The 70,383-nt window shown below is 34.0% G+C and overlaps 6 protein-coding genes across 10 annotated transcripts; 4 read left to right on the top strand and 2 right to left on the bottom strand.

Moving 5' to 3' along the window:
- Positions 1–7,509: 7,509 nt before the first annotated feature.
- On the top strand, positions 7,510–8,468 carry LOC131617519 (uncharacterized). Its single transcript, XM_058888799.1, has 2 exons — positions 7,510–7,629; positions 8,033–8,468. The coding sequence occupies exons 1-2, from the start codon at positions 7,545–7,547 to the stop codon at positions 8,383–8,385; spliced, it is 438 nt and encodes a 145-aa protein (XP_058744782.1). The 5' UTR covers positions 7,510–7,544; the 3' UTR covers positions 8,386–8,468.
- Positions 8,469–12,290: 3,822 nt separating this feature from the next.
- Positions 12,291–15,681, top strand: LOC131620886 (uncharacterized). Its single transcript, XM_058892068.1, has 3 exons — positions 12,291–12,628; positions 13,767–14,004; positions 15,136–15,681. Exons 1-3 carry the CDS (start codon positions 12,383–12,385, stop codon positions 15,282–15,284), a joined length of 633 nt encoding a protein of 210 aa, XP_058748051.1. The 5' UTR covers positions 12,291–12,382; the 3' UTR covers positions 15,285–15,681.
- Positions 15,682–21,710: 6,029 nt separating this feature from the next.
- On the bottom strand, positions 21,711–22,766 carry LOC131617520 (protein OPI10 homolog). Its single transcript, XM_058888800.1, has 2 exons — positions 22,450–22,766; positions 21,711–22,366 (listed from the first exon to the last, which is right to left on the bottom strand). The coding sequence occupies exons 1-2, from the start codon at positions 22,550–22,552 to the stop codon at positions 21,897–21,899; spliced, it is 573 nt and encodes a 190-aa protein (XP_058744783.1). The 5' UTR covers positions 22,553–22,766; the 3' UTR covers positions 21,711–21,896.
- Positions 22,767–32,488: 9,722 nt separating this feature from the next.
- Positions 32,489–37,362, top strand: LOC131620887 (pentatricopeptide repeat-containing protein At1g73710). Of its 2 annotated transcripts, XM_058892070.1 has the most exons (3): positions 32,489–35,611; positions 36,460–36,571; positions 36,852–37,362. In XM_058892070.1, the coding sequence occupies exon 1, from the start codon at positions 32,632–32,634 to the stop codon at positions 35,524–35,526; it is 2,895 nt and encodes a 964-aa protein (XP_058748053.1). In that variant the 5' UTR covers positions 32,489–32,631; the 3' UTR covers positions 35,527–35,611; positions 36,460–36,571; positions 36,852–37,362. The 2 variants fall into 2 exon arrangements, with proteins under 2 accessions (XP_058748053.1, XP_058748052.1); XM_058892069.1 differs by lacking the exon at positions 36,460–36,571.
- An 8,745-nt stretch (positions 37,363–46,107) lies between these two features.
- On the top strand, positions 46,108–51,570 carry LOC131620890 (pre-mRNA splicing factor SR-like 1). 3 transcript variants are annotated; one of them, XM_058892074.1, is made up of 6 exons: positions 46,108–46,258; positions 46,640–46,999; positions 48,283–48,363; positions 49,169–49,240; positions 49,476–49,549; positions 50,409–50,590. In XM_058892074.1, exons 2-6 carry the CDS (start codon positions 46,712–46,714, stop codon positions 50,449–50,451), a joined length of 558 nt encoding a protein of 185 aa, XP_058748057.1. In that variant the 5' UTR covers positions 46,108–46,258; positions 46,640–46,711; the 3' UTR covers positions 50,452–50,590. The 3 variants fall into 3 exon arrangements, with proteins under 3 accessions (XP_058748057.1, XP_058748058.1, XP_058748056.1); XM_058892075.1 differs by having other exon boundaries at positions 49,462–49,549; positions 50,409–50,546; XM_058892073.1 differs by lacking the exon at positions 49,476–49,549 and having other exon boundaries at positions 50,409–51,570.
- A 372-nt stretch (positions 51,571–51,942) lies between these two features.
- LOC131620888 (transmembrane 9 superfamily member 2) lies at positions 51,943–55,857 on the bottom strand. Of its 2 annotated transcripts, none has more exons than XM_058892072.1 (7): positions 55,431–55,857; positions 54,858–54,898; positions 54,153–54,747; positions 53,778–53,915; positions 53,516–53,672; positions 52,690–53,174; positions 51,943–52,374 (listed from the first exon to the last, which is right to left on the bottom strand). In XM_058892072.1, exons 1-7 carry the CDS (start codon positions 55,586–55,588, stop codon positions 52,155–52,157), a joined length of 1,794 nt encoding a protein of 597 aa, XP_058748055.1. In that variant the 5' UTR covers positions 55,589–55,857; the 3' UTR covers positions 51,943–52,154. The 2 variants fall into 2 exon arrangements, with proteins under 2 accessions (XP_058748055.1, XP_058748054.1); XM_058892071.1 differs by having other exon boundaries at positions 54,846–54,898.
- Positions 55,858–70,383: the final 14,526 nt, after the last annotated feature.

The following is a 70,383-nucleotide window of genomic DNA, read 5'->3' on the forward strand; positions in this document are numbered from 1 at the left end:
TTTACAGACACATTTTATACTGTTTGAGGGTGTGATGCAGAAGGATTTTATTGGTGCTCTTGATTGAATTAAGAAGCTGAAATAAAACTAAATATTGATAGCATAAAAGTAAATGAATGATTTTTCTTTTGTAAATTGTAACCTCATTTAAATTGATGATTTTTCTTTTAGTTGCATTTTTAAGCGTAATAATTTGTATTTATAATTTAAATTGATTTATTATATAATTTACAATTTTTTAAATTAATTAATTAATTCATTTATGATTATTATAACACTTTAATTTTAATGTAGTCCAAAATATTTTTATAACATTATTATTATATACAAAAATAAATTCATTATTGATCATTTACTAAAACATTATTGATCGTTTTCTAAAATTCAGATGCCTAATCTCTTGTGCCGCGGTTCACTCTCCTTTGGAACATTTATTGCACTTAGGCATTAAGTGTTTGTTTTTTCAACATTCACCTTGAATGTCTTATTTCTTCGTAGTTCAAACTGCATAATCAATTTCCGAATACACTTATACAACTTCAAGAGATTATCCTTAATGGTTACTAAAAAACATTTTTCAATCAGCTGACCTACACTCATCAGATTGCTCTTCATGTCAAGAACATACCATACATCTTTGATCAGAGTAGTTTTTCCATTACGCAATTTTACTCTGACATTTATCATTCCTTCAGCATTCTGATACGTATCATTAGCACATTTGATCTTGGTCTTTCTACCAGATTCAAAATCAATCAGTCATTGCCTGTTTCTAGTTAGGTGATTTGAGCATCCAGTGTCCATATACCACCAGTATACCTTTTCACCTTCATTCTTAGATGCCATCAATAGCACATGTTCATCCATTCATTCTCCGCTGACTATATTGGCTTATTCATACTTGTTTTCTTTTTTTGACCAGTGATCAAAGGCAAAGTGGCCAAATCTGTTACATTTGTAGCACTGAACTTTTCTCTTATAAACATTCTCCTTTCCCTTCTGAACATTCTTATGTTTCTTCTCTTCTAAAGAAGAAGGTTCTGACTTCTGAACATTCTTTTTCTTACTCTCTAGTCATGCTTGCTTCTTATTCTTCTTAACAAAATAAGTCTTCAGAGCCTGTTCTGAATCCCTTTCAGAGTTTCTTTCAGTCAGACGCAACACTAGTGTCTTTAGACTACTCTGAAGTCTTTAATTCTCATGGTGCTAGTGTCTTTAGAATGTTCTATGGCTACAACTATGTAATCAAAATGAGGAGTAAGGGATTTGGGTTCCTTTTCTATGATTACTTGTTTAGAGAGAGTTTCTCCATAAGCCTTCATCTCATTTGTGATCAAAGTCACTCTGGAGATGTAATTTGGTATATTCTCATTGCTCTTCATGTTGAGATTCTCGTATTGCTTGCGTAGGGACTGCAACTTCACCTTCTTCACTGATGCATCACCACCGGCAATCTTCTCAAACACCTTTGGATCCACACGATGATGGATATTAAACAATCGCTTCTGATCCTTCTTCCTTGTATCATGTTACACGTATATTTGCATTTCTATTGCATCTTCTGCAATCAGCATGTAATCGTTATTAACGAGATTAAGAATATCTTGATCCCCAAACAACACACGCATATGAATCCACCACCGATTCCAATTCTTTCTGTGGAATACTGGAAGCTTTGTGTTCAAGCTACCATTTCCGTCGTTCATCTTCATTCTTGTGCAGATCATTCAAATCTCACAAACACTCATGTTTTTTAAACCCTAAGAATCAAGAAATGTGATTCTTCTCTGATTTTGAACTTCAATCTAGTGTGAATTTGATGAACGAATTTTAATATTTTTTGAGCTCGTTTCAGGATCGAAAAATAGCATTTTAATATTTTTCACAATTAAAGTAATTTATGTTTTTCCCCACAATGTAGTAAATTTTGTTTTATTTATGTTTTTGAATATTTTTAATATAAGGGTTTCTTTTCAGTATTTATCAAGATAATTAAAATTAAGCCAGACATTGAATTGGTATATATCAATGTTTAAGATTTTAAGGTTCGACAAGGGTCAGACTAAGGTCAGATGAGTAGTTATTAAATAATATATGTTGACTAATGTTTTAATACAATGTAATGATTAAAATATAAGAAAGAACTTAAAATATAATATTAGTATTTTTTAATTAAAATTTTAACTTATTTGTAATTAATTAATTTTAAGTCGCTAGTAATCTATGTAATACTAATGTATTTTTAAAGTATTCAAAGTTTTATAATTTTAGTGTGAGTTGTGATTGAATAGTTTATAATTAAATAATTAATATAAAGATGTCAAAACTGACCCCAAACTAGATTAGTTGGTTTAGTGAACGGAATAATGGTGGTGAAAATATAAAAAAAAAAAATTATTCTATTTACTTTTCATAAATAATTAATTTATATATTTTTTGTGTGTGTAATGTGTTTTTAAAAATAGAAAATTTTATGTGTATTAAGTTAGCTTGAACCTTGGTCTCATGACCGAGCCTTTTTATTTTATTTAAGTTTTGCTATTTTTTGATCCAAGCCCACTATAAATTGAAATCTTAAATATCTTAAATTAAAGAAACAGTCTTTCAGGTCTACACTACTCTCTCAATATTAGTTTTTTTTAAATCAAAATATTTCATTCGTCTATTAAACCGAACTACATTATGGTGTATGTGTTTTCTTATTCTTTTAGCTTTTCATTTTCTTCATCTCCCTGCCATTTTCTTCTATTTATCCGTTTAAATTTTTTCTTCCTCAAGCGTTTTTTTATTTCTTTTTCAGAAATATGATATTTTATTCATCTTTATCATGTAAATATGAGTAAAGAAAAAAGAAAAGTAGAAAACACAGTCAAACCAGAGAATTCCCTCAAACCGCCAGTTTTAGCCCGTTGAGTCGGTTTTATCTCGGTTTTTTAGTTTGTTGTTCGGTTTTCGAACATTGTGGTTTTTCAGAGTTGAATGGACCAGACAAGGATCCATTTTATGGTCCTTCCGATTGAACCAGACGATCTGGTCCGATTTTAGTTTCATTGGTATTTAAACACTTTTAGGATGTGGCAGTCAGTCATCTTTTATCATAATAAAAATTGAGACTTTTCTCTTTATGGTGGATTCTAATATTTTATCTAAAAGGTTTGCCGCTTGCAAATTTGTGTTTTCATTCTAGGTTAAGCCCTTTTTAATCCTTCGTGATACTAACTGCGTCAGGTGGCATCATAGCATGGTTTTCTCTTGTTTTTTCCGTAGCTTGATCATCCATGAGAGATCAATTGGTGACTAAAGCAAGCTTTGAGGGAATTACTACAGCTATTACCACAACCCTAACTGATTTGACTGAACATATGGAGACTTTAACGAACTAGATGAACAACGCTAACAACAACGAGAACCAACAAAGAGAGAGGAGACAAGAACTAGTTAAGATTTCACGAGGTGGAAACAATCGTGTTGTTATTGTTGAAAGTTCATGTTCTTAAGAAGAAGAACTCGACGAGGAAGAGATAGTTGATCATGGGAATCGAAAGTATAACCATGACTATTGAGTGAAGGTTGATGTACCATTTGTTGGACATGTGACTTCATACACAAGAGAGGGATGGATTGTGCATTTCAAAAAAAACTTGAGTTTGAAAAACTTTTTGGATCAATTTTAGAGTTTGAAAACATTTTAGAATTTTTTTCAAAATAAAGCAGCAGAAAATGATATTTAAAAAATAAAAGTTAAGAGAAGAGAGAATACATCGAGAATTATACAAGTTCAGCCAAAAACGATTTAGTCATGTCCCTAGGTTTGGATCTTGTGAGTATCCAATAAACTTATGAGCTTTTAGTAGGTTGAACTCTCAAACCCCCTTATACAAGGAAAATGAAGTTTCTAGCCAACTTCCAACCAAACAGCAAACACAGAGAGTAATGAGCAACTTGTGGTCCTCGTTGTTGCTCTCTCACGTCATATCGACGCGGTTTAGGACACTTACCCGATCCTAATTCGACCAGTGTTGTTTTCAGTCATTTCACCCGGGTTAGAAATAGAGACAGATATAAACAACATGTCAAGAGAAATTCACAAATTCCACAAAATCAACCAATTTTTTGCCTGAGTCCAATCTGGAGATGTATCTCCCAAAATAATGCAGAGAAAATCCAAAAATGCATATCCGGACAAACCCGCGATAGTCTCCTATGGAAGAAACACAATTTTTGCCCTACCAATCCATAAAAACCTCAATACATATTCTTCTAGCCTACCAATTTCGTTTGCACTACTATCTAATGTACCTAAAACAACTAATGTAGCTTAAACAACTAACTAAAAATCAAAACATAAAAGTAAATAGATTTTTTTTAGGGTTAAATAGTGTTCACCCCCTGCCAAATAAGCGAGATTCGGTTTTCCCCCTTATTAAAAAAAATTTAGCCTTGGCCCCTTAGAAAACAAGATTCTGTTTCCAGGAACCCCCTATCACCTGTTTGGCTGACTGGGCTTTTGGAATCTTGCTGACTGGAATGAATCTGCATACGTGGACGTTGACACGCTGGACTTATGCTTGGATGCTTGTAGAAATAGCAGAAAAATTAAAAATTAAGATGCAAATGCTAAGATTCGAACCGCTCCTCTAATGGTAAAATAGCACAACACCAACCACTAGGCCATGAAACCTTTCTTGTTTAATATGTTCATTAATATTTATTTATTACTGAATTTATTTACTTTATTTAAATAAACATATATATAAACATATATTAATAATAAAGTATATTAATAATAAATATAAAAAAATGTAATATATAAAAAATGTAACATATATATATTACTTTTTTTCAATTTACATTTTTTTAATAATTTTATTTAATTTAAGTTTCTTTAATAAATTTTTTTAATTTACGTTTTTTTAATAAATTTTTTTAATTTACGTTTTTTAATAATTTTATTTAGTTTTTTAATAATTATATAAATGTATTATTTAGTAATTAATATAAACATTTTTTTTAATAATTTTAATAAACGATTTTAATTTTTTTATTGGAAACGTTATATAATTATATAAATATAAAAGTTTATTATAAACTTTTTTTAATAATTTATATAAACTTTTTTTTAATATAAACGTTATATAAATTTATATTTTAATGATTTATATAAACTTTTTTTAATAATTGTAATAAACCTTTTTAATTTACGTTGAATAATTTTAACGTTTTTTTTTAAATTTATTTAAATTTTTTTAAAAAAAGCTGTACATATTTATTAAAAAAACGTTTATTAAAAAAATTAAAAACGTTAATTATAAACTTTATTAAAAAAACATTTTAATTAACATTTATATATATTATATTATATAATTATAAGAAAAAACTTAAAATATTTAATTTACGTTTTTTTATAATTATTTAACATACAGTTTTTTTAAGTATATATGTACAGCTTTAAATTATACAATTAAACTCAGCTTTAAATATAGTTTAATAGGAGCAATGTTATTTCAATTAAAACGAATTGGCTTAGTGGTTTGGGGGTTGGTTTATGTCCATGTTCTCATGGGAGACAATTTTTTTAGAGTTATTAAGCATAATATTCAATAAGCAAGCCATAATATTCAATAAGCAAGCCACGGCGCTCCGTCAGCAAGATTCCAAAAGCCCAGTCAGCCAAACAGGTGATAGGGGGTTCCTGGAAACAGAATCTTGTTTTCTAAGGGGCCAAGGCTAAATTTTTTTTTAATAAGGGGGAAAACCGAATCTCGCTTATTTGGCAGGGGATGAACACTATTTAACCCTTTTTTTTAAAACTCACCAAATCAAATTGATGAGAAGTAGAAGATTGAATGTTTGAGATGTGGTGGAAATGAGGAGAAAGAGCTTCAACAATATAAGCTTGAATGAATGGATGAGAAACATAAATGTTGCAGAGCTCAAATGTTTTATTTTGGGAATTTTTTAGAAAATGAAGAAGAAGAAAGAGGGAAGGGTTTGGCACGAAATATAAAAGAAAAGCGTTTGGAGATGCATCTTCGGATCACTCACAACTGTTTGAATAAATGATGTTTACGAAAATGCATCTTCGGATGCACTTTTTACGTATACGGAGATGCATCTCCAGATTAAATTTTGACATAATAGGAATGTTTCTTCAATTCTATATGAAAAATAATTAAAATAAATTCACCCAAAAATACTTCTCTGAACGATAGAGACATTCTAAACTTTTTATAATGGTTTAGGATAACATTAAGGATGAAAAGATCAACTCCCTTTAATTTTTGAAGGTCTTGTACATTATATTAGATTAAACCCAACTCCCTTTAATTTTTGAATCCTGCTTCAAGGTCCTTAGATTAGACCACTGACTTGTTTGGCCCGAAGGCAAAATCAAAGCCAAAAGGAATTACAGACAAAAGCACTTCTAACTCCCCTAAAATTTAGATCGAAGAAATGATAGGTCCGCCTATAATCCTATTAGCTCGAGAGCAAGAAAATAAGGAGGGAGGAACTACTTAGACTACTTAATCGATAGAGCCCGGCACTCCCTTTAATTTTTGAAAGTTTTGTACATTATATTAGATTAAACCCGACTCTGAAAAACATCAATAGTACTCATAAAACTCCAACATACTGGACCTTCAAATATATATTAAAATATTTAAACAAAACTCCAAGTCTCCAACATTGTCTATATACAGCAATCAAAACGCTATTATAAAAGTGAAACAAAAAAACTTTCAATATGTTATCTTTCTAAAGAATTACTTTTCATATTAGGTGGTATTTTCTCTTTTCTTTATTATAAAATAAAATTTTATTTTTAAAATTCAATGAATAAATAATATATCTACACTAAAATTCCTTTTCAACATAATAATATTTATCATTAAAACAATAATAATAGTTTTCAAAATAATATTTAATAATATTTATATTAATACCTTAAACACATATGAATATTTTTTGGCATGATACAAAATATTTCTCTAATCTGTATTATTAAAAAAACATAATAATATTTATAATAATACCTTAAATATGACTATACATATGATTTTTTTTGGCATGATACAAAATATTCCTCTAATCTTTATTATAAATATTCCTCTAATCCCTATTATAAGAAAAACATTTATTATTCCTCTAATCTCTATTATAAGAAAAACATAAATATTTTTCTTATAATAGAGATTAGAGTTATAATAGAGATTAGAGAAATATTTTGTATGCCAAAAAGAACTATTCATATGGATAGTTATATTTAAGATATTAATATAAATATGATTAAATATTACCTTAAAAATATCGTTATTGTTTTGATGATAAATATTATTAACTTAAAAAGAAATTTTAATATTTTAATAAATAATACGTAATATTATACTTATATAAGATAAGATTTGAACAATAATTGCTTGATTAGATGATTGGTTTCATTCACTCCCCCATCTAGCTCTCTTATATATAGAGTACATTTTAACACTGATGTTGACATCTTTCATTATAAAACTTTCAATTGATTCTAATTTACTTTTTGAAAAATGGTTTCTAAGCTAGCCTTGCTCGTCCAAGGCCTCTTGGTCACGGTTGTTTTAATCTCTTCCATGGGAGAAGCTAGACACTTGAGTAAGATTTTTTAAATTTTTAAAAATAATAAGTTTTTTGTTTTGTTTTGAATTATTGAATAAATTAACAACTTCAAATCTATTCATTTGATGATTGACATTTTTATTTTTTTAGAGTTCTCTATTGACTTAACCATGAGAGTATTTTGAATAGATAGACATCTTTACTTCATTTCTTAGAATCAGTTATTTTTAATCGAGCCCTCTTAGTGTCTTGTTGTTTTTATAGTAAAATTGATTTGATGCACCTAAATATTTATTATTAGATATATGTTATCAACTACGACAAGTCGACAATCCATATTTGTGAAGTTTGTGTTTATTAGTAGAAAAGTAGTATTTTAAAGATTATTTTGATAAAAAATATGAGTGATTTGACTTTTTCATGGCTTATACTTTTGCAGTTGAGGTTGCTGCAAAGCAAAATGAGGTCGATAGTGCCAAAAGTAAAGCAAGTACTGATACCTTCATCATACCTGGTATTCCAGGTATACCTACATGGCCCGGTATTCCAGGCATACCTGGTGTTCCTACCATACCTGGTATTCCAAGTATACCCGGGATTCCTACAATGCCTGGTATTCCAGGTATACCAACATGGCCTGGTATTCCAAGTATACCTACATGGCCTGGTATTCCTGGCATACCCGGATGGCCAGGTACTCCAGTAACTCCTGTAGCCCCCGTGACTCCAATAACTCCGGTAACTCCAGTAACTCCCATAGCCCCTGGAACACCGAGTCCACCACCTCTTTAAATCCTCCCAATTCTCTCATTCACTTAGCCACATGGTCAAACAACCACGAGTAATTAAAGTTAAATAATAATGTTGATTGTATCATTGTGATATTTATGAAAGCATTAGAAATATATTCATTTTGATTGTATTAAGAGATTGGCATATATCAATAAATGTTATCCACAGATATCAATATGTTATCAAATCTCTCACTATATACATGCTCAAAGAATATGTTTATATATCAAATGAGTTATTCGTGTTAGCACTCGAAGAGAAAAAAAAAATATAGAAATTTTTCAAAAGGTACGCCCAAATAAATGAACCATAGTATTTTTAAAAAAATGGTATTTCTCAAAGGTAAACCATTGAAGAAAAAAAGTAATAATTTTTTTCTTATATTTAAATTTGTTCTCTCAAAAATTAACTAATTTCACTCATTTATAAGAGTCAGTGTGTATTTGAAGGATAAAATTCATTGATATCATACACATTATTCTAAAAGATAGTGATTGTCCTAACTTTTGCATGTGTCACTGACACATATGCGTTTCCTAGAAGCAAAATCTCTCAGAAAAATTATAAATTAAGATAAAAATACTTTATATTTTGTGGTTAGATTTCACATTCAGATATTTTGTGGTTATATTTTGTGCGTCCGCATTGGTTCATTAATTTTAATTGATATACTATTCGCTTAAACTTACTTATTAATGTTTATTTGATCCATGTTGTGTTGATTAGACTATTAACCTATATTCCAACCAAGATGGATTATATCCCTAGATAAAAACATAATAGAACCTAGATTGAATCTATTTAAAAACCCTCGGCAATCCTCCGCAATGGGCTCAAGAACCGCGTCAATAACAGAACCATTGATACAGTCAATCACAGATTTGGCATCCGATTGTACCAGGATCCTATCTAAGCTAAGGGCATAAGCAATCCAAGACACCAGCGAATAGCTAGCAGCTTCGCCACATTCAGAGGCACCGTGATAAAATCCTTCTTGTTGGCAGCCAAGATAATCTCCACCCGTTGATTTCGCAAGACACGACCAAACGAAACAAAGCCATCTTGGAACACCCCTGCGTCCACCTGGCCACAATCAGATCGGTTGGCAGCAGAGCTTCACGATGGGATTTAGGTGAACCATGTTTAGCTCCAAGATCAGCATACTTGTGATTAAATTCCTCAAGACAGTATAGAACATCCTCCATCACACGCATGGGAGAAACAATCTTCTGTTGATACAAACGTTGATTTCGGTCATTCCAAATATTGTGGAGAGAAACACACACCACTTGGATACGCAACGGATCACCACAACTCATTCATAGTTATTTATAATAATATTAGACAATATGAGACCTAAGTAAAAACAATTAAGACTTTAGATATATTGGTCACCTAACTTGTAAATTCATTATTTTACTCATTCATAGTTGATGTGAGATTTAATAATTCACATTTCAACACAACAACCATTTTCCAAATATCAAAATTTCTTTGTTGCACTTTTTATAAAATAATCTTATTAAATAACCACTTCTAAATATAAAGGTTATAGTTTAATTATTCCAAATTCAAATTGTGTGTTAGCACGTAAACGATATTTCATTTTGATTAATGACATCTTTGGAGCTTTTCAAATATATCTCATGATATGAACATGGAAAATCGAACGTGCAAGCATAACATTGGCCAAGTCTCAGAGTAATTTCAAATTATTCAATTATAGAGTATAATGCAAAGGAAAACATGCAACTTATTTGGATAGTAAATTATTAAAATCAGTGTGAGATATTGGATCGAACTCTAGTATGACCGAAGGGTAGCTTCTTCGTTCGACAATATTAAGCATGAAGTCGAAGGTTGTTCACATGCTTGTGTCGAAGATGCTAGGGTTGTTAGCATGTTAAATTAGGTTTAGTGTTTAAACCCTTATTTGTTAAGTTAACTTGTTTATTAAGTTGGCTTGTGTAATGGGCCTTGTGGAAAAAGCCCATTAGTTAGTATGTTAGGTTTTATTATAAATAGCATACTAGTCTCTCATCATTGCTAAGCTGCAAATCCTAATTTAGGGTGAGAGAGGTTATTTGTTATTCTTGTAAACTTGTAATCTTGTTTTAAGAGAAAGTAAAAGAATAACAGTTATAACCAATTCTTGTGTTCTTATTCTCTTCCCTAATTCCCTATTATACTTTGTTATTGGTATCGTTTTTCACAACAATCAGCATCTACAATTGCTATATTTTCTTGCTACTAACACTATTTCATGGTCAAAATACACTAGCAACGAATCAGCTTATCTTTAAATGATTTTGCAATGGAAGCCGATATGATCAGTTTGAATTTATTGTAGATACCTCTAAGTCTTTGATATCAATAAAAATATATCATTGACATTATGCCATACCTTAACTTTTGACCTTAAGATTCCGTATTATACGCATTGTCTCAATCACATCAAGATTACTTGCTTGGTTCTCTTTTGCCTCTCTTATCTTTGAGCCCACCTACACGGGGATCATCAGATACCTCTTTGTTCATCTTTTGTTGTATATAGTTATTATGTTTCACTAACCACTAATCAAAATACAAAAATATGTCTTGTTTGTTTAGTTTATTTTACTAAGAAGGGCTTCGAATCAAGAAGTTCAGGTGATGGTTGTCTAACTAGGGTTTCTCCCATCTTGTGCTTAGAGCTTGTAGAGATTCATCAAGATATTTAGTTGATTGAAGTACTAGTATGAAGTAGGGGTATTCGCGGTGCGGTTTGGGCGGTTTTGACGAAAAAATCATCTGAACCGCAAGAGAAAAAATCGTGTGGTTTAGTTTGGTTCGGTTGACTTTTAAAAAAAATCCGAACCAAACCAAACCAAACTAATGTGGTTTGGTTCGGTTCGGTTGATTCGATTTTTTACAAATATTTTATTGAGCCATACACACATATAGATGGCAACATAACTTTGTATTTAGACATTCATACACTATCAAATAACAACAAAACTCGCCATATTTTGACAACAACTTTCCATTTAATATGTAAAAATTAAATTAGGCAAAATTGAAATAATAAACATAAAATAATAGCATAAAACAAGATAAAAATTATTATAATGAAATAAAAAAATAGAAGAGACGAAAGATTATTGAAGGTGAGAAAAAACAAAAGAGTTGAGAGATTAGAGAAGAAGATGTGCGATAAAAACAAAACTGAATTAGGAAACATTTGCATAAAAATGAGAAGATGAAAAAGAAAGAATATTAGAGAGTAGAGATTATAGAAAAAGAGGGAATATGTATGTGGCCAAGATCAAGACTGAAATCATATGTGTAAGGATGAGAAAATTGTTCGTAATCATAATATTAAGGTATAATAGGTTTAAATTTGGGTTGGATGTGAGTAAGTAAAAGTTAGGTTGTAACATAATGCGGTTTGATTCGGTTTGGTTCGGTTTACAAAATACAAACCGCAAACCGAACCAAACCGTGCGATTTTGTTAAAAGATGACCCAAACTAATCCGAACCAAATGCGGTTTTTTGCGGTTTTGGTTTGGTTTGATTTGCGATTTTCTATTGGTTTGGTTTTGAACACCCCTAATATGAAAGATGACATAAGTTGAGGATTCTTTATGATTAGAGTCGTAGTGTCCTTTCAATTTCTTGGTGTTAGCAAGATAACTTAGATTTGAGAATTAGTAAATCAAAGAATTGGTCCATTGTTGTGAAGTGCTCTTTCAACTTTTAAAGGCCATTCAAGTTTCACAATGTGAAGTTAATGTAATGATGTTGATTATTAAGCTATCTTCCATTCCTCCTTTCTTCCTTGGCAGGTGGATCACATCACGTGCCCCGCCTCTACGTGTCATTACGCAATAAATAAAAAATTAAATGATAAAATGATGACTAAGCAGTATCCAGGCTCACACTTTACTTCACTCTCAATCTTAATTCTCTACTTTGAAGTTTTCAATTTTCCAATTCCAGTTCGATCCGAAACGCAAAATGGCGGAGAAAACACACGGAGTAACAGAAGAAGAAGAAGAGAACTTCAACCAAGAGAAGAAGAAAACGACAACGGAAAACCTATACGACGTCGTTCATCGTTTCATATCAGAACCTTCTCACACTGCAAATCGGATCAAAACCTCTCTCTCTCCTTTCATCCCCGAAGCTTCTAGAAACTACACTCGCCGTGTTCTTCTCTGGTCTCGTCAAGGCTCTCCCTTCCGTCCTCTCCTTCTGATTTCGGTTACTCTCTCTCTCTCCTCTTTCTCGCTCTATACTATATTTCTATTTCTATTTCAGTTCAATCTAGGAACAGTACTTGTGAGTGTAGTTATATACTGTTGTCCATTGCATTTGAATTTACTCGATTATTAGTTTAATCGAATTTCATTCAGTTGTTAATTGCTGTTGTTAATAGTTATAATTAATGCAAATTTGTGGTTAATTGAACTGTTAGTGTTGCATGTAAGAATGATGGTTTGAAAAGTTATTCCGAGGCTTTCAAATTGTGATTGCAGTTACTGATCGGTCATAAACTCATAATTGCAGTCACGATCAAGGTTTTAAAAGACAGTCGCGGTAGTGTTTTGTGATTTCGGTCACTAAAGTCTTGCAGTCGTCACGGTGTGAATTAACTACAATTGCGGTCACGGATTTTTAATCGACTTTCAAAATCTTTATAGTAGGAATGGTTGTTTGAGGAGTGAATAATGATCGAATTTGTTTTGGTGCCTTTTATCAACTGTGAGAGAGGGAGGTTGTTGAATTAGAAGATAAGTTAGGCTCAAGTCAGTTAGTTTTTCTGTTATTCAATCTCAATTAGGAAGATAGGAAATTTATTATTTTATTTAATAAGTAAGCATAACAGAATTTTTAAATTTGAAATTCAGTACTTTTAGGATATGGTTTAGGAGTTAAAACACAGTTTACCTATTAAATATATTATTTTCATTTAAATTTAATTAATATTAATTAGGATTTAGGACTCTTCTATTGTAAGTCTATTTAAAGGAATTTACAATAAAATTCATCAATAATTATCATCAAGAAGACTTGTGAATTCAAGAAGTGAATTCAAGAAGAGACCAAGACTGTGTCAGCACGATCCATAAAGGGAACCATAACAATGTCATATCATCTCATTTCAGTTTCATGTCTCTGGTGTTTACAGAGACTTTTGTTTGTGAGAAATCTCATTCTCAGTTTTGAATATCATAGTAGTTTTTAATTCTATACCAATTCAAAAGAACATGCTAAAGGTGATTGTTAAGCTGCATAACTATCCATATTTTCAGTGTAATCATCATGTCAAGAAAATGGGGTATCGTGAAATCATCTTTGCAGATGAAAGTTTAAGGTTTGATTTTTCGAATTGCTGCAGGTTGGGACAATCGCACTTGTTGCCTTGACAGGACTCGTTACCTTTATCCTTCTCCTTCTGGTTGCAACTATCAATGCCATCATTGTCTCTCTTCTCATTTCTTTGGCTGTAGCTGGAGGATTCTTGGCTCTTTTCTTTGCTTTAGTTACAGCAACATATATTGGAGCATTATCAGTGGCCATATTTGCTATTTCCACAGTAACGTTTTGGACAACCGTGGCTATTGTGATAACTACAGGTAACTGCATGTTTGCTAACTTCATTCTTTTCTCTTTAACTGCTTAATACTGTTTGCTATTTAAATTGTTATGAATATTTTGATAGGTTTTTTAATTTGAGTAAGGATATAGATTAAACCTTAGCTATAAATTGGACATTAATACATGCTAACATTCTGAATTTCAATTGAACTACTTCCTTATGAAGAATGGCATTATTTTAGAACAATAATTGTGCTAGTTTATTTCATTACCCTGTATAGAAAGATACTTGAATCTTCTCTAAGTATGTGTGCACTAGCGCTGGTAACTGCATACATTTTCATGATACTTTAATGTTTTCATTTTAGCATGTAACTAACTGCACATGGGCTAGACACATGTTGTTCATACCTATGAAGCTTTTGATACAAACACATATGTGGATGCCAAACATGGCACCGATACAGACACATGAACACTTGGATATAGTTTGTGAAAATGAAAGCAATGGAATATAACCACTGGTGTCAGTGTCATATGAGTGTCAAACACGGACACATTTCCTGCACTCGTACACACTTTCAACCCGAACTATCGGTGCTACATATGTTAATATTAACCTCAGAGTCTGAACTCCCTAATCACCTAATGAACATTGGAGATTAAAAAACATATAAGTTATATGCCAATTATTTGATTGCTGCCACACATGCCAGCAATAAAAAATTCATCATGGAAACAAATTGGAAATGGATTTACTGCAGTTGACATTTCCTACAATCTTGATGTCAGCTATATGATGAAAATCGAATGGCTTGGATTTTAAGTTGTATTTTATTGTACCCTATAATTATTAAATTTAACATTAAAATACAATCAGCCAATCTTCATTCCACAGCTGACATTACAAGTAGTTGACTGCAATGACTGTATTGTCTTGCAACTGCAAGAAATACATAACTTTTTGCTGATGCTAATCACTGCAGAGGTTCTGTGGCAGCTCTAACTATTACATGACAATATATTGTATCCTGTCACTCTGAAATCTAATGTAATGCTTAAGTTATTTAGCTTTCTGCAATGGATTTATTGTAAGATTGCTTTTTATTTTCTCCTTTTTCTCTGGTCTAACATTAGTATTGTGTGAAAATGAAAATAATTCGGTGCAGGATGGGTTGGATTCTTATATACTGTATGGTTGGTAACTAGAAAGAGCATTGGATTTGCAAAACAATCGTTAAGCGCAAGTGGATCAGCAATTTCAACTTATTCTGCGGCTTGGGGTAGCCGCAACCATTTACACAAACATTCCGATTAGGAGCTGAGCTGTCACAGTTAGGAGCTTATGCGATAAGGTTACATGCGGATGCTGCAAATAGAAAAGTTTCTTCTGTTGACTGGAACATTCCTCAATCCCACTCAGTGTTTGGTTTGGATGGCTATGATTATGTTTGTACTTATGAGCTGAGAGCAGTGTGGATAAAAAAAAATGCTAGTAGTGTGTATTATGTTTCAATTTAGGGTTGAAAAAGCAGTGGCTTTTCTTTGTTGGCCCGTGTTATTACCCGGAGTATTGTACAACCTAATGCATACATGAAATTGCATTTGCGTCGTGATTAATGTAATGCAAGGATCTCCTTCTGTATATATTTGTGTAGCTACCCATCACTTAAAGAATGGGGGGAAAGTAAAAAACAAGGGAAATTCAGTTAAAACCATAGTGCAGGATCCTGTGCAGAGTCCTCAAAGTAACCACTTTTAAAATGAATAAGATAGTCTTGTTTTGATTCTCAGTTCACCTGGGAACCTTTGATTGCTTGGATTTATTTGAACCAACCTATGAAAAAGTTTTACAAATTCAAATTAAGTTTACTCTGTTAGATCTCTATGGCTTGTCTTATTTAAATTTTGTCTTTTTTTCTGATTTACTTTCTTTCCTTTTTCGAGATTCCTGTAGGTATTGTTTAAATATTTTCTTTCAGGGGTAGATAGGAAGCTAAAAAAAGTCTGTTGGATCTACTGGAATAGATTTTGTTTAGTGGAAAGCTTTCCGTAGTGTCTTAAGGAAATGGGTGTGAGTAGAAGAAAATGGTTTGATCATTTGTTATTAGTTGGGGTGGGAAATGGAGAAGAGATTTTCTTTTGGCATGACCCTAAGTTATAGAGGGTGTACTAAACAAGACTTTTGAAAGATAGTTTGGGCTGTAGGTAAAAAGGAGTTTGTTGCATGGAGGAGGGCATTTAATTTACCACCCCTCACTTATACTGTAGGTAAAAAGGAGTTTGTTGCATGGAGGAGGGCATTTAATTTACCACCCCTCACTTATACCTAGCATCCCCCTAAAACGTATGAAAGACCATAATAATCTAGTTCAAAGTTTTCACCAAAAATTTTGAAATCTCTCTGATGATATCAGAAATTTCAAGCACATAACGGAAATTCTTCAAAAAAAGTGAGATTTTTATCGGAAATTTTGAAATTGCTGCGAGATTTTATTAGAAATTTTGAAAATTTCCAAGAGATTTTACCTGAAATTTTCAGGAGATTTTACCTGAAATTTTGAAATTTTCATGAAATTTTACTAGAAATTTTGAAATTTCCGGGAAATTTTACCAAAAATTTTGAAATTTCCGAAACTAATTGTAACTTAAGGAAAATTTCAACATAGTATCAAAAATTTAGTTCGAAAAAGTTGTTCTTTTTTTGACAAGAGATATTTTTGGTATTAATAAAATATGGGGGGAGGGGGAGGGTTTAATTTTGAGCGGTGGTAAGTTAAATGCTCGTGGAGGAGTAACATTTATTTGGCATGATCCTAAGTTACTTATGTTGTTCACTACATCTCATTTAGTGATTACATATTTTATGAAAAATTCAAAATGCTTTTCATATTGTCTGGACTTCAAAATTCGAACGTGTCCATTTTACAACAAAATCAATTCATTACTAAGGCACCCAAATTTTGTCAAATATATGTCTGATTCCAATCTCTGGATTAACCTTGACTACGTATTTTTTGTGTTTTCTTACCATGGAAAAAAACACAGTTTTAGATTTCAATATTTGAATTAACTCCATGACAATATTTTACACTCTTAAACTGTAAGTTAGAAGAATTTGACATTTTTTTTAACAAACCTTAAAGTATAAGTCATTTATAAATCAATCCCGCAACAAACCATAATACAAAATATACGAAGTTAAAGACAACTATTGCGTATATTTGATGCTCACGTTTCTCCTCTGCCGCATGTACTAAAATGCATGTCGTGTCTCTGCTAAGATGGTTTATAAAATGGCCATCTGAGGAGTGTCTTTCACAAACTCACTCTTAGCTATGGCCTTTCTCTTAATAGCCACATTACAAACATATTGGCAACACATCAACGACATGGTTCGTCTTTGCTAACTCCTCTTCTAAGATCTCCTGGTGAGCAATCCTTGAAGGATCTCTATCTACATCTAGTGTCATGTAAGAATGAAACACTCTATAAAATCATTAGATGTAGTTGTATACTGTGCTCCATGCATGAGGAGCTAGCACACAATGTACATCCTCTACGACCAAATGATCATAGTGCTCTGCAAAAAAATTATCAACATCCCTACATAGGACAGTGCCAGAGGCAACAACAGTGTGATCTATGAGTATACTATGCATACACCAAAACGGTCTAAAATTTCACTCAAGTAGATGTGGGTATGTAAGTTAAAACCCACAGGTCGGAGAACAAGGATATCACCTTCAAGGGTTGTGTTTAACGATGATCGGCGTACGATATAAAGCAAATTTCATTTGGCACGATGTGGTAAAAAAATCAAATGACTCCGTCACCCAATTCTCTTTAAACGGGATGATCTAGACGTGAAACATGTTGGTGAATTCATGCTTGAAAATGGTTCAGATGAAATATTAGTAATGGTGTAGCACAAGTATTATGAAATTAATGTTAGTAAGAGTGCAAAATAATTACCGTAAATAGATAATTGTTTCCTATCAACTGACGAGTCTTCCACAAACTACCCTCAATTAACTTGGAGTAGAGGTACACCAAATAAGAAACCCCCCAATTGTACTCGTGAATCCTCTCCAAGTTAATGAAATATCTATGATAGATAATGTCTACATAGGTCGCACTTTTGTCCACAAATATGGATCTGCCGACCAAAATCAAAAGGTATGACCTCATTGCACATGCTCTATGGTATGCAACCTGTGCATCATCACCATTAGCATCCACAGCTGCAGTCAGGTGGTTTTAATACATATCAACCAGGAATGAAAACCTAGCATGACATTCTCTTATGACATCTATTTCCTGCTGGGCTTTTTCCTGGCCAACTCCTAAATAATTCATCATCATGTTTAGTGTCTCAAATCTACTGATTCTGGAATAGTTTAATAATTTTCCTGTGATCGAAAGATGTATGAGACATAATACACCATCAAGTGTGTTGAATATCTCACCAATCAAAAGATAAAATGGCGATATTTTTGTGTGTAATCTCTCTACAAAAGAAGATAATAACTTATGGTTAATATAACCATATCCAATTTTATATAAACCCTACAGTTCATATAGTTACAAGACATCCTAAAACCTTGGTTCATCAGGCATTGTTAGCTTTGCATCCATCTTATAATGGATGATACATTTTAATGTATCACGGTACTGCAAAAAATAAATACATCATCGTCAAACAATTCAAATATTATAACAAAGGTTTAAAAGAGTAATTAAAGATTTATGCTACCTCTCTGTCCAACACATGGCTAACAACATGGTCTAGATACAAAGGAAGCAATGAAAGGTATGAGGGATCTCCAAGGAAACCACCAGGCACAAGAGCATCTAGGGCAGTAGGGTCTTTTGGGGTAGTAGGGAACATGTGAATCCTGGAAGTCAAAGTTGGAGACACATGAACCCGAGAAGGTGATCCCTTACGAGCAAACATATTCTCTCCAACTGCAGGTTCTTAAAGTCTAGTTTTATTCCTGCAAACAGAAGCATGTTGAACCGTTCTACCATGTCTCAGTCTTTCTTGATTGTCAAACAATTTTCTTACATTTAAACAAAAAAATATATATCATAACAAAGTACATAAATAAAAAAATGAAGCAAAACCAACACATAAACAAACCAAACCAAAAAGGAGATAGCAAGTATCTCAGAATTACGTTCTCTAGACTAAGAGCCCGGATTTCAAATTTTGGACTGCACTAAACCAGCAAAAAGATGACACAAACCCTAAACTTCAATGTGAAACATGGAGAAACCAAACTATTAAGGACAAACAAAGCATGAATCATAAGCTCTAATATATCAATACCTATAAACTATTTAGGTAATGCATACATATCAAATAAAAAAATGAATAACTTACCAATGCAATGAAGTTGAACTTCAAATATTACATCAATGGAGTGGAGTAAAAGCTCTGAAAATGCTTGCAAAATGATTAAACAAGCTCTGAGAATACAAATGAGAAGAAATTAGTTTTTTTAATTTGTAGAAATAAAAATGAGAAGGGAAAGGAAAAGTAAAAGGAAAAGGCGTATACTTAAACACACGCGTCCGAATTTCAATCTCCGTAGAAATTCTGAACATTGAAATCTTGAGTATTTTTAAATTGTGCAGTTCTGAGAATGGGCATGGGAATGATGTGTTTCGGTGCATCAGAAGTTCAATCTCCGTAACTTATAAATAGGAATTCCAAGGTCCGAAGTTTTTTATCTCTTGTTTTGGCATGTTCCAGAGAAAGCTAGTTGTGTATTAAGTGCGATCGAATTTTAAATTCCAAAATTTAGAGTTATTTTTGAAATTTTAATGGAGTGTATAAGTATCTTATGGAATGTATTTAACAATCTTCATAAGTTATATGGGTGGGCTAAACAAGACTTTTAATAGATTGTTTCGGCTTTCGGTAAAAAAGGTGTTTATGGCATAAATAAGGATGTTCTTTTGGCATTATCCTAAATTATAAGGGTGTGTTAAACAAGACTTTTAATTGATAGTTTGGACTTTAGGTAAAAAGGTGATTGTATCGTATATGGATAGATGGGAGTGGGGTGATTTGCGGAAAGAGCTTAACAATTATTTCTTTGGTTATAAAAAAGGAAAATAATCATCCATAATACCATATGGTGTGCTTCCACACCATGGTGAAAATTTACAACTGCCCCTAGAATCTGGAGAGACATCTTCATACGCACCTTTTCCACACACACGTCAACTCAAATTGTTGAGACACCCTTATTTTTAAAAAATTTAGTTCAGAGATACATCTCTGTATTGAGCCTGGAGATGCATCTTCATAACAATCTTTTTTAGTTTAAATAAGAAACAACCAGAAACAATGGCAGAATGTTATTCAAAATAACATAAAAATATAACATAAATTAACATCAAAATATTAAGCATTACATAGACAATGGTTAATATAAAGTTAACATTACATTCCCTTAAAAAACGAGTGGTTCGTGACGTTGCAACATCCTTAAAATATTTTGCGAATTACCTTTCTACAACACAGTCTTTGATTTTTCATTTCGAAAATTGATCGAACTGTTTTGAAAGGGTCTAACTGTTTTGAAAGGGTCTATTCCCCTCCCGTCCCTCCCCCGATGTTGAAAAGTTGATTGATAATGTAAGAAATTTTTTTAAGGGTTTTGAAGTTGAAGATGGTCATGAGGGAGAATAACCATGATTTTTCTATGGAAAATGTTTACGAGGTCTTTTTTTAGCTACAACTTAATCGTAACAAATTTTGACTATGTGTAATAATTCCCCTTATACACTCTCAAAGACACTCTCAAAGACGATTGTGTTACCGCCTTGTAGTTAACAATGGGTTTTGGCTGATCAATCATTTTTCCAATGATTTGAAACATAAGGCCATATATTTAAGTAAGCCTCATATTAATCATAGTAAGCAAAAAGAGACCTTATTTGTCATGTACAATAATTCATTTTGCACGCTCTCAAAACTCAAAAACAGTTCTCCTTAAAAGTAACAAAAGGCATAAGGAAACATGTGAAATGAAAACCTCTCGAAAGTCATTTGGTTAAGAAATAAAATGGAGGGAAGAGAAAAACAGATGTGGAGCAGAAAACTAATGAGTGGTTTGTTTTTTTACAGTAGATTTTCTTGCCACTATGAAATAGTCAATTTCTAAATATACAAGAAAAAAATAAAGGAAAGTTGCATGCACCTCACCAACAACAACAAAAAACAGACTCATTTTGTTATATCAGCTGTCAATTAGAGATGAAATCACCAGTTATTTATCCAGTTTTATAGTAGAAGTAAAAAATTAAAAAAAAACTTCAACTCAAAATCCTCTCTAGAAAGACAGATTAAAGGTGTCCTCATACTTAGATGATTCTCTTATTTACACAAGACCTCCATGATTTAATTCTTGGGATGGTGTAGATATTAAATTCAATAATACCAATATTCTGCTATTTCCTCAAGAAAATGACAATTAAATATGCAAGTTGACTTCTCTTAAACGTAAATGAAATCGACTATACTAGCTTTCATGGTTTGGTTCAAAAGAAAAAATGAAAAAAACCAAACTGTCTTGAAAAATTGAACCAAACTATCAATACTTTGCTCAAACCCAAACCAGACTGATTCAACCCAAACCAGACTGTTATAACATTGTGGTGAAATGGTCTATCATTCTAAAACTTTACCTCACCAAACCCTAAACAACTATTGAATTCAAATTGAGACAAGTAAAAATAAAAACTACATTTTTATAAAAAAAATTCTTACAAACCCTTCCCCAATGTTATATTCAGTACATAGAAAAAAGCACATCAACACAAGAGGAACTACTCTCTTTTCACAATCATAATTTCCATTTTATAACTTAAAAAGTTACAGCTAACAAATTAACAACAACAAAAAAAATCATATAACTCACAAAGCGAAACCCTTCAAGTATTCAGGATCACGCTTAGCCTTCTCCTGAAACTTCTTAAACCACCGATCCAAAATATCCATCGGAACAATCAACTTCGATCCATCCACGCCACAAAACGATTGCATAAAGTTAAACAAATTCTCACCAACTTTCATCGCCAACCGTTCAATCCTCTTCTCCCCTGCCACATCAAGCGACGGCAACGTCGCCAGATCCTCCACGGAAACACCGATTTTCGCCGAAAGCTGTTGCGCATCCGCCGTCAATTGCGGCAGTACGCTACCGGAGCCAGGCTCCGGCCACGAGAGAGACAGTACGGCGGAGGGACGTGCGATGGTGACGGCGCCGCAGAAGACGAACGGTGAGCCGGGCGATTGGACGTAGACGGCGAGAGCTTTGTCTGGTGGGAGGGTGAAGCTGTTGAGGAGGAAGATGCAGATTTCCGTGACTTGATCGTACGCTTCACCTGCGTAAGATAGAGAGAAGCGGTTAGTTAAAAGTGGAAGATGCTAATTTGCGCGTGTTGGGATTAGGATTAGTTTAACTTACCGACGAATGTGTTCATGTCGAGGATCCAATGGAAGGTGTCGATTTGAGCGAAGGTTGAAATGTCCAGTGGGAAACTACGGTTTGGGAAAACCACTCCGAACATTTTGATTTTGTTTTGGAAATATTAAAATTAAATTTGAGTTTTTTTTTTTGTTTGTGGTGAAACAATGGATGAAGATGGAGTGTGCAGATGTTATAAAGGTTGTTCTATGGCTGCAAAGAGGGGAGAAATATACTAGAATTTTCTGGATACAGGTGAGGATAGATTCGTCTTTTCACCTTTGGAAGTAATGCGAACTTTGGAGTTGAGTGAGCCAAATGACTAAAGTGGTCTTCTGCTTGTTAGCGCCTCAAGCAAAATCTAGTCTGCACTTCAACCAATCTTAGAAAGATGTTTTAATTGAATGAAAAAAAAATAAAATATTTTTTAAAATTTTATTTGGACCAATTAATATGATTTCATTAATTATTATATTATTGATTTCTTTTTTGTATTTTAAATAATTAGTAATGGTAAAATGTATTTCTCTTTGAAAGGCGGTTGTTTTTTTTTTTCAAACTTCTAGTTTCGTGCAGCAGACATCAAAGTTTTGTATATCTTTATGGAACAAAGTATGAGCATGTTCAATGTTGTCCTCCATCACTTTGGGAGGGGTTTCGTAAAAGGGGTGTCTATTGGGTAATAAATTTGGTTTTTTGTTGGGGTTATGAAAGAAATGACTTTAGGGTTTGAAGGAAACTTGAAGGTATAGATGAATCATTTATTGAAGTTAAGATGGATGATCGTGATATAGATGTTGTGATGCATGCTCTATTGGAAACAATATTGAATGGCGTATATATTTAGCACAGTGTGAAGGACGTCAATGTAAGAGTAGTTGAGCCTTAATGCATTGATTTGAATGAAGAATTTGAATCAAATGATGGAGAAGATGACCCAAATGAAAGTGATGATGATGCAAGGATGGTTAGGGTTGATAATAGTAAGGATGTGTGATCACTGCATTGAATGGTGAATTTGAAGTCATTGAAGTTGATAGGCCCAAAGATGGTATAAACAAAGTTGAAATAAAAGGTAAATCACCTAGGATTAAGGTTTGTGCCACAATGTCGCCAATGAAGAAATTAACCCCGAAGAAAAAAAAGCTGAAATTGATTGCACCCGCTAGGATCGTCAAAGCTCATAAAACCAAGGATTTTCAAAGAAGGATAAGATTAATGTGTGAGTGGTGAATTGGGTAGCTCAGGCCCAAATGCCTCTGAAGATGAAAATTTTCTTAAGTATGAAAAGTTTAGGAAAGTGTTGTTAAGTAAGGACTGTGAGTTTAAGTTAGGTATGAAATTTAATTCCTTAAGTGATTTCAAGGATACAATAATAGAGTGGTGAAATTTAAATAGAAAGCAAGGGCGAGTGTGGTATTTTGGCTTTATGCTCTAATGTAGGTGGTCGTTTTACTTTTCAAATAAAACCAATATGGATACCCACACTTGTGCTAGGGTTTTGAATAATATAACTCCAAAGTCCAAGTGGGTTACAAAGATTATGGTAAACGAAATGCAGAGATGTGATAAGATTATAACACTTGACGTCATTCAAGACATGAGGAAGAATTACTTTGTTGGTATTACTCTAAGCAAGACGTGTATAGTACCTTAATTTTCCATGAGTCGTATCAGAAGGAGTCATAACATGACTCCCTGGAAACGATTACTACTTCTAAGGTTTTTCTAAACCATAGGCCCAAGTCCTCTATAAATACTTCTACCCTAACGAGAGAAGAGGACGCATCATAACTTACACGTTTATACCTAAGCATTACGCTGATATACAAAGTCTTTCACTTCACGTGTGCATGTCCCCTAAAATCACATTATCATCTTCATACAGGGATTACCGTTGCCGCAGGCAAGCCCTTACTACCTCAAAATGTTATAAACCTACTAAGGTCCCTGAGTATCCTCTACCCTTGTGGGGACACTACTACATAAAAGATCCCTTTCGTAAAACAATATTACAATGGGCTACATGTTAACCGTGGAAACAACTTGATTTTGTGTGCTTCTTTTGTATTTACTATAAGATATTTCACTACGGTGTTAGTTAAAAAATTTAGTGAAATGTACCAGAAGTTACAACGTTTGAATCTCAGCTCCAAATATTTTCCACTTTATCACCATGGTTCTTTTAGTCAACAATGGTGTAAAGTTCAATCATTTAATCACGGTTCTCATTATCAACCATGGTGAAAGGTGATATTTAATTATATATAAGCAAAGTTATTTATCACTCAGTATATAATTGTTGTTTCTCTCAAAACAAAATCCTAACATATTTCATTGTTTTCTCTCAAAACAAAACCCTGACATTTATATCACTCATCTCACCAACGACAGCCTACAGGTTTGTTTTCACCAAACTAATACAGCGATTTCCTCTTCTACAAAGCTATGGCTACCTTCAGGTTCGTATTCATTAAACTCATGCAGCGATTTCGTTTATGTTTCAAACTCTTTTTATATATTATTTTTTAGTTTTTGTGCCTGTTTATTGTTTATGTTACAAACCCTAACATTTAATGTTTAAATCCTATCTATAATTGTTTTTGTTTCAAACCCCAACATATATTGTTTTTGACTTTTTTATGTTTTTGATAATGTTTCTTCTTGTTTCTACTTATAGGTACACATGTGTGGGTGAATGAAAAAAAATAATAAGGATGAAGCTAAAGTTGGCGCATCAAACTTGTGTGAGCGCTGCAAACACGTGTTTTCCGCTCTCACTTCAGCTTCATTCTCCTTTCCTTTTATTTTGTATTCCATTATGGGACAGGTGTTCGACATTGTTTAAGGCTTGTTGTTGATGAATATTGTTGTTAATATTTGTTTAAGATGAGTTTATTACATCTTATGTGGTTTGCTTGTTTTTCCAACACCTTATCGAATATATAACTTTTCAAATTGCATTAAAAAATTACAATATGCATTGAACATGTAACCTGTTCTTCTAATATAACTTATTTTGTCATATTATAATGTTCTAGATCAGACTGAAAGGTTATATATTTAGTGAGCCTATATAAAATAAGCATTCCACATGATTTATAATAAATTCAGTGTATATATCACAACAGTTGTTTAGAATAACCGTTGTTAAAAGTATTTGTTTAAATTATACCACAACGGTTGTTTGAAGTAACTGTTGTTGTAGATAGTATGTTACTTGACATATAATCACGATCGCACGCCCATTATAGAAAAAACCATACATACAACTATCTCTTACCTCACAACGGTTGATCATTCATTGGGGTATCCTTTTTCTAACTGTTGTGGTATCCCTTTTTCCGTAGTAGTGGGATACCATGCACACATGTACTTTTTGATCAGTACAGTGGCGCCCCCGGTAAAGCTAACATGGGCCACGCCTTGTTCACCACGATCACCATACTCACTATTATCCTCCACTCTTATACTCAGCCTTTCAGGAGAGCTATATCCTCTACGCCGGAGGATACCAGTGGTATCATTGATGCCAACGCTCTGGAGAAGATACACACAGTCATGGACAAACTACGTCGTCGGAATCAGACATTAGAGGACAATGTCCATAATATCAAGAAAAGCAAATAAGAGTTTAATCCCACGGGGGATATGGAAGTTTTGGATCCCCAACCATTCTCAGATGAGATATGGGAAGTGCTTGTCTCTGAATTATGAAAACCCCTTGTCTCTGGCTAAGTTTTATGGGCACAATGATCCATATGAACATGTAGCCTCCATCAACACACAAATGACCATCACTAAAGCACCTGACTCTCTAAAATAGAAATTGTTTTCTAGTACATTCAGGGATGCTTCCCTGCGATGGTATATGGGTCTACCTCGAGCCTCCATTACCAACTATTAGGAGTTGGCAAAGAAACTTATGTATCAATTTTATACCAGCCAACACAAGAAGATGTTCACCATCAGCCTGTTCAATATATGATAGGGTCCACTAGAGATAACAAAGAGCTATCTCGCACGGTTCAATGAAGCCATCACCAGGGTCGTTCCTCCAAACCAATAAATGTTTGTGGGGGATTCCCAAAATGGACTCAAGGAGGAAAAATTTAGCGAGACTCTCACCTATAAGCCAACACTTTCGTTAGTGGAAATGGTCACTAGAACAAAATATTACGTAAAAGGCGAGGAGTGAAACACCGAGAAGAAGACGTGAGATGTCAAGAAGCATGTTTTCAACACCGAATGTTCACACCACTAAAGGAAGAGTAATTGTACCTCTTCTATCAAAGACAAGACTGCCTTTAAGAGATTAGACAACATAACGAAGAGCTTCATGCCTTGGAACACTCGCCATGAACAAATATGGCGCGAGGTTCTTCATCTATACAACATCCTTACGCCTTAAGCTCCGAAGGCATGTGTAATAGGACCTGAACTAGGTAGATGGTGCAAGTTTGATAGAGTCAAAGGACATCACATTGAGATTGTTACCAACTCAAGAAGATATCGGGAGGATGATCCAGGAGGGACACCTCAATAAATATGTGAAAGACAACTCTTTGTATGGGTTAGACAAGTACAACTTGTGAGGGAAAGATGATTCAAGAAGCCCTAAGCCCAACGAAGCAAATGAGGAATTTCAAGACGAGGGAAACAATGTTGTGTGCCACACGATCAATACTATTATAGAAGGATTCGCCGAAGGCGGGGAGATTAGCTCCGCCTGTAGAAAGCACGCTCGCCAAATTCTGAATATAGAAGACGTCCCCAATATTGAAGGCAGATGTTAGACCAGGGCGCCTGAAGCCACGATCGACTTCTCTGAGAAATACGTATATGACATCCACCCTTGCAATGATGAACTCATGGTAATTACCATTGGATGCAATGAAAGAGAGGTCAAAAGAGTCCTCATAAACCAAAGAAGTTATACATATATTTTATATTGTGAGGCATTTGAAAGACTCCCTGTAACACCCTGATTTATCCCACCGAATATTAATAAAATTCGAGTAATAAAATTCCATTCAATACAAACCAGGATGTCACATTTCTTCATAATACAAACGCTTGCTCGCAATTAACAACAGATACATAACACATTTAAGTCGGATGAACTGATCAAAACCATATAGTCTATAAAAACATCTTTTATTACGCAGCACAAATTATTCATAATTCAAATAAAAGCCAACATAGCAACTTGGTTCGACAAATAGTCAACATCAATATTTAAAAATACTTCCACAATTATATAAAATCCAACAACAAAAACAAATAGTGTTCATCCCCTTGTTGGTGTAAGCCTTAGAGGCTAATACTTTTGGTACTTATATCGAATTATTTATTAATAATAAAAGGTATTTCTTTATTATGTTTGTTTTTCCAAAATAATAAAGTCCCTAGAATAGTTAGTTTGTTTAATGAAATGTTAAGTGCTACTTAATCTTGAGCTCCCATTAAATATAAGGACATTATTCGTAAAGTATTCATAGTTGAGCTTTATTGTGAAGCAGTAAAACATTAAAGCATCAAGACTATTATGAAGATAGACTGATGATCACATCTCATGGATCATGGATAAGGAGTTATTAAGTCTTGACATAGGTATAAATATAAGGAGTAATATTTATACTAGATTGACCCGCTATGAGAATACTACATAGAATATTATGCAAAGTGTCATGAGTTATTCTCATGGTGATAAATGGTGTATACCACCCTTCGACTTGAAACCACTATGAATCCTAAATGTAGAGTCAAGTGCTTGTCTGTAACTGGATGACCATAAAGACGGTTGATGGGTACTTCACAAAGCATGTTGAGGGACATGAGTGACCTAGATGGAATTTTCCCATCATGCATAATGGATAAATGTCTAAGGGCCCAATATTGAACTAGACAAGGGTGACACGGTCTATGCCTTGTGTTCAATATAGACATAAGGGAAAAAGGGTAATTGTACACACAAGCATTATCACGGAAAGGTTTTGTCATATCACATGACATTTTCGTGACTTGGGTAGCAGTGACATATTGATAGATATTGTAGCCCACACAAGTGGTTTTATAAATAGAACCCTTGGGCAGAAGCATCCAGTCTCGATGAAAATTTGGTATGAGAAACCATATACGTATTTTCTTCTCTCTCACTCAAAGCCTTCATTCGGATCAGCTAGCACTGAGACTGAAGGGATTTGTTCCTGTGGACTGAGTAGAGGCGTTGTTCTTCATCAACGCTCGTGATCGCTCATTTGATTTGGCATCAAAGGTTTTAATCGCCGCATGAGGTAATTGTTTTTATCACAGATCATGACCATTTGTAAGGATCACTCAAGGAAAATTTTAATTTCTGCTGCGTATTGTGATGCAATTTTCCTTCACCCCTCTCTAGTGTTACGTATCAAAGCAACGACACTAACTCGAACTAACAGAAAGAAACATCCTTCACTACTGCTCACCTGCACGTTACCAACATAGAGGTAACATTCAAATAAAAGGGGTGAGATATCATAATAATATAAAGAAGCGTATGATAACAATTATATGAAGAATAAAGTCATACACAATTCACCACTTCACAAAGCATCAATATCATTAATCAACAAGTAGTATACAAGTATTTCAACAACAACAGCTCATCATGACATCATTAGTTATACAAAGATTCGTCATCAAACAGCTCGTCATCATTCATCACTATGTAAAATGCAATGAGACCAACAACTATGTGAATGCATGTGGTATTAACAAGGCATAAGCCCCCATCTCAATTACCAATAAATAGAAGCAACAACAAGGCATAACACATTCATCTTAACTTGCCAATCCAGACCATCTTATAGAGCATAAGCCCTGATCATGAATGCAATGTATGTGACACAGCATGCAACAACGACACCAATAACAATTATGCAACCACAAGGCATAATCCTTCAACAAACACCAACATAGGCCATCACTTCTTCGTCATCGCGAAACCACATCATACAATCACAAACCACAATTAACTTGCCAATCCAGACCATCTTACAGAGCATAAGCCCTGATCATGAATGCAATGTATGTGACACAGCATGCAACAACGACATCAATAACAATTATGCAACCACAAGGCATAATCCTTCAACAAACACCAACATAGGCCATTACTTCTTCGCCATCGCGAAACCACATCATACAATCACAAACCACAATTAGCAACAAGATTAGAATGTCTTTCTCAAGCAATCATCCATTCCAAAACAAAAACATAGGAAATTAAGTAATCAGCTTTCATCAAAAATTGTTTCAAAAACCATTCAAACGACTCTAGTAAATTCTGGAAAATTCACTAAAATTCTTGATAAATCCACTAAAATTCTTGATAAATCACTATTGTCCAAGACCCAATTCAGTTTTGCAAAAATAAAACTTCTTATACCAGACCTCGCTAAGCGAGACTCTCAGTTTGCTAAGAGAACCTGCGATTATGCAGAAAAATTCTGCAATAGTTCGCTACTGCCACAATCCTTAAATCCCTCAAAACTCCATCTTAGACAGTCCGATTTTACGAAAGAATCATATATTCATGCTCCTCTAATCATATAACATCTATTGGGACCTTAAAAACACGATTCTACGACGTCACTTTCGACACCAATTTTACGGTCAAAACACGAAATTTCACGAAACGCAACAACAACACTAATCATCATGCAATATAATTCATACAATCCACATACAACACATAGCAATAAGAATCATCATCAATCATGCATCAACTTCCTCAATTGCATAAAATTCCTCTTCAAAACCTAAGTTATCAACATAAACCCAAAACCCAATTCTTACATACAAATCCTCATACCCAACTTTATAGAGTTAGAACCCCACCATTACCTTAGATTGAAGGTGCTATACTCTTTCAATGGGATCCTTGCCCTAGCCTCTTTGTGCCTCTTCTCCTCTTTCACGTTCTCTCCAAAATTCTCTATCTTCTCTATTTTCCCAATTCTCTTTTCTCTCTTATTTTATTAATTTCTTACTGACTTTCATCACTCTAATGGGCTCAACAACACCCATCCCCACTAATTATAATGCTAACACTATAATAGGCCCAATTAACTAATTAATCATCTATTCTATTATTATTATTATTATCCAACTATATACTAAAATAACATAAATACCAATATTTAGCCACACCTTCATGTTTCTACACATTTAGGCATACACCCCTCCAACAACACAAATATACAATTAATCACAATTTCACAAAATAATTCACAATCAATTAATTAAATAATTAAATAAAATAAACGGGCGTTACACTGCACCTCGACCAAGAGGGCCTAAAACCCTTTAAGGGATCGCTGGTTGAATTCTCTATGGAGCAGGTGCAAGTGAAATGATACAACAATCTGAAAACCACTTTCAGAGAGTAGGGACGGGCCAAAGAATTAAATGTTAGATATTTGGTTATTAATGCCTCCTCTTCTTACTATATGCTTGTAGGGTGATCAACTTTTAACTAGTTAGGCACCATCTTGTCGGCTTTGTAACCATGCATGAAGTACTCATTCTCTAATGGACGAATGTGAGTTATCCAAGGCAGTGGCGGAGCCAGAAATTTTTGACAGCCTGGGCAAAAACTTTACCCCATTGATTATTCATCTATTTTAATTTTCACACTCTATTTTTATTAATTTTGCCCCTAATTTTACCCCTGATTTTGTCTAAAAATCAACTATTAAATTGGGGGAGTACAAAGAAAATAGGGGTTGAGCCCGGGCGCTTGCCCGGGCTAGCTGGGCCTTGGCTCCGCCCCTGATCCAAGGAGATCAGAAGATCGCCAAAAAATGTATGTATAGAGCCTTAAACTAAAAAAGGGTTCGCACTCTAGGCGTAAAAGATAGGAAAATGGGCTCAAGAATAAACCGCCAGGATCAACATGCAAAGGTGAGGAGACTCCAAAATCTAACCAGCAAGGAGATCGAAGATTTAAACCCTAAAGGAATCCTCTCTCACACCACTTTCCTTACTGTCGTTTATTTGTTTTCTTTATCACAATTTAGTTATTTTCCCATTAATTTTTATAGGCGAGTATTACATCTCTACGGTTTGTAAGGACATGTTATTTTATGAGGTGCACTCTTTTCCCTCTGTGTTTTACGTGTGGTGAGAATTTTTAATGAGGCCCCTCATTTTATTATTTCAAAGAATGTGTTTGTTGGTTATTCCCTTTTTTGCAAGAAACCTAAAAGCTTAAAAGAAGATCACCCAATGTGGCGACCAAAATGTTCGATCCCTAAGTGGGATCTTTGTCGCCTTAAGAGGCGGTCAAAAAGCTTAATCCCTAAGTGAGATCCTTGTTGCCCTAAGACGGTGGATCTTGTTGGTTCAAATTCCAGCCTGTGAGTACCGAGGTGGTTCTTCAGTAGTTGTGGGATTGCTTTTGCCTGATCTCCTTATTTTGTGCTTGCTCGCTTTTAGTTTTGTATCCTAATTTATATTTCTTGACACTTTTTGTGCTTTGTGTTTGTGTATTATTATTGATGTGTCTTGACTTTATATATATATATATATATATATATATATATATATATATATATATATATATATATATGAGAATGCATTTTTTATATGAGAATGTGAAAATGAATCTGAACCATTGAATTTTAAAATAACTGGTGGAGATTATGTGTGAATATTTTTCTCTCTCTCCTCCATTAATATCATATGAGAATGCCCTATATATATAAATTTTCATTAAAATAATAATAATAATAATAATAATAATAATAATAATAATTATTATTATTATTGTTATTATAATATTATAATTACTATTATTATTATTATTGTTATTATAATTACTATTATTATTATTATTATTATTATAATTATTTTAATTATTATTGTTGTTATTATTATCTTTAATCTCTATTATTATTACAAGTATAAAAACCTATGGAAGTTATACTTGTAATTAGAGCTAAAATAGGCGAGGGACTTAAATGAAATATCGTTGACATTAGAAATATCTAATCCGTAATTAGCACTAAAATTGGAGCCACCACTCATTCCCCGCATGTTTCTCTTAAACCCTTCTTCTTCATACTGTTTCACCTCTATTCTTCCCTAGGGCTTCATTTCTCAATAATACCGCAATTTCACTTCAACAAACAATCAAACATGTCATGTGCAGAAAAATTCCCGGTAAGTTCTTCTTCTCTTTCTTCCTCTTCTTCTTCAAAGTTTGTTACCAACACTTTCACTAAACCTCTCTTGGGTCACTTTCCACCGCTAAATACAAGATGGGTTTGTCCGCCTATTACTTGTTTCCGTTCAAAGACTCCACCTTTACCAACAAAAGTTTCTTCCTTTACAAACAAGAGGAAGAAAAAACAAAGTTATGGTAGTGTTTTAACTTCTGTTTTGAAGACTTTGGAATTGTCTAGTGATGTTGAAGATACCCTTGATTCCTTTGATGATAATCTTAGTCCAATTAGTCCAAAGGACATCACTATTATTCTTCAAAAACAGAGAAATTGGGAACGTGTTGTTAGGGTATTTAAGTGGTTTCAATCTCAGAATAGTTATGTTCATAATGTAATTCATTATAATGTTGTGCTCAGGGCTCTTGGTAGAGCTCAACAATGGGACCAATTGAGGCTTTGTTGGATACAGATGGCCAATAACAATGTTTTGCCTACGAATAATACTTACAGCATGCTTGTTGATTGTTATGGCAAAGCTGGTCTTGCCAAAGAGGCTCTTTTGTGGATTAAGCATATGAGAATGAGAGGCCTTTTTCCTGATGAGGTTACCATGAGTACTGTTGTTAAGGTTTTGAAGGATGTTGGTGAGTTCGATAGGGCTGATAGGTTTTACAAGAATTGGCGTGGTGGGAAGGTTGACTTGGATGATCTTCATTTTGATTCTTCGACTTTGAATGCCAATGGTTCGAGATCATCAGTGCCTCTTAGTTTCAAGCAGTTTCTTTCAACTGAGCTTTTTAAGACAGGTGGGGGAATTCGGGATTCTAATTCTACGCTGTCGTTGGATACGGAGATTGCTCCCCCTAAACCTCGGCTCTCTACCACTTACAATACCCTTATAGATTTGTATGGCAAGGCCGGACGGCTAAAAGACGCTGCCGATGTCTTTGCTGATATGATGAAATCTGGAGTGGCTCTGGATACTTGCACTTTTAATAGTATGATATTTATTACTGGAAGTCATGGCAATTTGGTTGAAGCTGAATCGTTGCTTGTTAAAATGGAAGAGAAGGGTGTATCCCCTAATACGACAACTTACAACATTTTGTTGTCTCTGTATGCTAATGCGGGGAATATGGATGCTGCTCTTTCTTATTATAGAAGGATTAGAGAGGCTGGGCTCTTCCCGGGTGACGACACCTACAGAGCTCTTCTTGGTGTGTTATGCGCAGAGAATATGGTTCAGGCTGTGGAAAGTGTGATTGATGATATGGAGAAATCTTCTGTATCTGTTGACGAGTGTTCTCTTCCCGGTATCGTCAAGATGTATATTAATGAAGGAGATCTTGATAAAGCAAATGACTTGCTTCAGAAGTTTCAAATGAATAGGGAACCGTCATCGGCTATATGTGCTGCAATTATTGATGCTTTTGGCGAGAACGGGTTTTGGGCTGAAGCAGAGGCTATGTTTTATAGGCCAAGGCACATGGTACGACAAGCGAGGGATATACTAGAGTTTAATGTCATGATCAAAGCATACGGCAAAGCAAAACTTTATGACAAGGCTGTTTTTTTCTTCGAAGAAATGAAAAATCAAGGAATTTTCCCTATTGATAGTACATACCGTTCTATTATTCAAATGTTATCTGGTGCTGATTTAGTGGACCAGGCAAGGGATCTTATTGTTGAAATGCAGGAAATGGGGTTTAAGCCAAACTGTCAAACTTTTTCTGCTGTTATTGGAAGCTATAGCCGTCTTGGTCAGCTTTCCGATGCAGTCGACGTGTTCGAGGAAATGTTGAAAACTGGTGTAAAACCTAATGAGGTTGTGTTTGGATCTCTAATAAACGGATTTGCAGAACATGGTAGTCTTGATGAGGCGCTTCATTACTTCGACTTGATGAAAGAGTCAGGATTATCGGTAAATTTAATTGTGTTATCAACCCTACTAAAGGCCTACAGTAAGGCTGGTGACTTGGAAGGAGTGAAGTCCATCTACGAGCAGATGCAGAAGGTGGAACATGGTCTTGATATAGTTGCATGTAATAGTATGATTACTACCTTTGCCGAACTCGGCTTGGTATCCGAAGCCAGACGTACTTTTGAAAATTTGAAAAAGGCGGGTCGGGCTAATAGTACTTCATACGAAATAATAATGTATCTTTATAGAGACATCGGCCTGTTTGAGGAGGCAATCGAGATAGCAGAAGAGATGAAAATGTCAGGTTTAATGAGAGATTGTAATTCATATAACAAGGTAATGGTCTGTTACGCGGTTAATAGGCAATTTCACGAGTGTGGCAAATTACTACACGAGATGGTATCTAAGAAGGTTTTGCCAAATAATGAAACTTTGTTTGTGTTATTCTCTATACTAAAGAAGGGATGGTTTCCTATTGAAGCAGTGGAACAGTTAGAGTCATGTTTCGAGGAGGGGGAACCTTACGCTTTACAAGCAACCTACGCATCTTTGTACTCTTTACTTGGTATGCATGCTTTGGCACTTGAATCTGTTCAAACATTCATAGAATCTGAGCTTGAAAATCTTGAATCTGCTGCTGCCTATAATGTGGCAATCTATGTATATGCTTCAGCTGGAGATGTTGCGAAGGCCTTGAATATACACATGAAAATGCGGGATAAGCACGTGGAACCAGACATCGTTACTCAGATTTTTCTGGTAGGTTGTTATGGAAAAGCTCGCATGGTTGAAGGTGTGAAAAAGATACATAGCCTATTAGAATACGGAGAGGTTGAACGGAGTAAGTCGTTGTTCAGGGCTATTAAAGCTGCCTATAAACTCTGCAATAGGGATGGTGATATGAGATTCATGTTTGACTCGGACGAATACTCTGAAGCTGAAAGTTAATATTCTGAAGCTGAAAGTGAGTATTCTGAATATGACATTGGAAGTGAAGCTGAATATGACTCTAAATCTGATTGAGATTCTCCAGGTTTGTAAAATCTCGAGTTCGGGTTTCTTCATACATCAAAACTGTATATATTGTAGTAGTCATCTATTCATATAAAGGGTTTGATTTGTTAGAAATATAAGGAAGTTGATGCACAAAAGTTTTTCTAAAATTTGTTATGGCATGACTTGTTGTTTTCATGCACAACAGAAGTAAAGAACTCAATATTCAATAGCATCTTGTATTTTCTCCCTTTCCATTGTTAGGTATTGACTGTTTTCTTTCACGCGCCGATGTATTGCGAGATGCTCTTCCGAGTACCAAATTACTAATCTAAACCAGGGTTCTCTGTTACTGACTATAGCAACTTGATAAATAAAAGACATTTCATTATCTCAATCAAATTACTTGTCCTTGTTTGTTTAACTTATATGACTGACTGAATAAGTAACTTGAATAAGTGTAAGCAATTCTTTTGGATTATAGAACTGTTCAACTAGATATCTAAAGCATAAATGGAAGTTACTCGAAACTGTAAAATGCTATTTATAGAAATAATTAGATTGGGGAGAAGATGATGAAGACTGTGAGCATCTATTTCTAAAAGATGAAGTTTTAGTTAAAGTTTGAAACAATTTTAAATATCAATTCATGTTAATCATCTATTAAAGTGGTCCATTGTAGAATTTGCCCAATTTCATTACCTTTGAGGTGGTTTGCAAATTAGATATAGATCACAAATTTTATTTCCATCCATGAGTCTGTGTAGTTTGAAGCTATCATCTTTAAATGTTAAGAAATTCTCCGAGCAAATTAGAAAATTAAAATTAAAATCTGTATTTTATCGAACCAGTTATTACCACTCTGAATGCTTATTTCTTTTAATGTAGGAATTCAATTTCCATATTTAAATGTAAAATATTCTTTTCTTGTCTCACAACTTTACTCTCAAGTATATTTGGAGATCAACAATCAAATTTCGTTGCTTATTTGATTGTGAAGGTAACTAAGCCTTACCTAATGTTGATTTAATACCATTTGATCATACACAAATTAGTCTTTTTGATTGAATTGAGAATTTCATGACAATTCAATAAATATTTGATTAATCCCAGTTTTGATTTGTAATTTGGTTTATATTATCTTGGTAGAAAATATTTTTTTCCGTGTGCAGCTTCCAATTTCCGTGTGCAGCTTCCAAAACAAAATTTACTTTTTTTCATACTAAACCGTTTTGATATGTATATATATTTATAATAATATTATCTATTCATTTTTGTAGGTGCTACAATATATAAAAGTATAACTGTTGCCAATTGCTTGCCTATGTATTATTGCTGGAGGCTGCATTATTTTGCTGAGTTTGAGAGGCTGTCTAAGCTGTTGTGTGGGTGTTAAGGTAGCAGCTTGGTGTTGTCGTTAATCTCGGGTTCATCTTGGTCGTGTATTTTTTTTCTGGTCATTTTCTCGCCCTATTAGCTATCACCGTACGCGTCATATTTTAGTGAGTTTCGGATGCTTGCAGTTCTGTTTCGGGTGTTGAGCAGGATAGTTTCGACAGCATTGCGAAAGTTTGTAAAATGGTGTTGAGCGTGATAGTTTCGGAAGCATTGTGGGATATAGTTTCATGGAAGTTGAGACAATTCAAAGCATTGAGGGATATAGTTTCATGGAAGTTGAGACAATTCAATATATGTTGTCTTATGAAAAGAGGATTGGTGAAAGAAAATCAATTGCATGTTTTTGTTCAATCTTTTGTTTAATTTGTTTAATTATCAAGGCATTGACCAATTGACCAATTATTTTTGTTTAATTATATTTTTGGTCTCAATTTTATTTGGTTAATGCAATTGATTCTATATAATAATTATTTATTTATAATTAAATATTCATTTCAAATTTAGATTTGTATTTAATTGTATTTTATATGATAACTATTTATACTATAATTATAATTATAATAATATTAGTAGTAAATAAATAAATAATTGATTGCAATACTTTATTAAAAATAATTAAACTTTTAATTTCACGGGTCACTAACATCATAATCCTAAGTTTTTTTGAAGTGATCAAGCCTTATCAAATAATCATAAGATATGAATAAATTTATTTGTGGTGATGCACAAGTTACCATCACCAGAATACTATTTTTTTTGAAGTGATCACCCTTTATCAAATGATCTGACATAAATGAATTAATATGTGCGGATGCATGAGTCACTGTCACTATAATACTTATTTTTTGAAGTGATCAAAGCTTATTAAATGATCTAAGATATAAATGAAGGCATTCGTGTGAACGCACGAGTCTTCTACTAGTTTTGTATATAGACCTATTGCAAGGTGTACCACTGTGTACAAAATTATCTTTAAAATTATCACTGCTAGGATGGGAAAGGTTACGGGAGGTATCATTAGTTAGAGTAAAGTTGTGTTCGTCCCCGGGCAACAAATTCATAATCATATTTTGTTAGTTTTTGAGTTGATTAAAGGTTACTCTAGAAAGGATGGAACCCCTCGTTGTATGATTCAAATAGACCTTAAGAAGGCGTACGATATGGTACATTGGGATGCTCTGGAATGTATTTTAAAAGAGGTGGGTATGCCTCAACAATTTATCAGATGGATTGTGCTAGATGTGTCCACTGTTTCTTTCAGGTTCAATATCAATGGTTGTCACTCTAATTTGTTGCAGGCTAAACGTGGGATTCGCCAGGGAGATCCCATGTCCCCTACCTCTTTATGATAGCCATGGAGTATTTGAATAGTATCTTGGATAATATACATAAGAATCCTAATTTTGACCACCATGCCAAATGTGAAAATTTTAGTATTACTAATCTGGCCTTGACAGATGATCTTCTGCTTTTTTTTTAGAGGAGATTATGTATCTGTAGAGCTTATGATGAATGCTTTCAAGACGTTCTCCATGTCCACTAGGCTTATTGCTAATCTTGAAAAATGTAAGATTAATTTTGGAGTTGATGTTGATACTAAGCGAGATATTCTCGGTCTGACTAGATTTACACAAGGTCCTCTCCCGTTTCATTATTTGAGGGTTCCCCTCACTTGTAAAAAATTGTCTATCCATCACTATATGACTCTTGTGGATAAGATTGTTGGGAGAATCAAACACTGGAGTACTAATTTTTAGAGTTATGTAGGTCGTGTCCAGCTTATTAGGAGTGTGACGTTTGCCATTGCGAATTATTGGATGCAATGCTTCGCTATCCCAAAGCATGTCATCCTCAAAATTGAGGTTGTCTGCAGATCTTTTATTTGGACAGGGGGTGCCTTATACTACTCAAATAAGGCATACATTCGCACAATCAAAGTAAATAAGGCATACATTCGCACAATCAAAGTAAATAAGCATGTATCTCATGAGGGTGTCACACACATTTTCAAAACAACAACAAGGCAAAACAATTTAACATGCAATGGTCACATACAAGTAACAAGGGATTAAAATTCAAACTAACATGCAAAACCACAACGGATAAACATCTCATCAAATACGATTGGTAAAATTTGGATGATTCCCATACATCATCCACCATGTCTCAATTATCTTGGCTCAAATGCCTCACATCCAAATATAACATATCCAAAGATTAAATACATAAGAGTCAACATTATCTCATAACTTCAATTCAAATAAAACAATAAAACCCAAAACCCCAAGTGTTACATTTGACCAGATCACATGTGACTACATAGTCACGACACACTAAGGAGCTCTAAAACTCCAAGTTAAGCCTCCTCCGAAACACCACTACTCTTCGGAATCTGAGCGATGTCGCAAATGAACATCATTCCAACAGAAGGGTGAGAATTTAAATCAATATAAACAAACAGAATAATAGGAAATGTAAAACACAACAAGAATACATTCCAATAATTCATCACTGTTCACATAAACATGTATCATACATAATACATCAAGATGCACAAGTTTACCTCATACGACATAGCTCCACAAAACAAGTAATCATATTCATTTACCACAATCCTTAATTGTATACAATTATGAAACACAATTCAAGTAAACAATACCAATCACAACATCCACATATATGCATATCCACCAAAATCATTCCACATAATCATATCACATAATCACACAACAACAATTCACACCGACACATGAGACTTAAGTGTGACTCTATGCGATATGCATGTGGATCCCTCTGTTATCATTTTCGGCAAGCTGATTGTCCATCTCTTGGACTAGATAACCACCTCTAAAGCTCCATATCGGCGTTAAGTTTTCAAACCCCAGTCGGCGTTAAGTTTGGGACAAGCAAATAATCTTCGTGAGATTACCCGACATTGCCTCTTTCAAAGACTCATGCTAGTGTAAGTGTGCAACAACAAGACTTATGCAAATAAGACGATTCTCAACCTCTTAAACTACATAATCACATCTTTTCCAAACATTGCATAACATTACACAACATGACTTCAATCTCAAACAACACATCAATTAGCACACAACAATTTAATCACATGTATTCAAGCATAGCATAACATGTATTGCATCATTATTCATCAATTCACATCATAATACATACATATTTCAAGTATTGTAAACATGTGTAAATTCGATCTGAAACCTATCCAAACACAATTGAATAAATTATCAAAATACATGGAAATCCATCTTAAATCATAAGCATACAGGATCCCAAAACAAAGAATCAAAATTCACAAAATTACAAAGCAGGCCGCGCTACGCGCCCATACCCCGCTACATGCGCTAAGTTAGAAAGTCCGGCGCCAAGCGCCCTCAGACCCACGTGACGCGTGCTACCTTCTGCCAAAAGGGTTTGCGCAGTTTCAACAGCGCTCTACACTGTGTGACGTGCCCTCCGTGAATTCTGCAGAAATTATTCTACGATGACATCAAACCATTTCCCCCTATTTTCCACCCAAAATCAGTTCCAGCTCAGATTTTATCACGAATTTCATGCTTATATCACATATACAATACATATAAATAATGATAAACATCAAAACATAACTCTCAAATCAAATTCATGGATTCTATCATAATCTCCAAAGTTAGGGTTTCACAAAATCAACATACATACATCAAGTCATATGTTATCTTCAAACCCATTCATAGAATCATGCATAGGATCATTATAACAAGTTAGATTTCACATAATTCATGGATTAACGCATCAATTCCACAACAAACTCATGATATAGAAATCTCCCAATCCTAAAATCATGCATTTTCTAACTCATTCATCATTTATATCTATCTACTTATAATCACTTGGATTCACACCCTTACTTTGAATCTCTAGTCCTTCTTCTTCAAGAATCTACTCTCATATTTCTCTTCTCTTCTATTCTCTTTTGCCTCTTTGCTTTCTAGTTTCCCCAAAATAGTTATGCTTCTAAAAACCTAATTTTCCTTACTAACTCATTTTAACAAATTGGGCTTAACCCACCTAATTCTATATTCTAATTAACTAGGCCACTACTAAACATATACTAGTATTCACATACTCACTTAATTAATTAAATAACACACATATTTAATTAATCACCAAACATAACAAATAATTAATTATCACACAAATAATAATTAATAAAATAAACACCTAAATAAATATGGAAATAAAAATCGGGTTGTTAGAGGTGATATTAGTAGGAAAAGTCATATGGCGTGGGACATGGTTTGTAGGCCGCAGGATTATGGGGGATTGAACATCATTGATCTTAAAGTTTGAAACAAGGTAACTATGTTGAAGCTGCTTTGGAACCTTAGTGGTAAGGCAGACAGTATGTGGGTTAAATGGGTTAATACCTACTACTTGAGAAAGGCACCTCTAATGATAGTTTGTATAAAGAATCATAATTCATGGATTATGAAAAGTGTCTTGAAGCATCGAGATAGCATTGTGGAGATCCAACCTGTGTGGGAGAATATGCAAGGTAAGAACCGATTTGTACGAAAGAGGTGTAGAATAGTCTTTATACGAAAACCACTAAGGTGCATTGGCGTAATCTATTTCGGGGCAATTCAGCAAGGCTTAAAGCCTTGATTACTTTTTGGCTTGCCTACCATGGGAGACTAGCCACCAAACATCGTCTGAAAAAGTTTGGTATGCTTAATGATAGTTACTGTTGTTTTTGTTCTGCCGATGAAACTATGAATCATTTATTTTAAGAATGCTCTAATCTTAAAAAAATATGGGTTACAATCCTTGAATGGATCCATATTAAAAGGGTTCACCTAGAGTGGGATAAAGAATTAGATTGGATAATCTCCTCCACCAAAGGTAAGGGATGGAGACCTACAATTTTGAAACTGGCTGCTGCCGAAACTTTATATGGAGTCTGGAAATACGGTAACGATATAAGCTATGGTAATACTGTTGATAAAATAAATATAGTTGACAATATTATTAATATGATAGTTTATAAGGGTTGGTCTAGCGGAAAACTTATAAAACATATAGCTGAGCTTATGCTGGCTTAACTTTGGTTTCATTTGTTTTGTCTTCTAGTCTTTTGTAAGGGCTGGATCCTAGCGATTGCCTTGTTCATGTTGCTATATTTTTGAATTAATACAAGTTACTTTATTAGAAAAATTGTAAAAAACAGCATTAATTTTAATTTAATATTATGTCAAGTAACTTTTCTATTATAGTTCAAGTAACTTTTCTATTATGTCAAGTAAAAAACAATATTATATATATAGTTCAAACATGACGTCAAATGTAATAATATTGTCGGTTAACTAAAATTTAATTTACATACATTTTAATTCAATAATCTCTTTATTCCTTTTTAAGTGTCGTTTTAGAAGAATCTTTTTATTTTCATTTAAGTGTCGTTTTTATAGTTTAATATTATAATTTGTCAATTATACCCTTACTTTATCAATAACTATGCTTCACATTTTCCATAAAATTAATTATTTTCTCAATTAATAATTGGAAAAGGAGAGAGTTTATGATTGAATTTATTTAGAAAGAGAAAATAAATGAGGGTATAATAGAAAAAAATAACTCTAATAATCCGCTATCTTGATTGAAGAGATTTATACTAAAATGACATTTAAAAAGGAATAGAAGGAATATTAGATCAAGTAATTTTTTAACGTACTTAACGATATATTAATTCTCAAAAAGTTAGCATCGTATTCTCTTTGCTTTTTATGTTTGAATAAGATATTTATAATTTAAGTATTTGTGATTGATAAGGACTCTGATTTTTTTATAATAACCAAATTTTTTAATTAAAATATCACAATAATCTTTTTTATATTTCAATTAAAATATTAATATTTTAAATAAAAAGTTATAGATAAGAGGAGGCGTCACTGCTAATAGTGCATGCACTTAAAATAGCACGGAGGTGACACAACCCCTGGCTCATGCAGTACCAATGCAATGATAAAACTGGCGCATGCACTATAGGTCAAAGAGAAGACGCCACATTCTCTAGCGTTTATGTGTGTTGGGTTGAAAAAATAAAATAAAGTAACAGTTAATTAAAAATAAAAGATGGAGAAATAAAAATATTAAATACTACTATTATTTAATTTAAATAGAATTACATGTGGGAAAATTGTATAAACAAACTTTAACGACACACGTGATCATAATGACCACCGTTTCACACCTCGGCAGTGTCCTTCGCCGTTTAGGCCTCCCATGATTCTGCTAGGTGCCTCCCAGGATTCATTGAGGTGTTTGGAGCGAGCTCCCTAAGATATTAATGTTATCAATCAAATCTAGCATCTCCTGCCAATTACGATGGGACGCGATGTTGTAATCGAGTTCGATGTCCATATCATAGTTTGGTTGTGTTGGTTGGGTTACGAGTGGGCGGGCTGGTCGGTTAAATTGAGACATTGATTCGTTTTGAAAACGAAGAAGTGGTTGTTATGGTGTTTGATAGACATGTGTTGGCTGAGTGTTTTTGCAGTGTGATGTTTGGGTGCTTTAGTGGTGTGATGTTTGGGTGTATGTTGGTTGAGTGATATGATAGGATGCGGTGGTATCATATGACTCATAGTAAGATGTGGTGACAACATATGTTTTTTGGTGGTATGAGTCATGTTATTGGTTTTGTGTTTGAGTGTGTGGCATGAATTGTTTACGGGTTTGGGTGTATGTGGTTTGGTAATCATGTTCAGTTTGTTGTTGGGTGTATGTAGTTTGGTAATGTTGTTGGGTTGGTTGTTTGATGTAGGAGGGTAGACAACTTTTTTTGGGTTGGTTGTTTGGGGTAGGTGTGTTGGTAATCATGTTGGGCGTTTGATGACGAAGCTCGTAGGCCTGGGTCGATCAAGTACCTCGGGTCAAACACAAACTGGATTGTCATAATCGATCTATACAAATTCAATAAATTTTGAGTTGGTTTAAATTCGTATGACATGACAGCTTCGTTTATGATTCATTGATGACGATACTTCCACTGAAGACACACATCCTTAACGAAATCTCTCCAATCGATAAAATTTCATTGGGTATCAACTCTTAGTTGATGCCATTGTGCCAAACACGTCGGAGAATCTGAGAATTGCTAATGCATGCTGAACTTCAATTTGACACGGTCACTATGGTGCATCTCCATAATAGTGAATCAGATTATCGTTATTTTTGCAGTCCAAACTGTAGTATCTCTTGGGTGAATTTCATGGTCCAGACCTAGATATGGCCTCCAAATAAACTATAGAGGAGAAATATATTATTCGATTAGTAAATGATTAATATTAAAATTAAATTTGCCAGATAATGAATAATTTTGTTGTAATACATCGTATGGTTCAAGGTGATCTAAAAGATTTTGATAAACCATTATACAATATTTAGGATATTGGTTGGAGTTCATCCCTCGAGTGGACCACCTAAACCAAAAGAGTGAAAATAAATTATGTATAGTTATTTGTAGTATAAAGTAAGTAGATGGAAATAATGTTATAAACTTACTTTGTCGCATATGTGAATGTGAAGTTGTTCTCGTTAATATGAGCTATGGACGACATTCTCGACCAATATAATATAAAGTAAATGAATGGAAATAATGTTAAAAATTTAATTCAACATAAAAATCCACATCAAAATGTATATTACATTTAACAGTTAATAAATTTTAATTGAATACTAAAGTGATTCAAAACTTAAATGTTCAGATTCTGATGGATCTTCAACATGTTAGATTATTTTAGCATGTTGGTATTGATGAGAGTGGGACTGGAATCGTTTGGTGTGACCGCCAAATTTTTATCCTTCAGAAAATCAAAACCTTGCTTCCGCCTAAAATGGAGTATGGAAACGAGAAATTCATCATAACATGCAAAGGTAGCCATGGTGCATCGGTTAAACACATGGATAATCACTTGGTGTAAAATAACTCTATTGTAGAGGATAACATGTGAAATAAAATTTGGAACCTGAAGGATCAGGAGCGGGTTAAATCTCTTGCATGGCTTTTAGAACATGATAGGCACCGTACCAATCATCAAAAGAGTATTAGAGGCATGGGAGGGACCGAGTGTAAATTATGTGGGAGTGTTCTTGAAACGAATTTGCATGTGTTTAGAGATTGTATAAAAGTCAATAAGCTTTGGAGGAATATTGTTCCACTTGGTATCATGATGGAATTCTATATTGTAGATCTCAATGAATGGATAGTTTTGAATCTTTGTCACTTGAGTGATTGGACTAGAACCCGGGCCATGGGATGCCATAGTCTACGGGGATGGAAAAACAAGGAGATGCATGAAGATCATTACGAGAGACTCCCTTTTCTTGCTAGTTATGTGCACGATAGGCTAAAGGATTATGATGCAGCGCGTATTAACACAAGTGTTGCAGAAAGATAGAGAAATGAGATTGTAGTGCGTTGGGATCCCCTTAAAGACGGTTGGCTCAAGTTGAATACAAATGGAGCCAATAAAGATAATATAGGAGCAGGTTATGGAGGCATCATCCAAGATAAGAGTGGTAATTGCAAATGTGACTTTTATATAAATGTGGGGAATTGTAATGTTTTACGAGCAGAGTTGTGGGGAGTTTCGAAAGGTTTCAAGTTGTTGAAAGAACTTGGGTGGCGGATAGTGGAAGTGTGTGTGGATTCGTAGACGGTGGTTAAAGTTTTAGAAGTTGGGGGAGTTTAGAGGAATGGAAGGGTATGATTTACTTAAGTAAATTCAAAACCACGTGAAGTGGTTTGAGGATGTGAGAGCGGACTTTACGTATAGAGAATGATTAACATGCATATTACGATGTTTCGAGAAGCTGTTCCTATTTTTTTATTGAATTATTAATTACTTATGCTTTAAGAAGTATTTTTTTTAAAGTTAGTTAGTTCTTCTTTTAGGCGAAAACACTCTTATTATTAATAACCCAAAAAAAAGATATTTTAAAGAATTTTACAAAATTACTTTTAATTAATGGTAAGAGAAGATCCATTAAAAAAAATCTTAAGGATATTAGTGAAAAATAAAAATGAAACTAATATAATTGATATTGTAAAATTGTAAATAAATATCGGATATGACCGAATCGGGTTTGAGACACCGTGCAATTGTAATATTCTCTCTTCTCATACGCGTTGCGTTCCTTTTGGTTACCCAAACCAAACCTAAGCCTCGGAACCAAAAGCTAGCTAGGGTTCATCATCCTGCTCCAACCTTCTCTTTTCTTTCTCCAATTGGTGCGTATTTTTCTCTATTTTCCAACTCCTTCTTGCTTCTTTCTTTTCCCGAATCTCCTAAATCTCAATTTCTACCCAATTTCGAATTCCAATTTCCCATAAAAAAGGTTTTTTTTTCCCATTTTTTTCTTGTTCCGTTTTAGGGTTTTTCACAATCCCCTGCTCTTGCATCTTTCTACTTTTTTTTATTTATTTTGATTTACATGATAAAGATAGTTTCTTTAAGTAGTTGATTTCATTTTTTTTATTGTTCAGCAAATTATTTATGGAATTACTGGTACAAGTTCTGAAATTTAAGCAAAAGGGGAAAAACTATGTTTCTTCAATTGGCCCTTATTGTTGTTTTGAATTTTCACTGTTCTGTTTTCTCGTTTATTGTAGGAACAAGGTTGTGATAATATTTAGAAATTGTAACTGTTGGAGTGAGTGATAGATTAGACATTGTGACTCATCATGGAGTTACAGACTTCTGGCAGGCCGATTGAGTCCTTGCTAGAGAAAGTCCTTTGCATGAATATCATGTCATCTGATTACTTCAAAGAGCTTTATCGGTTGAAAACGTACCATGAAGTTATTGATGAGATATACAATCAAGTTGATCATGTGGAGCCTTGGATGACCGGGAACTGTCGCGGTCCTTCGACTGCTTTCTGTCTGCTTTTCAAGTTTTTCACTATGAAGCTTACTGTCAAGCAGATGCATGGCCTGCTGAAACATCCTGATTCCCCTTACATAAGAGCGGTATGTAGATGTTTCTAACAATGATATCTGACTTCTCTTTGTTTTTACATATATATTTAAGTGCTGAAATCGTTGTGTATTCACTAGGGTGGGTTTGTTTGTGGCTTTGTGCATGTTATTTATGTTAGTTTGTGTATGAATTTCCCCCCACTATTTTGTATGTTTAGGAACTTCTGAATTTACACTTAACTTAATAATTAGCCATCCTGTATATCAAGGGAAGATTAGTACACCTGAGACAATTTGATTTATTATATAGTATTTTCTTCTTTGCTGTATAATATATCTTGAAACATGATAACTGAGTTTGTGCTTAGACTAGTGTGTTGTGGATTTTGTTGAATTGTCAGTGTCACAAGATAGATAGTTACACTTACATGATTTTTGCTTGCTGCTATGATCTTAATCACTTATAAGAACATGATTTGGTGAGATCATTGCATGAAGAGTTGATGTTGCCCGTTTCTGTAAAGTTAGTAATTGATCCCCTCTTGACGAAATCTTAAGACACAAGCTTCAGGGTCTCTTCTGTCTTTCATTTGACCCTTCTACTCAATCTGTACACCTATGGCTGCTATCAGCCGTGGCTCATGGTTGTTATTTTGGAGAATGTAGCTGTTGCTTCAACTTTCCCATATCCTATTTCTTATTCAATCTGCATTTGCTTCGGGTTGTCTGTAGTACCCGGCTGAATTTTAAGTTGATTATTTAATTACTCTATATGTGTGCACTGTGTTTGGTGCTTGGTCCAACAATATACATGCTTTTTTGTGTTTGATAATGATATTTCAGATATTTAGGCCTCCAGTTTACTGTTTATTTTAGTTTTAGTTTATCCGTTGTAAAAAAACCCATGTCTGTTATACCACAACTTGGTACATTTTACTCTATTGGGTGTTGTAAATTTATGCATTGTTATTAATCAAATTCCATCTCTTTTCTGTCACTTCTAATTTTCATTAAGTTAGGAAATGCTATGCATCATGTATACCTTTATCTTGATCTCAAGTTTTGTTTAATGAGGCAAAAGATGATTTAGTTCCTGTTTGAATATTATAAGATACAAAGAGATACTCTGAATTAAAATAAAAGATACTATAAGATATTTTATAATATTCTAACAGTTACAACCTGATTGGCATCAAAATAGAGGTTATGCTTTATTGCTTACACAGATGTTTCACCTTTTTTATTTTAGTTTTTAAGCATGTGTCATTATTCTTATTGTTTTCTCCCTACCCATTTATCTTGTGATCTGCATTAATTCCTTATATTGTTAAAAGGTTGGATTTCTCTATCTGAGATATTATGCTGATCCGAAGACTCTGTGGAACTGGTTTGAGCCATATGCAAAAGATGATGAGGTACGGGGTAATGATTATGATATCTATAGCTTTTGAATGTCTATCATCCGATTTTGTTTATTAAGCTCTTGTGCTACCATCTTTTTCTTCTTACTTTATTCTACTACTCTCTGTCCTTTGTTATAAGCCTCGCTTGCAAAATTCACGGTTGTAGGCGTAGCTATAGCAATAAATTTGTAAAAAATATTTGTTACTTTTTCTTAATCACCCCAATAATTATTGATATCATAAGAGAGAAAATGAATTTATGTTTTTCAATTGTAAATTAAATTTGGGGTATTATTTTAACAAAATTATTATGCATGTGAAAGTTTGAATAAGGGATAAGAATATATGAAAAGTAGGTCTTATAAATAGAGATGGGGGGAGTAATTCTGTTTCTACTTTTTTCTATATTTATTCAAACTGTATGTCTGTTTCTTTTTGTTGCAATTACACATTCCTCATGTAACAAGTTTGATTTTGTCTATGAGGGTTCTGATCAAGGTGGTGATGCCTGGATGTCAAACTTCTTGAATAACATTCTATTTTCTACTTGTGTAACAATTGTTTATACCTTTGCTTGTGGAGCTATGCAAGTAGTACATTTTGTCAAACATGTTTCCCCGCATGATATGCTTTTTAGCCAAATGTATCAAGGTTTTGGTATTTATCATATGCTTTGTGGCTATATGGTCCTTTTCTATGAAATATAGCTATTTTGCGTTAATTTTCTTGCTTTATTATCTATCTGGGGATAGCCTTTAAAGACACTCTTAGGTAATATGTTTATTATTAGTCATTAAATTATGGTGCTGTATTTCAGGAGTTTTCTCCTGGATCTAATGGACGGATGACTACGATGGGTGTATATATCCGTGATTTGCTCCTTGGACAGGTTCGTTATCTATACGAGAGTATGCTTTCTTGTTTAAGTTCTTTGGGCTCATGCTCTAGTTTTGATTGTAGACAATCAAATGCATTTACATCATAATGTCATACACTATACCCTGACCCCTTGATATAAAGATTTTTAAATGTAATAATGACTTACAAGGCTAGGAAATTAATCATTTGACTCAAGTATTTGACTAGTTAAATTGAGAATTCTATCTTCAGAGCTCTACTACCAGAATGCAGGTGCATCACAAGAATGCAAATGCAGATATGTTCCTCATCTTCACATTTTTTGGAGTAACAGTATGAGGTGCTTTCAGACTTTCAAGATCTTTGGACATAAACCTTTTTACACTTACCAGTAATTTCTCATTAGTATACTAGTTCACAAGAATCTTCCTTTTTTTTTTTTTAACAGCGTCTTTTTCTTATCTTATTTGTCAAATCACTGCAGAGGTTTCCGGAAAAAACTGAGTATTTAATCATATATCTGCTTTAGCATATAACTTGTGTTGTCCTGGTCAAAACTCGAACGGGACACTAATGTTGGAAACCTGAACTGGAGTGATCTAGTTGTTAGTCTATGGGAGACTGAGAAAAGAGATAAAATTAGATGGAAAGACCATAGGAGACTGTTTTTAGATTAAAACAAGTCATCAGTGTCTTTTTTTTTTTCATGCATCTGGTTTTTTCTACAATCATTTGACATATAGTTCCCTAAAACATTTTTCCTGGGCATAGGGGAGTTGCTGAACTATTAATGATTCATTTTTTGATGTTATTGGTTTAAATAAGGAAGGAACAAGTTCAAGAACTGAAAAAATTGATTATCTTTTCATATGCAAGATTAGATTCTGGAGAGAATTTTAAATGCTTTTTTTTTTGTCTTGTGAATTTTGGTCCAGTTTATGTTGCCAGGTCATGTACACATGCTTGTTTTATCCATCCTTTCTTATTTTCCTTTGTATTTGATATTTGTATTAATGCTTACAGTTACTTAAGAGTTAAGTGGTAATGGTCTCTTCTGGCAGTTGTCATTTTTGTGTTCTATGGATTTTTTATGCTTAAATGTCATCATTGACAAAGTTTAATGCTCCATTGTTTTTACCCTTTTTCATGGTAAATTGAATTTTGCTAAACTTTCTGATGATTTTGCTCTGCTGGTGCAGTACTACTTCGACACACTTTTTCCCCGCATCCCAGTTCCTGTAATGCGTCAGGTTGTGGCAAATCTTGAAAAGTTGAAGCTCCCTACTACACACTGTGGTACAACAGGGGAAACCACCCGTCATGGATCTGACGACACTGCTCGTAGACCACCTTCTGTGAAAGCTGCCCTTTCAGTCTCTTTTGGTCAGCGTGCGCCACATCGAGCCTCCACAAGGGATTCTTCACCCATTCGTCGTACAGTACCTCCTCATGAAAAAAATGGCACTGATGACATAAGACGATCTCCCAGTAATCGCCGCAGTCAGAGCCGTGAATATCCTGAAAGGGATAGAGACAGGGAGCGGTCACGCTCCAGGGACCGGGAAAGGGACCGGGAACGTGAAAGGGACAGGGAACGCGACAGGGACAGATATTATGACCGAAATAGGAACAAGGACCGAGATGCTGAAAGATACAGGGATCGGGACCGGGATAGGGATCACGAGAGAGACAGAACCAGGAGGGAGAGGGACAGAGAGAGGAGTTATGATTATGATAAGAGGTCTAAGTACGCAGAGAGAGAAAGTAGCCGGGATTACGACAGCAGCATTGGCAATGGTAGTAGGCATTATCGAAGTAGGAGTCGAAGTAGAAGTAGGAGCAGGAGCCGAAGTCAGAGCCAAGTTGGAACCGCACGATATGACTCGCGTTCTAGTCCACCTAGAGATGTAAGTAAGAAGACTTCTGCATCAAGTAATCTAGCTAAACTTAAAGATTTGTATGGTGATTTAGGCGATAGTAAAGGAGATGCCAACATGGAAAGAATTCCTAGAAGGAATAATGGCGGCGAAGAGGTTATTAGACTTGGTGGCTCTTCTTGGAAGTATTGACTGATATCACATAATGCTTGTACCGGATGTTGGAAAGCTTTTTCATTGAGAAAATCATATTGGATATTGACTTTTCATCGCCTTTTATTATCACTTTGTTGACATAAGTTATAGGTTGATGATGCTATCTATATTAGCATATATAGATGATGTATACTAAAATTTATTTATGTTACATTGAATTTCCTGCTTTGTAATTGCAATTTTAGACTTAATGATCATTCTGTGGAGACCTGTTGTACCATGCTTCTATTGTTCAGTTGAAACCAAGTTATTATATAGACTTAACCAATGTTGTTGAATTGATCCTTAGAAAGTTGCTTCCATGCTTCATGAGTTCAAGCTTTTAATGATGGATGGATTGTGTTCATATTTATTTTCAAAACTATTATTCTTCTTTAATGTACATTTTAAGTCATTATCAAAATTTTATAAGCAACCATAAAATGATCCTTAAATGAACTTCATTTAAGTGAACTTGCATCCCACTTTCTCTTCTATTTGGCTTAATTTTTTCTCTGCCCAATTGTTTTTTTGAAACAATACATGAAATTTATAAACCCACACTAAAATTAAATAATAGATTTCTGAACTAGCTTTTTCATCATTGGAGAAGCAAATAATTTATTGCCGAAACCGTAGTTGTAGCTATGTGAATATGTAATGTTAAAAGCTCTTCTATAATTTCAAAAAGAAAAATTGCGAGTTCACTATCATGATACATTTCTATCAGACTGTATACATTTGGTATGCAATTGCATTCCCCTGCTATTCTTTAGTAAACCATCTGCAACTAGATGTTAAGTTGTTGTATTACACTGCACATTGTAAAACAAAGGGTCTGATTTTTTTTCTTTTCAGTGAGCTTCTTCTAGGCTATTCGCACTTGATGGAACGGTATATGTGTCTGACAAAGATTAAAGAAGCTCGGAAACCGACAGTGCCAAGCATGAGAAAGAAACCATAGCAAATGCAAGCCATGTAGCCAAAAAAGAAAGAGGTTTGCATGAAACCATACATATCTGATCTTGCATGGTAGAAAAAGACGCAGTAGGAATATATGAACAAGCCGGTTGATCCACCACAAAGGAAAGACCTAATATCATGTAAAAAATAACCAAGTTAGAAAATGTAGGAACATGATTTACATCAATGTGTAGCCTAAGAATGCACATCTATAGTTTTGACAGTAATTTTCCCTTTTTATTCTGTTATATTGACCCATTGAGAGTCCGGATCCTCTTATACCTCTACTTCTTAGAGGTTGTCCATTGGATTCATCCAACGATAATGAGATCAATACTTTCAACCGTTAGATGAATAAAACGGCCAACCCCTAATGACCAAGGTAGAAGAGGATCGATATCCGTCTAGTATAGGGAGAGTACTCAAGGTTACATCATATACATACCTCCACCACCATTCATGATCCTCAGCAGCAAGTTGAAAGTATGTCAAAGCCACATTAACAAAAGCAGTGACAATCAATAGAATGATGAAAACAATGAACAAAATGCTGTATATGGTATAAATCTGATGACCCCAAACACTAGAAAATATGTAGTAGAGTTCAATGTAAATGGCACTGAATGGCAAAAAACCAGCCATAGCCATCTGAGCGAGAGTTGTACGGTACCAAGGTAGTTGAGGAATCTCCCTAGGATACTTGTTGGTTGGACACGGCGCTAGAAACTCTGATTGGCTATTCTTACCAGCAATCCCTCCCAATACCAATAAAGGCGAGGTTACAAGAGTCCATATGAGGAATATAACCATAATTGTTCCAATGGGTAGCGCTGCAGTGGAGTTATACGCAACAGCAACAGTGTTAAGAAAGCTGAATGTTAAAAACAACGGCCCAGAGAAAAGACTTCCGGTTAACACCAAAATTTTCACCTGAAATGCAACATACCAGTACTTTAGAAGTGTAATCCACTTAGGTTTGTTTTCGATGTTGTATTCTTTCAATCGTTTAAAAGGAAAAAATGACTTGGAATAGACAGGAAATGAATTTGATGCAGTCAGCCGTCACTGCAGTCAATGATCTCGACTGTTGATGAAGATCAGACAATTGAGATTTTGAAATCTCGATTTACCGTAGTCACCATATGAGTCCTCTGATCTTTATCCAATAACTTAGATCAATAGACTCTAGTGACTGCGTGCACGAGTTATTGATTGTTGTGAATCTATAGGTCCAGGGAATCTAGATAAGTAGTAAAAGGCGAGTACTTTACCCAATTTTTCCCTTCAATCTTGTAATAGAAGGAAGCTGCAGAATAACCGGCAATACCGGATGTTAGTGCATATATGACAACCAATGCAGTAAACAAAGCTCCCCTGTTGTATGGATAGAAAACACCGACTAGAGCAAGCATAAAGATGAAGATTACACTGAAAATGGAAGCGGAGTAATATAGTCACGAAAGGCCAAGACGTGAAAAATGAGTAAACAAACACTTTTATATGATCAGTACTTTTAGAAGGTAACTCACTCACAGTGTAAATAACTGAGAGCCTATTCCATGTGCTGCTGCAAACAAAGCCTTGAATCTTGGATATCTAAAAACATCGCCATGGATATACTTCCATCCACTCTCCTCTTGATCGTCAAGCGCCTCTTCATCAGGAGTAAACCTATCATAATATTTGCATATGTAGATGAAATAAGTTCGGCAAACGAAAATGTTCTTAGCTCTAAATTCATGAAAAAAACTTCTAAATTGCAAATGCGGCTGCGATAGAAAGTTTTCAGAGGTCATTGCAGATCCAAAACTAGCGCATTTGCTTGCATTTTGATGCAATGTCAAAGTTTGCAGCCTATCCGCAATTTAGAACAATGCTGGTGAGATCAAGAAATAAGAAGATTCTTACTTGACAAAATCATTCTTAAGTACACGCATGAGAATCATGGCAAGGAATCCAGTCAAGAGAAGAACAGTAACACAAGAGTTAATAATCGAAAACCAATGGACTTCCAAATGATGTGAGAGCGAAGATGTCTGTGAATATTTCTCCAACCTTTTCTCGAACGGAATATCTGTTTCAGTCCATTTGACAGAATATGTGAAATCGATATTTACCTCTCTATCTTCTGTCAAATCCACAACAGCATTCGGATCATTTCTAACAAAAACATCGATGATACGATCGTTATTGTATAGAATCTCAAAATGAACATGCCTAAAAAGATAAATCGTGGCCTCATTTGAGTCACCATCATCATCTTTTTCTTTAGTTTCAAATCTTCCAAGGAAACCCCAAATCGGCAAATCATCATAGTACATTTGATAAAAATAGTCCTTCAAAACAGCATGTCTGAATTGATCAACCTCTTTTCTTGTTAGTATCTTCTTGCAGATGCTCTCAGGTTTCTTATTAATCAAGAAATCAAGTTTGTAAGGAGCAACAACTAATCTATCTCCATTCAAAACTTCACCAAGATCTTCTTTCTTTTCTTCCACATTAGCTGCAGCCAACAAATTTTCGAATGTATAAAGAGTAATTAGTAAACTAAAACAAAGACTATAATAGAAAATTTGGCGTGAGAAGTGAAAATAATAATACCATCAAACAAACCTGGTGAGCAAAAGGGAAGATCAAAATATCTGTATGTCTCACTGCAGCATCAAAAAATTCACGAAAATCACAATACATTAAACCAATTAAGAAGAAATTCATGATAGTGCATTAAAAATTAATACATACATTACACTATAAAAATGCAAAGTTCATAAATTCAAAGGCTTTCAGCAAAAGAAGAAATGAAAACACTTATATACAAGTAATGCTTGATTTTCAAGATAAGTCTTAATTAAAAGAACTTAAATGTCGTCTCATTAAGCCAGCTTAATTGGTAGTTATGCTGGTCATCAGATTGCAGGGGCAGGTTCCAACCCGTGACATCTCAATGACATTGTAATTTTGTTAAAGTTCGAAAGTGTAACTTTTGCTAAAAGCATTCCGGTCTGTTGTGATTCTGTCAAATTTACAGTAAATAATTTCAAACAATCACTTAGACACACTCATCTCCACCTCATAATGAGACAGGCCAAATTTATAATTTTTATTTAGATTATAATTTGAGGAGCATTGGGATCGAAATATATTTTAAAAGGGTATATGAAAAAGTGAAAATATTGAAAATCTAACCTGGGATTATGAAAGGGTCCGGCCTTGTTGGCATAAAAGGGCACAGAATCACCTTCTTTGTAACGATGATCTGATGCATCAGATGTGACGTAGTTTATGCAGGAGAAACAACAAAGAATCACAATGGTACTAACCAAACATATCGTTGACTTTTCCATAAACACAAACCCACATACAGAGAATGAAAGTGCAATGGTAATTGTTTGTTCTTGATTCTATGGTTTTGAGGAAGATGAGTGCATGAGAAGAAGGAATTTCCACGACAGTTGGTTTAAAGAAAATGAAAAGAAAATTGCGAAGATTTGAATTTGCACGCACTTGTTGAAATGGAAATGAATGATTTTTGTGTAGAGTTGAAAAGGAATCGTCTTCGTGAATGGTGTTGAATGATGACAAGTACGTGTCCTCTTCTGACAAAAACAAATTCTATTTCATAAATTAATGTTAAGGTTCCTACTATTTATACCGCCCCACAATACTTGTTTTTTTTCCTTGACACTTACGTGATTGACACTTATCTTAATTAATTAAAAGTGTTAAAAGAGCAGTCGGTCTTTATAAGTAAAATATGGTTCAATATAGTATGATTAAATAGAATATCCGCTATCAGGTTTCCGCTATCGAATAACCAACCATTTATTTCAATATTTTAAGTGTTTACTCTTAATCGTGAGAGAGTGTATTAAGAATCCTATATCCGATAATATATTGACTTGAACATGTTCTTATAAGTGGGACAATTTTCACCCTACTAGTCGGTTTTATATGATTGAGTAGGGATCAACCACATTTCTTAACAAAAAGATGTTTCATGTACGATTCGTAAGAGAGAAACATACTTGTGTATAAGGGTGACAAGCAGACATGTATGTCCCGTTTATATTTGTCCCACAAAAATCTGCCAAAACACAGGGCGAGACGAAAAAGACATTGTTAAGGGTACCAGCCTAAAACCTTGTTCCAGCCTGCAAAAAAAACGAGGGCAAAGCGGGCCGCGTGTATTGCACATTTTAAGCCTAAAAAACAAACTAATTAAGTTAATACTTGGGTCTGCAAAAAAATAGGGTGGGCGGGACGAGCACATCATAGGGTGTAAGGCTAAAACCTTGAACCATCCCGCACAAAAGTTTTGGCAAAACAAACATGCCAAACTGTCATACCCAATTTGCCATCTATACCTACATATAGATTTGACTGAAATTTTTCTACTAATAGGGCGGGAGACTAAAAGTTTTACGGTAGTATAGAAAATTCTCAAAGTCGTTTCAAGTAAAAGTGGTCAAACATCGAAAACATGTATTGATGATTAATATGCTTTCATATCATTTCTCTTTGATATTTTTTATTTTTTATAGACGATGACTTTTTTATGAAGAATTCAAAAAATCATACATAAAAATGTGGTTCTCTTGATGTAGTTTTTAAGGTGATTGATTTTACAATCTAAAAAGAATATTGACAAAAATTGTTCGTGTGTATATATATATATATATATATATATATATATATATATATATATATATATATATATAGGGAGCGTATCCGGTGAGAACTGATATTTATTGTGAGAAACGAGAACTAATGATATTAACCTTCTGATTTAATTAACGCTTCAGATTTCTTTATTCCATATAGAGAGCATCTTACAGAATTTTTTTCATTAGACTTAATATTTAAAAATTCCATAAATAGAGAATCTAATCATAATTATTTTTTTATTTATTATATTAATATTTGGTATTAATAAAGACTAATATTTTTCTTATGTTAATATTTGGTATAAATAAAGACTAATATTTTTTTCTATTTAAAAAATTAAATAAATAATAAATTTTTAGTTTGCCAATATCAAATAAACACCATAATTAACATATTATTATTAGAATAGTAAAATTTATTTAAAATGCTGGTAACTTAAAAATATGTAAAAGTAAATTTTTTCAATTTGCTAGTAAATAAATCAACTCAATTAAAATATAGGTGATGATTTTAAATTCTTATCAAATTAATATATACTTAATAAATCAATAATTTTTTTCTTATGGTAAACGGTCACAATAGTTGAAGATAAAAAATAAAACATTTATTAACTTGAAAATAAATAAATCAACAAAATTAAAATATATGTAATCATTTAAATTTTTTAATATTTTAATTCAAATAAAATATAAACAATAAATTAATAATATATTTTTATTTAAAATGGTTACAATAGTAAAACATTCAAAAATAAAAAGTTGCTTTTATTTATAGTAGATTTATTTATACTTGAAAATTATAGATTAATATATTAGAACGTTATACTTTTTTTTTCATCAAAATAAATTATAGATTAATATATTTATAAGTATGTAATGAATAAAATTACACTAAGTCTAAAGCTAAATTAAAGACTATGTATATAGATTATTCAAAAATAAACAGTGAATAGAATTGTATCTATTTGAATGTATAAAATAAATATATTATAAATAATTTGGAATGTTCATTTAATTAAAAACACAATATTGATTTACCTCTATATATTCATTTGATTAAAAATATTAAAAATATGGGAGCGTATCACATTCTTTAATATTTTATGATTCTGAATATTTTAGACTTAATAATATTTTTCTGGAGTTTTTGTAGTCTTCAAAAATATTTATAGTTTAGATCATTTTTATTTTAGTTAAAAAATTTAAATAGATTTAAATTACATTTTATACTCATATCCTAACTAAATTTAAAATATTTTTATAACAAATATTTTATATTCATATTTTAACTAAATATTAAATATGTTTATGATAAAGAAATTTATAATATTTAAATAACGATGTAATTATTGCAATAAAATTATTTTCAGTAAGAATTTTTTTATGGAATGTTTACAAATTAAGTTTAATAGAAAACAATTCAATAAGATGCTCTTAATATGGAATCTTTAAATCTTAAACGTTAATAAGATCTAACGATTGATATTAATAGTTCTCATTTCTCACAAATCTATTAGTTCTCACCGGATACGCTCCCTATATATATATATATATATATATATATATATATATATATATATATATATATATATATGAGAGCATTTATAATGAGAGATGAGAGGAACAAATATCAATCATTAGATTCATCAAGAGAGAGAATTTAATGCATTAACATTCTCTCTCTTGATGAATCCAATGGTTGATATTTATTTCTCTCATCTCTCATTATAAAATGCTTTAACTTGATATGCTATATATATATATATATATATATATATATATATATATATATATATATATATATATATATATATATATATATATATATATATATATATATATATATATATATTCTAACATATAAAATTAGAATATTTATTATTTAATTTTTAAGTCACAAATATAAACAAATATGTTTTCTTATCCATTTCTTTAATAATCGATATTAATATTTAATCTTAAATAGAGAAAAGAGAGTCAAAATTTAACAACTTATTACTTATGTATAAGGAAAAAGCGAGTGTTGTAATAACTCCCTTTGATTTCAAAGCTTTGATCTAATTCAAAAGTTTGGTAAATCTAGCTTAGTTAGTGAGTGGAGTTTGGTAGAATTACATTAATGATATTTAATTTTGTTGATGGAGAGTATATTTCACTTCATTATAGTATGTAATAATGTACTTTGAGAGCCTTAATATTCAATGAAATTAAGTAGATTTGATTATCTTAAATGAAAGTGGACAAAACTAAAAATATTTGCATATGTCATTATCTTTGTGATTATGAATTGGGTGCTATCCACTAAGATGCATGCCTCCAACGTATGACACAAATAAGTCATTATTATTATTATTATTATTATTTTTTTGGAGCTTTGGGAACGAATTAATTAATAAACGAATAATATAAATGTTCTACCTAATCTTAATTGGACATGGACCAGCCTTGTGTGTGGGAATGGACCTACCTAGTTGATTGAGGTTGGGATCATATACAGTTAGGTGCAACTTTTCCTTCTATGTGGATCCCCACTCTTTCCCTATATCTCCAAATTTTCAAGGTGTACTTAATTCATGATTAAGAAAGAAGGAAAACAAGCTAATAAACCAAATTATATTCTAAGTGCAATTTAGTTAGTAGTTGTAAAAAGTATTAATGACTTAAATCTTGATGTTTTAGTTCCTCTTAAAATTTTGATTCCTTCATTTTCAAAATTAATTATTTAATCTCTTCATTTTAATATTTACAAGATTTTCATTTGTCATTTTATTTGAGTGTCATTTTAAATGGCATGGTAATTAAATTGATGATGTGTCATTCCTTAATTGAAATAATTTAAATTTTATGTCATTTATAATAATTTTTATTTTTCTTAATAATTTGTTTTTTTTTTAATATTTTTTAATTATATATCTTTTTTATAGAAAATTTGAAGGATTAATTAATTTCAACAATATTCAGGCTATTTGAGAAAAAAATATTTGAAAAATTTATTTATTTTCTGACATTACAATATTTTATATGAGCATTATAGTTTATCAAAATGGTATACACAACCCCTTTCCAAAGCCCAAAGCATCGTCAAAGAATTAAAGTGCATTAAGTTGCAGCTGGTGTACCCCTTTTCTCCTTAGGAGCTAACCACTCCAAAGGTGTATGCGGTGGAGTACGAATGGATCAACCTCAAACTCGGCTCAAACATGGGGAAGGGAAGGGGATCCAATTCTTGATCGGGAACAGTCCCCAACAACACTGAAGAATTTTGCCAGCTCCCTACAAATGGGACGGGTAAGACTTACGCCGGTTCTCATCAAATGGGATGAGTAAGAATAACACCGACTCCCAATAAACGGAACGGGTAATGACGAAACGCCAAAGATCAAGCCGTCTCCTGACACTACGCCAAATTTAATTTTTAACAGCACCCCTACTAAAGCGCTTCTGGTAAAAAGCGCTCTTATAGGTTGCACTAAAAACAAAATAAAAAAACACGCTAAAAAAGCGCTCTTAAAGGGGGGGGGGTATGAGAGCGCTTCTGAAAAGCGCTGTGGTAGGGGTGGTGTATGAGAGCGCTTTTGAAAAGCGCTTTGGTAAGGGGGGGGGGGGGGGTATGAGAGCGCTTTTGAAAAGCGCTTTGGTAATGGGGGGTATGAGAGCGCTTTTCAAAGCGCTGCTATAGGGGGGTTTAATGAGAGCGCTTTTTGCTAAAAAGCGCTGGTATAGACCAGGCTATGAGAGCGCTTTTCTGAAGCGCTTTAGTAGCCTTTATTAGTAAAAATTAAAAACAAAAACACGCTTTCACTTTCTCACTTTCTCTCTTTCGTTTTCTTTTTATTACTGTTTCTCACTTTCTCTGCAACCGAAAAACCCTCCCTCCGTCGCCAGCCACAGCCACCACCGTTCGTCCCTCCGTCGCCAGCCACCACGTTCGTCCCTCCGTCGCCAGCCACCACCGTCGTTCTCTCCTCCGTCTGACTGTGCAAGGTAATATGATTTATGGGTTTAGTTTTAAGGGTTTCAACTAAGGGTTGCATTGCAATTTGAGAATGAAGCATATTACATGTTTGATTAAATGTCTTTAGAGTGTTATATATTTTGAAGTTTTGTTAAGTTTTTATTGTTCTCTCTTAAATCTTTGTGTCTTAAAGATTCATCATGTATTAGAATATTCTAAACATAGTTAGACACTTAACCGGTTTAATTTGGTTGATGTAAAAGGGAATTGAAGATTCAGTTCCGGTTTTGATTTTGATTTTGAGTTTAGTTTAATTTAAATAGCTATGGCAATTGAAGATTCAGTTCCGGTTTTAACAAATTCTGATTCTGTTGAGCAGGAAAAAGTGCTTCCTTTAACTGATAGTATGATGGAAAGGGGTTTAGGGATATTTGGTTGGTTAGAATTTGTGCAGTGCATTCTTGTTTCATTTGCAATGTTCTTTGAAGTTCTATTAAGGTTCTCTCATCCTGTGTGATCTTTATTAAGTTTAGAGATTGTTTAAATCAGCCCCTGTACTGTGTGTTCTTTATTAAGTTTAGAGGTTTGAATCTTGGGACCGGATCGATTGCACTTTAGGATTTTTAGCACCGGTTAACTACGTGTTCAGGTTTTTCTTTAATAGTTGGACTGTGAATTCTGTTTCTGCTGATGTTTTGGATTTCTATAAAAAGGATTTCTTTCAAATGGTGCAATATATAGTAATTTTTCCTCTTTTTTTCGCCACCTGTAAGCTATATGATTATGGTATTTGTATTTTACCTTGCCCATATCTTCGTTATTATCAAGGTTATGTTAAATTAAGAAATAGTTTGGTGATAAGAATTTTGCATTATCATTATTATTTTACTATGCAACTATGCTTAATTTTATGTTTCAAAAGGAGAAAACTAGTAACACGAACTTCAGAATTTCATGTAAAAGGAATGTAAATGACCTTAACTGTCAAAAGGCAAACAAGGAAGTATTATTTGTAGCATATTTATGTCTTGGACTTTATGATTTTAATCATATTATTATTCTACTGGAGGTCTATTGATTTGTTTTGGTATATTTTTATTTAATTTTACAGTTACTTTGAAGAATCCGATTTCATTCACGAAGCTGAAGCCACCGTCTTCTTCCTGCACTCCCCTCGCCGTTTCAAACGCCGCCGTCTTCTTTCACGGTACCTGCCTTATTTTTATCACATTGTTTTGTAGTTTATCAAATATAATTTAAGTAGAAGCTTTTAGGTGGAACAATTTGAACTTATTACCTCTTGTCAAGCTCCGATACAATGACAGTGCTATGCATTGTCAATAAGATATTCAATTAAATGCTTAAATTAAATTGTTCAGTGGAACTCCTTGTTGGTTAATATCTCTAACATGCTGTTCAGATTGGTTCAGTGATGTTGAGTTTTCTTATTTCTTGGTTTACTGGTTATATTATCCTTTTTCTTATTTCTAGAGTTTTGTATTGTAGAAGTAGGTTAATTATAAAATGGTCTTGGACTTTATAATTTTAATCATATTATTTAACTGCATCGTGTGTGTGTGTTTAATTTTACAGTTACTTTGAAGTCTCTGGTTTCTACTTGTACAACGCCGATTCAAACCTACCCATCTCCCACATCAAGTCTAACTCAGGTTACTATCCCTTTCTTCTTGCTTATAGTTTGTTATTTTCTGCTTATAGTTTATTGTTTATGGTTCTATTTAATATCAATTTAGTGTCTCTCAACCAGTTTTTTGGTTTGTGGACTTATATTACCTTGAAATAAGGTAATGTCTTCTTTAAGAAATCGGGTATTCTGATTAGGTATTCTGATTAGGTATTCTATTATGATGATAGCTATTTATTATCTTGACAGAATTCCTTAGTACCTGATAGAGAAACCAAGAAGCATTTGTTTAGCTTAATTAAGTCATGGATAAGACATGGATGAGATCAAACCGATTGTCGAAAGAGTACGAGAAAGGGGTATGGGAATTCGTTGAGTTTGCGGTTAAGCACTCCGAAGACCCGCTTCGAATGCCGTGTCCTTGCTTGGGTTGCTGTTATGGGGATAAGGTTGACGGGAAACAGTTGGGATCCCATTTACTACGGTTTGGAATTGATAGAAGTTATACATGTTGGACAATGCATGGTGAGAAAAGGAACGGGAATGCTGGGTCGAGTTGTAATAGGAAGTATGCTTCAAACGACGATTGCACAGACACATACGATTGCGATCGAGTCGAAGAGATTGCAGAAGCGCTTGAAGAAGATCTTGCGGATTGTCCCAAAATGTTTGAGAGGTTGGTAAGCGATGCAGAGAAACCGTTGTATGATGGTTGTTCAAAATTCACAAGATTGTCTGCGGTGTTAAAGTTGTACAACTTAAAGGCGGACAATGGATGGTCGGATAAAAGTTTCACAGAGTTATTAGCCCTTATGAAAGATATGCTACCAGAGGATAATGTTCTTCCCAATCGAACGTATGAAGCCAAAAAGATGTTGTCCTCTATTGGCATGAGCTATGATAAGATACATGCATGTCCAAACGATTGCGTTTTGTTTCGAAACGAGTATGCAGCGTTGAATGAGTGTCCTAAATGTGGTGCCCCTCGATATAAGAAAAAGTTGTCTCCTGCTAAAGTCTTATGGTATTTTCGTATAATTCCGAGATTTAGATGCATGTATCGTAGTGAGACCGATTCAAGACACTTGACTTGGCATGCAGATGAAAGAATTATTGATGGAAAGTTGCGACATCCGGCAGACTCACCACAGTGGATGAAAGTTGATACTGAATATCCTGAATTTGGAAAAGAAGCAAGAAACCTTCGGTTGTCATTGTCTACTGATGGAATGAACCCGCATGGTATTCAAAGTATCTCGCATAGCACATGGCCTGTGATTCTTATGATCTATAACCTACCTCCGTGGCTATGTATGAAGCGTAAGTACATGATGTTATCTATGCTAATTTCTGGGCCTAAACAACCAGGGAATGACATAGATGTATACTTGGCACCCTTAATCGAAGATTTAAAGTTTTTGTGGGAGAACGGTGTGGAGGTTTACGATGGGTATAGGAAGGAAAGTTTCAACTTGAGGGCGATGTTGTTTGGAACAATTAATGATTTTCCAGCATACGGAAATCTATCCGGGTACAACAATAAAGGTCAAAAGGCGTGTCCCGTTTGTGAAGATGAAACCGATATGACACGATTGGAGCTTTGTCAGAAGAATGTCTTTCTCGGCCATCGTAGATTCTTAAATTCTAATCATCACTACCGTGGGTGGAGAAAAGCATTCAACGGAAAGGCCGAACACGGTACAGCCCCGCCTTTTTTGTCAGGTGATCAAATTTTTGAAAAGGTGAAAGATGTGAGCACTCAGTTTGGCAAGCCTTTTGCACATTCACTTGTCAAGGGTGGGTGGAAGAAGAAGTCAATTTTTTTTGAACTTCCATATTGGAAGTCGTTGTACGTAAGACATTTCCTGGATGTCATGCATATTGAAAAAAATGTATTTGACAGCGTCATAGGTACGTTACTCAATATACAAGGAAAGTCTAAGGATGGCCTTAACATAAGGAAGGACATGGTAAACATGGGAATGAGAACTGAATTGGGACCCGTGACGAAAGGAAGACGAACATATCTGCCACCTGTTGTTTATACTCTATCTAGAAAGGAGAAGAAAACATTGTGTAAGTTTCTCAGTGAAGTTAAAGTTCCAGAAGGCTACTCTTCAGATATTAGAAGACTTGTGTCCATGAAAGACCTCAAGTTAAAGAGTTTGAAGACGCATGATTGTCATGTTATAATGGAACATTTTTTACCAATAGGTATACGTTCTATTCTTCCAGAAAAAGTAAGAAGCGCAATAACTAAGCTGTGTTTCTTCTTCAGGTCAATTTGCAGTAAGGTGGTCGATCCCGCAATCTTACCAACATTGCAAAAAGAGATAGTTGTTACTTTATGTGATCTTGAAATGTATTTTCCTCCCTCGTTTTTTGACATAATGGTTCATCTAGTCGTGCATCTTGTGAAAGAGACACAATTGTGCGGACCAGCTTATATGAGATGGATGTACCCTGCTGAACGTTATATGAAAATATTAAAAGGGTACGTGAAAAACAGAAGTCGACCGGAGGGCTGTATTGCCGAACGATACGTTGTTGAAGAAGCGGTTGAGTTTTGTACTGAATATCTGTAAAATGTTCAATCTATTGGACTCCCTAAGTCTCATATTGTCGAAAAAAAAGAAGGAAAAAGGCTAATTGGAAATAAAGTTGTGACAGTATCAATGGTCGAACGGGATCAAGCGCACTTGTATGTTCTGCACAATGAGATTGAGGTTGAGCCGTATGTTGAAATGCACAAGATTGTTCTCCGAGATTTAAATCCAAATAGAAATGAGAATTGGATAGTACGAGAGCACAATCGAAGTTTCATACCGTGGTTTAGGGATCATATTTATTCAAAGTATCGTTCAGATCCTGCTTCAGTAACAGAAAGGTTGAGATGCTTAGCCTATGGTCCAACTGTAATTGTGCTTTCTTATAGCGCATACGCAATTAATGGATACACATTTTATACCAAAGAACAGGATGATAAAAGTACTATGCAAAATAGTGGTGTTACCTTGGTAGCTGAAGCAATGCACATATCAAGTGCGAATGACTTAAATCCGAAATTTGCAAATTTGTCATATTTTGGGGTTATCGAGCGCATTTTGGTGTTTGATTACGCGAAGTTTCAGATTCCTGTATTTGGTTGCAAGTGGGTTGAAAATAATAGTGGCATACGAATGGATAAGTCAGGATTTTGCAAGTGGATCTCAATAGGGTAGGGTACAAAGATGAGCCTTTCATTCTAGCCTCTCAAGCTAAACAAGTGTTCTATGTCAATGATCCTTCAAGTACGAAATGGTTTATAGTGCTTTTATCTAACAAAATAGTTGATGAAAACATTGAAGATCAAGGTGATATTGGTGTTGGCATTGATTCTTGTACAAGAAGCGATCAAAATGAGAATGAATCTTGTACTAGAAATGATCATAATGAGGGTATTTGGATTAATCCAACCGTCCGCGTTGTTAAGAGACGCGTTGAACACAATCCTACCAAGAAAAGAAAGAGACGTTAGTGATAAAGGTAATAGTTTTATTCACTTTGTACCGATTGTTTTATTCAATAGTATAGTACTTATTCAATTTGTTTTATTCAATTTGTACCGATTGTTTTATTCAATTTGTACCGATTATTTTATTCAAATTTTACCGACTAATTTGTTTTGAACCATGTATCCGTTTGTCGACTTCTTTACATGTAAATATACTATTTTGACGATTCCGGAGCTGCTCATGCACTTATCTTTACATTTCGGGACTGTTTTTTTATCGGTTTTGCTTCTGCCCGTAATCAAAAGTCGGGCTTAGGGTCTGAATTTCGGAAAACCGACTTTATTTTTGAGTCCGTGGGGACGTTTTACCATAGCCATGTAAATTTCGTTCAATTCCGACAACTTTCTTTTTTGACGCTCATTTTGATTTGTACCGATTTCGTTTCCGATACACTTGTTCATGCATGGTTTGACTTGTATAGATTGTAAGCTTATTAATAGTGTACTAATGTGCTTTACTTTGTTTGATACAGGTTCAATGGCTTCAGATAAAGATGCTCCACCTGCAAACTCACAAGAAAACTCACAAGAAAGAGATGCTCCGGATACAAATGCTCCACCTGATACTGAAGCAAAAGAAGTTGCACGAGGCATCACGATTATGAAGGGAATCATACGACATAGAGACCAAGGATTAGTATACCCTTTGGAATGGAATTCTGAAAACCAACCAATTGGTCCTAATTCTGCAAAGTTGACAAGTTACATTGGTACACTTGTTCGTATGCATATTCCAATCTCCGTAGCTAAATGGAATATGAAGAGTGACGACTTGGATAATAGAAAAAAGGCGATTTGGGAAGAGCTTCAGGTATATACCATACATGGTTGTTGTTATTATATTGACGATAAATTGTTTACATTACTTATACTAACACACTATGCGTATGTTTTTTTGCAGAGGACCTTTGACATACCAGATGAGCGTAGACGGTACATGCTTAGTTTGGCCGGAAAAAGATATAGAGGGTGGAAAGCTTTTTTGACAAATAACTATCTTAAGGATAAAGATGGAAACTTTCTTGAAGAGGCGCCGGGAAGACCACTAAAGTATAAGACCTTCATTGATGAAGAAGATTGGGTTAAGTTTGTAAATCAAAGAGATGAAGATTTCCGGAAAAGGAGTGTCACAAATAGCGCGAGAGCATCAAAACCCGCATATCCATACAAAAAAGGGCGTATGGGATATGCACGCTTGGAGGATAAAATTGTAAGTAAATAGAAATGCGTTTTAATTAATTGTCTAAATGTGTTTTATTTGACGATTTTGCGATTTGTGTCAATGCATAGTTAGAGGAGTCTAAAAGTGAGGAAACCTCACTTCCTGTGCATGTGTTGTGGAGGGAAGCTCGGGTGGGCAAGAATCAAGCCGTCGATCCCGAAGTTCAGAGAGTGTATACTGAATGTGTAAGTATAATACTGTGTCTTTATTTAAATCAAATGTTTTTTAATATATAAATGATTTTTTATCTCCACTAATAATTATTGAAATATAAATGAATTACAGGAGACCTTGTCGCAATCGGTGTCCACCGGTGAGGATCATGATGATAGGAGCGTACTTAGTAGAGCCCTACATGCTCCTGAGTATCCCGGTCGGGTGAGGGGTAAGGGTCATGGTGTGACTCCAACCTCTTATTACAAGAATCCTAGGAGAATAAATCCTTCAAATGAAGAAGTGTTGCAAAAGTTGGCGGAATTGCAAGCACAAGTCTCTGCATTGCAAAGAGATAAAGATTTGTATATGAAAGAAAAGTGCAATACTGCATCGGTGAGAGAAACTAGTGATAAAGCTAGTTTCAACGGTCAAAGAAAATTTCCCGAGGTATTTCTTACAAATTGTTCTATTTCCTTACAAATTGTTCTATTTTGTTAACGATAATGACTTTATATTTACTATTGGTTTAGGGCATTTCATCTTGCCAACTATACTTATCGGAACCGAGTTATCGACTAGTTGGCAAGGGAAAAGTGCACAACACTGTGGGAGATTTACTTCACCATACACCGCTCCCGGATGGACACCTGAAAGTATCGGTGGATGTTGTAGTAGATCATGATGCGATGCTACCGGTACCTGACTTGGTCTCAGAGACGACATTGCTGCGAGATGCAATAGGATCATTTGTTGCATGGCCCTCGGAGCTCATTGCCATTAGTGATGAGGTATATTGAAAACGATTAAGAAATCATTTAGTTTTCGAATGTCAATTCTAAACCGTTTATTAACTATTTTTTACATTTTAATTTTAGATTGCTCCTATAAAACCCGCAAATAAGGGTAAAGGGATTTTACAGGAGGAGGAGTCTGTTGCATCACTAAAAGAGGTACATTTAAAGTGTTAATAATTAATCTGAATCTAAATCTGCATGATTTTATATTTTACCTAACTTATATGATTTTTAGGCATCCGCTCGGGAGTCACAACAAGTGACGCAGCAAGTTCGTACCGTACCACCCACTGGTCCTCCGAAGCCAGCGGGAAAAAAAGGCGGTTCTTTTGTGCCTCGGTACCGGTCGACGCTCGCAACAATGGTTGATATGTCCGATTTGAAGGACGGTGCGTTACGTGAAATCGTTATGGATGAGAGTGTCTTCGGTATTGAATTCAAGTCATTTATTGAACTTGGTGACTTGGAGGAGATTTTTAAGCATGATCAACTAGGCGTCAATAACATGCACTCATACATCCGGTAATATTCCCTCATCCGATATATTATTTAATTAGTCCCACAATATAATTTATTTACACATTTCAATGAAAATAATCTAATGTTTATTATGTTTGTATTTAAGGTTGTTGTATGACAGAGTGTTGCGCGGGACTCCGTTGTCTAACAGATTCCGTTTCGTGTCTTCCGCCCACTGCAGCGGAATGGCAATTGCTTCGGAACGGGAATCAGTTAGACAGCGATTAGTCGATAGATTCATGTCCACCGGCAACACAGAATGTCTGCATCTTTGGGCGTATAATACCCGACCAGTAGGGTTAGTTTCTCATTCTTTGTTCATCTAATTTCTGTTTCTTTTGTGTATAGCCAAATTTTCATATAACCTATTGTTTTTATTTATAGAGCACACTGGTTGCTGCTTGCTATCAACCCTATAAGGGAAGTCGTGTATTATCTGAATTCGGTAAATGGTGAATGGACCAATTATCAGGCCATGAAGGACATCGTTGATTTGTAAGTGGGATCGTTCTAAATATATACTCGTGTATATTTATATATATATTTACTTATTTGTGGGATTGATCTAAACATATGCTTTTATATATTTGTTAATTAGATCAATACAAGTGTTCCGAAGTCAACGGGACGCACAGGTATCCCGAACTAAATCTAGCAACATTACTTGGATCCAAGTGCAGGTAAATTATTTTTCACAATGTTGCTTATAATATATTTATGCTACTTGATAAAACAATGCACAACTATAGAATTGTTCTTGTTTTTCTATGTAGTGTCCGCAACAGCGAAACAGTTACGATTGCGGATACTTTGTATTGAGGTATATAAAAGAAATCCTTCAGGCAAATCAATTAGAGATTCCGCTTACGGTATGAATTTATAACTTAAGATAATTTCATATAACTTATTACATTTAACTAAATGTATCATTCATATTTTGTTTTGTTTTGTAGTACCTTGACGAATTCCGTGCCGCTACATACCCGAAACTTAAGTTGGAAGAAATAAAAGAGGATTTGAGTCATTTTTATATTAAGCACTTTTTTATGTAGGATTTGTGTCGATTTACTTACAATTTTATATAACATTATTGATGTTGTAATATATGATGTATATATATAATTTTGGATATTATTTTGGTATATATATTGTCTTACTGATGGCTGAAATAATATCGTCGAAAATAAATTACAGGTCGAAAATAAATTACAGGTCGAAAATATTACAGGTCGAAAATATTACAGGTCGACTGGGAGGATTAAATTACAGGCTGCACATTAAAAAACCTCACAAACCTACTAAAGCGCTTCTTAGTAAAAGCGCTGCCAAAGATTAATAAAAAAGAATTAAAAAAAAAAAACGCAACATACGAAAGCGCTTCTGGAAAAGCGCTCTTATAGGGTGGCCTTTAAGAGCGCTTTTTCCTAAAAAAGCGCTCTTAAAGGCCACCCTATAAGAGCGCTTTTCCAAAAGCGCTTTCGTATGTTGCTTTTTTTTTTTTTTAACTCTCACAGGGGGGGCTATAAGAGCGCTTTTCTGGAAAAAGCGCTCTTAAAGGGGGGCCTACGAGAGCGCTTTTTCTGGAAAAAGTGCTCTTAAAGGGGGGCCTACCAGAGCGCTTTTAGAAGCGC

Source organism: Vicia villosa, linkage group LG7 (assembly GCF_029867415.1).
Source record: "Vicia villosa cultivar HV-30 ecotype Madison, WI linkage group LG7, Vvil1.0, whole genome shotgun sequence".
In the NCBI taxonomy this organism is placed as follows: Eukaryota; Viridiplantae; Streptophyta; class Magnoliopsida; order Fabales; family Fabaceae; genus Vicia; species Vicia villosa.

Excerpts from the sequence above, each read along its gene's own strand:
- LOC131620888 (XM_058892071.1), bottom strand. The coding sequence starts at position 55,588 with ATGGAAAAGTCAACGATATGTTTGGTTAGTACCATTGTGATTCTTTGT. Across the intron at positions 54,899-55,430 it reads GGACCCTTTCATAATCCCAG|TGAGACATACAGATATTTTG; the intron begins GTTAGATTTTCA and ends TTGATGCTGCAG. Across the intron at positions 53,673-53,777 it reads GGCTCTCAGTTATTTACACT|TGTAATCTTCATCTTTATGC; the intron begins GTGAGTGAGTTA and ends TTCCATTTTCAG.
- LOC131620887 (XM_058892070.1), top strand. The coding sequence starts at position 32,632 with ATGTCATGTGCAGAAAAATTCCCGGTAAGTTCTTCTTCTCTTTCTTCC.
- LOC131620890 (XM_058892073.1), top strand. The coding sequence starts at position 46,712 with ATGGAGTTACAGACTTCTGGCAGGCCGATTGAGTCCTTGCTAGAGAAA. Across the intron at positions 48,364-49,168 it reads CATATGCAAAAGATGATGAG|GAGTTTTCTCCTGGATCTAA; the intron begins GTACGGGGTAAT and ends GCTGTATTTCAG. Across the intron at positions 49,241-50,408 it reads GTGATTTGCTCCTTGGACAG|TACTACTTCGACACACTTTT; the intron begins GTTCGTTATCTA and ends CTGCTGGTGCAG.
- LOC131617519 (XM_058888799.1), top strand. The coding sequence starts at position 7,545 with ATGGTTTCTAAGCTAGCCTTGCTCGTCCAAGGCCTCTTGGTCACGGTT. Across the intron at positions 7,630-8,032 it reads GGGAGAAGCTAGACACTTGA|TTGAGGTTGCTGCAAAGCAA; the intron begins GTAAGATTTTTT and ends ATACTTTTGCAG.
- LOC131617520 (XM_058888800.1), bottom strand. The coding sequence starts at position 22,552 with ATGTTCGGAGTGGTTTTCCCAAACCGTAGTTTCCCACTGGACATTTCA. Across the intron at positions 22,367-22,449 it reads CGACATGAACACATTCGTCG|GTGAAGCGTACGATCAAGTC; the intron begins GTAAGTTAAACT and ends TATCTTACGCAG.
- LOC131620886 (XM_058892068.1), top strand. The coding sequence starts at position 12,383 with ATGGCGGAGAAAACACACGGAGTAACAGAAGAAGAAGAAGAGAACTTC. Across the intron at positions 12,629-13,766 it reads GTCCTCTCCTTCTGATTTCG|GTTGGGACAATCGCACTTGT; the intron begins GTTACTCTCTCT and ends GAATTGCTGCAG. Across the intron at positions 14,005-15,135 it reads GGCTATTGTGATAACTACAG|GATGGGTTGGATTCTTATAT; the intron begins GTAACTGCATGT and ends AATTCGGTGCAG.